At 35.7% G+C, this 60,586-nt stretch overlaps 7 protein-coding genes and 4 pseudogenes across 8 annotated transcripts; 8 read left to right on the top strand and 3 right to left on the bottom strand.

Moving 5' to 3' along the window:
• The first annotated feature begins 3,611 nt into the window (after positions 1 to 3,611).
• On the top strand, positions 3,612 to 7,896 carry LOC120205662 (annotated as a pseudogene).
• Positions 7,897 to 8,144: 248 nt separating this feature from the next.
• Positions 8,145 to 9,206, bottom strand: LOC120205661 (glycine-rich cell wall structural protein 1-like). The gene is made up of 3 exons (XM_039205509.1): positions 8,936 to 9,206; positions 8,784 to 8,888; positions 8,145 to 8,728 (listed from the first exon to the last, which is right to left on the bottom strand). The coding sequence occupies exons 1-3, from the start codon at positions 9,204 to 9,206 to the stop codon at positions 8,145 to 8,147; spliced, it is 960 nt and encodes a 319-aa protein (XP_039061440.1).
• Positions 9,207 to 14,909: 5,703 nt separating this feature from the next.
• LOC120205660 lies at positions 14,910 to 15,993 on the top strand. The gene is made up of 4 exons (XM_039205508.1): positions 14,910 to 14,913; positions 15,315 to 15,383; positions 15,476 to 15,576; positions 15,700 to 15,993. The coding sequence occupies exons 1-4, from the start codon at positions 14,910 to 14,912 to the stop codon at positions 15,991 to 15,993; spliced, it is 468 nt and encodes a 155-aa protein (XP_039061439.1).
• A 3,386-nt stretch (positions 15,994 to 19,379) lies between these two features.
• On the top strand, positions 19,380 to 23,603 carry LOC120205547 (receptor-like serine/threonine-protein kinase ALE2). Of its 2 annotated transcripts, XM_039205398.1 has the most exons (9): positions 19,380 to 19,776; positions 20,395 to 20,832; positions 21,000 to 21,371; positions 21,588 to 21,800; positions 21,974 to 22,345; positions 22,476 to 22,719; positions 22,800 to 22,947; positions 23,024 to 23,416; positions 23,453 to 23,603. In XM_039205398.1, exons 1-8 carry the CDS (start codon positions 19,746 to 19,748, stop codon positions 23,399 to 23,401), a joined length of 2,196 nt encoding a protein of 731 aa, XP_039061329.1. In that variant the 5' UTR covers positions 19,380 to 19,745; the 3' UTR covers positions 23,402 to 23,416; positions 23,453 to 23,603. The 2 variants fall into 2 exon arrangements, with proteins under 2 accessions (XP_039061329.1, XP_039061328.1); XM_039205397.1 differs by lacking the exon at positions 23,453 to 23,603 and having other exon boundaries at positions 23,024 to 23,446.
• A 3,002-nt stretch (positions 23,604 to 26,605) lies between these two features.
• Positions 26,606 to 27,450, top strand: LOC120205551. Its single transcript, XM_039205400.1, has one exon. It carries the CDS (start codon positions 26,918 to 26,920, stop codon positions 27,389 to 27,391), a length of 474 nt encoding a protein of 157 aa, XP_039061331.1. The 5' UTR covers positions 26,606 to 26,917; the 3' UTR covers positions 27,392 to 27,450.
• A 1,925-nt stretch (positions 27,451 to 29,375) lies between these two features.
• LOC120205549 (probable WRKY transcription factor 69) lies at positions 29,376 to 30,527 on the bottom strand. Its single transcript, XM_039205399.1, has 3 exons — positions 30,319 to 30,527; positions 30,100 to 30,240; positions 29,376 to 30,015 (listed from the first exon to the last, which is right to left on the bottom strand). Exons 1-3 carry the CDS (start codon positions 30,408 to 30,410, stop codon positions 29,511 to 29,513), a joined length of 738 nt encoding a protein of 245 aa, XP_039061330.1. The 5' UTR covers positions 30,411 to 30,527; the 3' UTR covers positions 29,376 to 29,510.
• Positions 30,528 to 31,878: 1,351 nt separating this feature from the next.
• LOC120205659 lies at positions 31,879 to 34,851 on the top strand (annotated as a pseudogene).
• Positions 34,852 to 36,292: 1,441 nt separating this feature from the next.
• On the bottom strand, positions 36,293 to 41,002 carry LOC120205552 (probable glutamyl endopeptidase, chloroplastic). The gene is given in 11 exon segments (XM_039205401.1): positions 36,293 to 36,613; positions 36,914 to 37,051; positions 37,164 to 37,312; positions 37,395 to 37,459; positions 37,535 to 37,600; positions 37,730 to 38,188; positions 38,279 to 38,578; positions 39,168 to 39,296; positions 39,570 to 40,557; positions 40,692 to 40,801; positions 40,803 to 41,002. Coding segments are annotated over 11 exon segments (2,886 nt in total). The 5' UTR covers positions 40,964 to 41,002.
• Positions 41,003 to 45,625: 4,623 nt separating this feature from the next.
• On the top strand, positions 45,626 to 46,139 carry LOC120205658 (annotated as a pseudogene).
• A 971-nt stretch (positions 46,140 to 47,110) lies between these two features.
• LOC120205550 lies at positions 47,111 to 49,236 on the top strand (annotated as a pseudogene).
• Positions 49,237 to 53,177: 3,941 nt separating this feature from the next.
• Positions 53,178 to 53,558, top strand: LOC120205657. The gene has a single exon (XM_039205506.1). It carries the CDS (start codon positions 53,178 to 53,180, stop codon positions 53,556 to 53,558), a length of 381 nt encoding a protein of 126 aa, XP_039061437.1.
• Positions 53,559 to 60,586: the final 7,028 nt, after the last annotated feature.

Here is a 60,586-nt window from a genome sequence, read left to right as displayed (position 1 = left end):
TACACGTGAAATATAAGGATGTACACATGATTTTATGTTAGAAAAATTTAAACTCATAAAATTTTAAGGGTGAAAACATATTTTAAATAGAAAATACATAAAAAAAATATAAAATATATAATAATTTTAGAGAACGACCGTCTTGCCGGTCCATCCCTGTTCGCACCAGAGATTAAGACAAAGCAGTGGGAGATGTATTAGCTTTTGACTGTCACCAAATAAAACAACAAGGGCAAAGCTTAATTGATAAGGGCCACCAATGTTGATTACAACATCCTACCATCTCACTGTTATTGATAAGAACCAAAGCGTATTCGATGGTCCCGTTTTAGTGCCAACCCCCATATACTCTTCTTTCTATTTGGTTGGTTGGTGCCGACACATTAACACATCTAAACTGGAAATTTTGACTCGCCGTGCTAACCATGATGACAGCCAATGTAAAATCCCTCCCAACCGTAGCCCAAGCCGCCTTGAAGAAATGAGGGGTGTACCCCGAGAAGTTATTATCCCTCTACTTAAAAATGGCCTCCTTAACCTCCTCGTCCGACACCGGTCTGGTTAACGCAACACTTGCTTCCTCAGGAAAAAAGTATTGAAACATATTCTAACAAGATCCACACTGCAACCACATTGACATCTGTTGTACCAATTAAATTGAAAAAATAAGTCACAGCCTCCGAAGGCATCTCGTCAAAGATCTTCAAACGTTCACCCCTATCATTCATAATGACTGTTTTATTACATCTTCTACCTTCAATCCCATTACGTAAACTTTCCCATTGAAAGAGAAAATCCAAGGGCATGGAGATCTCATCCCGCTGCAAGGATTTATGCAACAACGCAGGGAACTCGATCAGTTTTGCTTCATCGAGTTGAATCAGATCCCTTGGGGGGGAAATGTCTTTGGGTTTTCTCAATGTGTGGGGATCCAAAAAATTTTTTAATGGAATTGAAGGTAGAAGGTGAAATAAAATAGGAAATTAAATCCTTTTTAGAATATTACATGAGTTTTGTCATTGAAAACAAAAATGACACGTGTAAAGAAAATATTGGTGGGGCATAAGCAGGAACACAAAGAGGGGCAGAGGATTTATATTCAAATTTTAAATTATTAAAATAAAATAGATAATTTAAACATATACAAATTATTTAATTAGATAATTTTAAATTTTCAATGCTACATCAAGAATGATCTCTATCTTTTTATCCTAGTAGGTGATGACGTATCACCACCTAATCGGTTGAATAAAATTAATTGTCATGTCATATAAGAATTACTGTTAATAGTTTTTAAAACAATAAAGTTTAGATACTAAAACAAAACAAAAATGATAGTTTAAGTACAAAATGTGTAATTTATCTTTTTAATATCGACTTAATATAGACAACTTAGTTAGTGGTATATTTCGATGCGTCGCTTTATGTTGTATTTCGACGTGCGTTGTAGAATTTTATTTCTTTTTAAGTATTTAAAAGTCTGACAGCCCTATTTCATAATTTTTTGGGCTGCCGTATTGGGCCTAAAACCCATGTGTTTCACTCCATACTATCTGCTGTGATATGGCCTGCTGGACCCATACTAGGTACCGGCCCACTAACACTTCCCATATTCTCCAAACCCACGTAGCCCAATTGTTTGATGATTAACCCACCATCCACCTTTCCCCGCACGTGCCCTGCTGTTGCAACTCCCTCCTTTCCCGATTCAATTCCGAAATCCCCAGCTCTGAATCTTCAAATGGCTCCATCTCTTCTCTAAACTTCCCAATCCGCCACCTTGATCCATAACTTGCAGTCTGCCAAGGTTTAACGAGGGTTTTACTCTGTTTCAAGGCGTCTTCACCAAACTTCCCATCTCTTTGCTCCAAATGCATCGAAGAATCACTGTTTTCATCGTTCAAGTTCTCAGAAATCCCCCAATTATCCCCTCCCGGGAAAACCCATTTCACTCCCAGTTTAATCCCTTTGCCCGCGGAGCAAATGGGTTAGCGTCTTTTCAATTTTTTTCTTTTACTCCGGCGCACCTGCGAGTACCTGATCCCGATGACCCTGCAAGTCTGATGAAAGAAGATGCTCTATCAGTTTGTTCCCAGATGTGGATTGAGAATTTTAGAGAACCTGATAGGTTGGTTTCCAATTTGACCTCATATCTTGGTAGATTCGAATTGTGGCCTTGTGGGTATTGGCTTATCAGAAAGTTTGTGCTGATGAAATAGGATCACATGTGCCTCGTAGTTCGATTACTAGGTCTGCATTGGATGATTTGTTAGCTTTGGGAAATGCCGTTCTCGATAATAGGTTTAAGTGGGGTTCCAGGTTGGAATTCTTTATAAAATCACCTAAAGACAAGACGGATTATGAATCTTTATCCAAGAGGAAGATTAAGGCGACCTTAACGACTACTCAACCTGCGCCGTTCCAACACAAGTTAGTGCAGGAGTTTGTCCTGGTTCTTACTAGAAGTTCATAGTGTTAAAGGTGATGCATGCTTATGGTCAGGGTAGAAAATTTCTGATGATGTTTGCAGCAACACCATTGATTTCTTGCCTTTTGTTACTACACATTCATAATTGCACCAAATTCGGAATAGAATCTGCAATTTACGAGACATTGACAGAGCTTTCACTAACTTTGCCCTTTTCACCATAGGTGTTGCATCATGCATGACATCATAAATAGAAAAGGACACTAATACTCGAAGGATGAAAATCTCCAAAAATAGAAGAAACAGGGTTGTTAGTATATAATATTGGTTATTCCCTATGAGAGAAAGAATATAAATATAACAACAATAAATGATGTATTTTCTTTTATAATAAAGGATTCAAAATACCATATAATCTAAAAAAATACAAAACCGATGTACCTCTTTAAGAATTTTTCTATCATAGGTATCCTTGGGCACAATGACTCTTTCAAGACAAGGGAAAGATACCAATTTCAATACATTCAGATTCCAGATTACATTAAATTTTGAGCTATACGACAATCAACTAAAAGAAAGAAACTTGCTCTGTTAATGCATATAAATTGTGATAGGTATGGCTCGTAAATATACCAGTAAAGAGGAAGTAAACACATTGTCGATCCTCGTTAAAATTCTTGTATTCTTTCATTTACATTTCCCGATTCTTCAACAAATTGGCAGATAAACCTAAAATAACAGAAGCAGCAAGACTTGTTTCATTCATATTTTTTTAATTAATTTGAGACAAGTAAAGACATATCCGTTCAAAAATGACTCTAGACAATCTCCCCTAACATTCCTAGTGCTCGAATGATACCTCAAGCAATAACAATAATTCTTTTTCCAATGATGTCACTCGGTTCGGTTCGTGCTCATTCGTTATCTTAAACACTTGGAAAGGAGACGCATAGGTGAGATTGGATCCAAATTCTGCAAGTACTAGTTCTCATTCAAGGTACTACAACCAATGAGCTTTCCATCCTAAACCACTCAAACACGATATGGATACTAACAACAACGCTAGCAGAAAATCCTGAACATTTCATGACAGAGTCTTCCCCAATGCAATTATAACAAGCAATTATTCCCTTGTCGAGAGGCTCATGCTGAGATCTAATTGACAAGGCAATATTATAATAGGATGAAGATAAATGTCAAAGTTTTTTCAACAAATGTACCTTCAGATTCAGAGGATTGCTCCGTCATTGACTCAGCAGGCAGGCTTGATCAAAATTGGCAATTCCTTTGGGACAAAAAGAAAAAGAAAAAGAAATACTGCAACTTGAATAAACGACAGGGGAAGAATGAAAAGACAGATTACGAGTTTGTGCGTGAATCTAACATGAAACTAAATCCAGCTTTCCAGATTTTCGTTTTTGTAGTACAGTTCTATTAGATTCACGCACAAACCTGAAATCTGCCTCTTCCAGTGAAAACTGAAAGGAACAGGGAGAGATTGAAAGAGGTTTTGAGTTTTATTTTCCACTTTTAGAAATTGGAATTGATTTGGGTCGGCTTTTAAAGCTGGGAAAGATGGAGTTTGATAAACCCTAATTTTAATGGCTCAGATATGACAGCAACATGACTTAAGATAGGTGAGGTGATGTGAGAAGAACTACCAAAAAAAAAAAATATTCTGATAATTTGGCTATTATTTTAGGGTAAATTACACATTTAAAACTTATTATATTAGTTTTAATCTATTTTAATATATAAACTTTCAATTATTTAAAAATCATACCTAACGTTTAGTTTTTATTCTAAAATATCTAAATCATTTAACAATGAACACTCAAGTATCCTACAATTGTTGGTGTTTGAATTCATTAACTCTAAAAATAACGACCATTCCTTTAACCACCGAAGTAATTTGATTCGTACGTATGTTATTATACATTTTTTCCTATAGAAGTGCAATTTTATATTCATTCGAAAGCAGCAAAGCTGCACTAAGTACAACACCTTCAGAACAAGAAATTACAAATTAAAATTAATCAAGCTATCTCTATTCACAGATTTATCAAGGAGTCTAAATCTAACAGCCTCCTTAATAGTCCTCAAAACATCCTGTCCAAGTCTTTGTTTCCCCTGAAACACCCTACAATTTCTCTCTCTTCAAACAAGATAAATGAATGAGCTCCAAGCCAGTTGCAAGATAATAATGAGTAGGAACTTACCCTTCAGCTTTTTCAAAGTTCAAAGGAACCCCAAATGTCAACCCAAAACCCCTCTGTGCAAGCCACATAGTCTCAAAATAGTAAGCCATATATATCTGGAGAAGGAATAATCAAAGAAAATGTGATCCATGGATTCAGGTTCCATTTCACACAGCACACAAGATCCCAAAAGTATGTAGTCTATCATTCGTTAGAAGTCTAATAAGAATAGCCATCCAAAGAATCATAAAGTGCCTGAGAATGTGAAAATCATGTCAAATCAGTCTATGACATGGCACCTTCCTCCTATTCAGTCTGATAACATCTCACACCTTCCTCAAGGTCACGCTCGAGTCTATCACAAGGCCAACAGAGATAATTGTCTTCAGCTTAAGCAGTCTCCTCCATACATAACTATGATTGGAACCAGCCTGTACATGCCAAAAGTCAGTTTTCTGTAGGACATACTCATGAATCCGAGTCACCCAAATAGACCATTCCTCCTGTCGGATAGCCTTAATGAGCAACACCTAACGTGCATCGTACAAGGTCTTCAAATCTTTTAGCTCCAACCCCCATTCGACTTGGGGCTGTAGATTATCTTTCACCCAACTCGAGCCCCTCTAGCCTCAATATCACTATTCTTCCAAAAGAACCTGAAGCAAAGTTGCTCAATTCGAGTAAGAACGGATTTAGGAATGACCAACTGTCGACTTCAGTAGTTTTGGATATTAAAAATCGATGCTTGAATCAACTGAGCCTTCCCCGCATATGAAAGATTCTGAGCAGTCCAAGTGTGAAATTGAGCCTCAATTCTTTACACTAATGGCCTGCAATCAGCCACCGAGAGTTTATAACGACTAAGGAAATCCCAAGATATCTCACCGGGAGTCTCTCAATTATGAATCCCATGTCCTCCTTAATAGCCTCAAGTTCCTCCCCAGTCCTCCTTAATATCCTCAAGTTCCTCCCCAGTCCTCCTTAATAACCTCAAGTTCCTCCCCAGATATTATATATTATACATAGATCGTGGTACAATTTTTTAATACATATATTTTTATTTATCTATTTTTAGATCTAAAAATAAAATAAATTAAAAAAATGGTTCTTATAATAAAACTTTTGAATATATTATTTGAATTAATCATTTATAAACTAAAAATTACCAAATAAAAAAACCTTTGCAACTAAAATTCCAGAGTCAATGAGCTAGTTACTTGGTCGATCAAATAGACCAGCATGCTATGGACATCGCTTGGGCTGCCTATAGACCATGGCTGAATGTTAATATGTTGTCTGAGATATGATCAAATATGATCCCAAAATTTCAAACAACTAACATATCTCATACAGTAGATTAACATTCAGCTCAGACTATCGTCATTTTTAATGGAAATGATGAGTTTAGAACATAATGAATAGTCGGGTTACCATTTTAAAACTTTTAATAGTCGAAAAACTCAACAAAGCAACATCCTATAATCGAAAGACCGTTTGGTAACTTTTAATGGTAAGATGACTCAATAAAGCTGTGTCCTAGAGTCTGGGGATCATTTGTGTGGTTCACCCAAAAAATTATACATCGTCTTTATTAACAATAGTGTCACCAAAAGTTCTTTTAGTGCGTCGCTATTAAAGAAATTATATTAAAAGGAGCAACTTATAAAAATTTTCCCTTCTTTTCTAGGGCTCATTTAGGAACCGACAGTTCAACATGTAATATTTTGGCGTTTGTATAAGTAGAAGCCTCCACTTTGAAAGGATAAAATTAAACAAAAAAACAGCAGTTAATGAGACAATAATTTCATTAATCCTCCACACGATTATATGGCAATAAAATTAAGTAATACCAACTAATACACATCAGTTACTTTGGTAATTGACTGTTCACTGGTGGATACTTCCATGTGAACTGGCAGAACCAGATAACAAATTCATTTCTTCATAATTATTGCTCATCCATGCTTAAAGCATATTTAACAGCAAGTTAACACAGTTTCCATCATCCACAGAAGATGCAGCACCTCTCTTCATTCTTTTCGATCGTGTTGTTGCTTTGTTTCGGTGTCTGCGAGGCGTTCGAATGAGAATCCGGTTCTCGACATCGACCCGGGGTCGCTTATACCATATGGGTGGATAAATCTGGCAAAGGAGACTTCAAATCTGTTCGATATTGATTCAGTCCCTCCTAACAACAGTGAGTGGATACGTATCTATATCTCCCCGGGGCTCTTCAGGTCCTACATAAGCTCATGCATGTGATTCAATATAAAAAAAATGCGCATGTATGTATGTATGCATGTATGACTTGTCTTGTCTTGTTGGTTCAGGGAGAAAATTACAATTCCACCCCATAAACCTTGCATTTACCTAGAAGGATCTAGGAGTCGGTTAACGATTATCGAATGGGATGATCATCATGAAATGTGCGATAGTGCTACTTTCACCTCGTACCCTGATAACGTTGTTGCAAAAGGCATTTCTTTCAAGGTATAGAGTTGTTTTTGATTCAATTATGGTTTTGGTCTTTCTAGTTCATAAGTTAATCTAGTTTATATGAACAGAACATTACAACATACCACCGGTTGTGCTAGAAGGGAACAACTCGGTGGTTCTGCCTCTAGCGGCGAGAATATACGGGGACAAATCGGCGTTTTATAGCTGTGGTTTCTTCGGGTTGCAAGATACGTTATGGGACGTGGAAGGCTGCCATTACTTCTACGGTTGCTACATCGAAGGCGGTATAGATTTTATATTCGGGAGTGGCCAATCGATCTACGAGGTATGTTTTATCATGTTCTAACATGTTTTAGTTTGATGAGAAAATGAGATTTGTTTTGCTGTTGTGATCATGCAGAGTTGTCATGTAAAGTCACGTTGGGAAAATACGAACCGCAGTATATCGGTTACATTACGGCACAGGGGCAGAACTCATCGGACGATCCCGGCAGTTTCGTGTTTAAAACTTGTGCTTTTGAAGGGACCGGTAAAACCTACCTGGGAAGAGCTTATGGTGCTTATTCTAGAGTGATTGCGTAGAGGTCAGTGATGTTGGATATCATTGTGCCTCTCGGTTGGGATGCTTGGGACTATGTTCACCAAGAGGGGAATTTGGTGTATGTGGAGGCTAATTGCAAGGGACCAGGGGCCGACACATCCGGGCGAGTGCCTTGGATGAAGAGATTTGGGGCTTCGCAGCTCCATCGATTTGTGAATATGTCGTATATTGATAAAGAAGGATGGATTGATAAACTGCCCATCAAGTCTTGATTTTGGGCACTCTGTGGAGCTTGGTTGGATTGGCCATTGAGTTGTAATAATATTGTTATGAAATGACATTTGGATTTAGATTTTTTTCCAACTATGTTTGAGTGTTGTTCGTTTATTCCGTTATTATAACAAGGTGTTACTATGATGAGAAGTGATTGACAACATGCATAAGTAGAAGCTATGATTGGTTTTAATATGCTAAGTTTCAACGTTTTGAAGTTTTAGAATTTGGTTCCATGTTGTGTTGCTCAGCCGTTGGTTATAGCTTTCACACCTCTTCTTCCGCCAACGCTTGCATTACCACTTTCACTACCTTTTCCTCCACCATCACTTGCCTCAATTCCTCCTCCTTCACCGTCATCAACTTCAACACCACCTCTCCCATGTCCACAACCTCCACCTCCATTACCCTCACCACCTTCTCCACCACCTCCTGCACCGCCACCATTCCCACCACATACACCACCTCCTACATTGCCACCGCCGCCACCATGTCCTCCTCCACTACTCGCACCACTTACTGCACCGCCACCAACTCCACCATGTCCTCCTCCACTACCCTTACCACCACCTCTACCATGTTCTCCACTACTCCCACCACCTCCTGCACCACCACCAACTCCACCATGACCTCCTCCACTACTCTTGCCACCACCTCTACCATGTCCTCCTCCATTACTCCCTCCACCACCTCTACCTTGTCCTTCTTCACTACACTTACCACCTCCTTCACTGCCACCACCTCCTATACCGCCACCAACTCCATCATGTCCTCCTCCACTACCCCCACAACTACCTCCACCATGTTTATCTCCATTACCCCCACCACCTCCTACACCGCACCAACTCCACCATATCCTTCTCCACTACTCCTACTACCCCTGCACCGCCACCATCGCTTCCACCCCTTCCACCATGTCCTTCTCCACTACCCCCACCTCCTTTTCCTCCGCTGCCACCTCCTACACCGCCACCAACTCCAACACCCCCTCCTACATCACCACCAACCCCTACACTACCTCCACTTCCACCACCCCACCAACTCCAACATCTCCCCTTGCACCACCTCCAACACCAACCCCACCACCATCAACGCCGACTCTAACATCTCCTCCAACACAACCAACAACCTCGACACCACCTCCACCTCCTCTACCAACTCCACCTTCAACACCTCCACCGTTACATGCAGCACCTCCGTCTCCTCCGCCGAGCTCACCACCACCCTTTCCAAAGCAATGATCAACACGGCGACCATGCTTTTGAAGAGAGTAACAATACACTCTCTCTGTCCGTCCCCCGTCAGCCATTCCCATCAATATCAACACAAGAAATACCACAACGGCATGCATTTGAACATTTCCTAAAAACTTCCTCGTGGTTTCCTCCTTATGAGAAACGACGCTTCAAGTTCCATGCTCCATACAATACGCTATTTATAGTAAAGGGTTTAACCTCTAACGATAATGAGATCGAAACCAAAGTCAAAAACACGAAAACGACAGGGTTGAAACCTGAAAGCCAACGCCATTCCCAAACTCATAACGTGTCCATTGTTTTAGTTGGAAAGAATTTGAGGGCAACTGAAACTTCTATGACTTTATCAACTTAAACAGTGAAAGCAGAAATTAAGTGGGAAATACGAGCGGATGATAATAGCCAACCTGTATCCCACAAACGATAGTGAAAGTAAGCATTAGGAAATCGATAGATAAACTCTCGAAGCGTACGTATCAGATTGTAACATCAAAACCCACTTTGTTTGCCTAACAATCTTGTCTAAAATAGATACGTATCAAACGACTACTGATTGTTGTTATTTTTTAAGTTCTCGAATTCGAACATCAAAAATATTATAACTGTAAGTGTTTAATATAAAATGATCGAGAGTTATCCGAAATCCAGTTTACCCCAAGAACATGACACTTCTTGTATGGAATTATTTGCAATTATCAAACTAGAAAATATAAACTAAATTAATATGAGTTTGTGCAGCAGCTGCTAATAGTTGGATATTCAAACTCTTCCTTAAGAGCAGAAGCCTGCAATTTCTGATTGAATAAGGCATAAACTGATGAACAATACTTTTTTTTCCAGTAGCGTCAAATGGATCAATTTTAACTGTCACCTTCGTTTTCCTCAGTAATCTCAATGAACCTTTCGGTGTAACACACACCAAATTATACTCAGTTAAAATATTGAACTAAAATAAAAAAATTTAATATAAAAAAAGGACCACAACCATAAATTAATAAAATTATTTTGATTTTCCATGTACAAATTAGTCAAAAAGAAAATATATTGTAAGTTCATTACTTGTAGGGTTGTTATCAATTACGGCGAATCATTCGAATTTATTTATTTCAACCATCTTTAAAACTGAAAAGAAATACAAATACCATGCACGTCATGACGTAGAGAGAATATTTGTGTGGAAACATCTGATTCGAGGGATAAAATCTGATGATTCTTTATTCCATTATTATGATGTTATTACAACGACGATAATACATGTCTTACTATGTTTACAAGTGATGACATTATTAAATGTAGCCATGCATGCATGACTGACTTTTTCATGTCCATATTTTTCAACATTTTGGAGCTCTAGAATTAAGATCCACTGTGAATTTCACCTTTCGCTCCATGGCTAGTTTCACCTTTCATGCCTTTTCTTCTGCCAATATTTGCACTAGCTTTAGAGTTTCCTCCTACACCACCACCGGCACCAGCACCAACACCTACACCAACTCCGACGCTAACACCACCTCCGACACCAACTCCTGAACCAACCCCACCACCTGCTCCTACACCACCACCTACCCCAGCTCTAATGCCACCACCTACCCCAGCTCCAATGCCACCACCTCCGCCAGCCCCAACTCCAGCTCCTGCACCACTACCGGCCCCAACACCACCTCCAACCCCTGCACCACCACCTACACCTACTCTACCGCCGACACTAACACCACCTCCAACACCTGCACCACCGCCGGCACCTCCACCACCAACACCAGCTCCAACTCCTCCTCCTACACCAACACTACCTCCGCCACGTCCTCCTCCTCCACCACCAGCTCCGGCACCAGCACCACCTCCTACACCACCACCAATACCTCCTCCACCACGTCCTCCTCCTCCTCCTCTACCACCAGCTCCAACACCACCTCCAGCACCTACACCTACACCACCACCAACACCACCACCTCCTCCTACACCACCACCAACACCTCCTCCACCACGTCCTCCTCCTCCACCACCAACTCCAACACCACCTCCAGCACCTACACCCCCACCAACTCCAACTCCACCTCCTGCACCGCCGCCAACACCACCTCCACCACGACCTCCTCCACCAGCACCACCTCCACCTCCACCTCCAGCACCTACACCACCACCGACACCAACTCCAACTCCTCCTCCACCAGTACCGCCTCCACCACGTCCTCCACCACCACCTCCAGCACCTACACCACCACCGACACCACCTCCTGCGCCAGCACCACCTCCTGCCCCAACACCACCACCTCCGCCAACTCCACCCCCAACACCACCACCAGCTCCAATACCACCTCCAACACCTACACCACCGCTAGCGCCTCCACCTCCACCCACTCCACCACTACCACCGAACCCACCACCGCCGGAACCTCCACCGCTACCACCGAATCCACCACCACCCTTTCCAAAGCAATGATCAACATGGCGACCATTCTTTTCAACGGAGTAACAATACACATTGTCTGTTCGTCGCCCTTCAACCATTCCTATTAATATCACTACCAAAAATACCACCACGGCATGCATTTCAACGTTTCCTAAAAACTTTCCCATGGCTACTTTCGAAAGGACACTTTTGAAATAGAGAGAAACAATGCTTCAAGTTCTATGGTATACACGATGCTTGTAAGTTGTAGTTCCATGGCGCATAGAATAGGCTATTTATAGTAAAGGGTCAGGGGACCTTTATCCTCCAACGATAATGAGATGGAATCATGGAAACGAAAGTCAAAAGCATGAAAACGATAAGAGTTGAAACTCGAAAGCCAGAGCGCTATTCCCATGTCATAACGTGGCATGTCAACAAGAGGTCGCTGGTTTCGAGTCCATTGTTTAATTGAAAAGAATTTGAAGGGAATTAAAACTCCTATGGCTCTATCAACTTAAGAAGTGAAAAGGAGAGATTAAGTGGAAAATACGTGCCGATACAAATTGGGTTACAGACCCGCCAAGGTGTATCCCATAGACGGTAGTGAAAGTATGTATGGGGAACTCAGTAGCTAGACTCTCAACACGTAGAAGCCGTTGTAACGTCAAACCCCACTTAGTTTGCCTTATTTGGGTTGGTAAAATTTAAGAACAATCTAGTCTATAGGCGCCCAATATTTATTAATCACACATTTGTCAGTTCTAGGAGAGAGGTTCACTGGTCGCAGGCCAGTGTTCATATTTGGCCATGCTGCCTGTTACAGAGAAATATGCTCAGGCCTGGGTCTCTGAGCACGAGGTGAAAGTTGCCGGAAAATGATCTACAAAGTGTTGTTAATAGGAAAAGATAACTATTAAACTCAATCACTTCACCATGTTTGTGGATGAAATGAACACACTGCCAATGGTAGTCCTTTTTGCTATATAATAATACCAAATCACTGCAAGTTTACAATAATTAAGAAATAAGGATTTTTTTGTCAAAAATGGTTTAATGAGAGAAATCTACTTTAATACTGGCCACTGTTATCAATTATCGTATTTTTTGCTCACCAACTCAAGTTGGAAACCACCCCTTGTGCAGCTGTTGAACCAAGAACCATGGGTACATCACATGCATGGCTTATAGATGGTTGAAAAATCTTGGTCTTCCTACTATAATCCATAAGATCACAGCTTTGGGCTTGGTCTAACAAAATTTTAACTTGGGTCTCACTTGTACGACAAGATATATTTTAAATATTTTACATGTACACGCATAGTATTAAATTGCAACAGCATCGTAACGTCTTTTTAGGTTATCACAACGTAATATCGGCGTAACGCGATAAGAAAATCGCATCACGATTGTTGCGGTTAAAACTGTTACGTAACACCGTAACGCCGCGTTACGCCGCAACAAACTTTAAATTATCTAAAATATAAATTTACATAGATGAATTGTTCTAATTTAATTCTTAAAATTGTATTATAAATATATATCATTAATAATATCGTAATATTTATGTTTAAAATTAGTTACTTAAATTTTAACTAATTAAATATTTATTAAAATTATTTTAAAATTAAATTAATTTAAATTTAAATTGAATTTTTCTCATATCTAAAATTGACGTGATTAAGTTTAAATTAAATTTTTATATAACATTAAGTATCATAATTATATGTTTATTTACTATTATATAAATTTTGTATAAGAGAGGAATTCACTTTATAATACTATAATAGTATAGTATTTTGTCTATTTATTATGAAACAATAAAATTTTATCTAATCTATAATATAAAGAATTTTTATATTTGTAGTTATGTATTTTTTTATTTCTAAGTTATGTAAAATGAATATTTTTATGTTACAATATAAAAAATTTGATATGATTTTAGTGATATTGTTTATACGTTATTCATTAACATTATAATTATTATTACTCATTATCCAGTATAATAACACTTCAATGGTTTATATTTTTTTTAATAAATTTTTATCTATGAAATTAAATTTTTATTTTCAAAATAAAATATTAAAAGAGTATATTAATATTAGTATATTAAAATATAATTGTAAAATGTATAAATATAATATTTTAGACGTACGTATTGAGATTTTTGAGGAAGAGATCACGCCCGCGACAGCCGCAACACGTTATGTAACGTTTGTAGCATCCGCAACAAAATCCGCAACCGCAATTTGATACTATGTGTACACGTACAACAAGAGGAGCCGAGCTGAATTGGTACAATACATTTCAAGTAACCAGCTCAAATCATGAGCAAATGACGCGTCAGTGAGCTTCAAATAGTGCATCTCTTTCTGGTTATTGTGAAAGCAAGAGAGGAGATTCGTATGCCACTTCTAGGACAATTTGTACAACTGCTACAAAGGAAGGGTTTGCAAATTGTAGATTTCTTCAAACCTAGTGTTTTCGGGTTGAGTTCTATCAACGTGAAGAAGAAGCAACTTCAGGGTGCCGGATTATTCTCTTAACCATGCAGCAACGACAGGACCGGTTATCAATCAGCCGGAGCTCTTCGAACAGCATTGAAGCATCCTCGAAGGAATCACAGCAGCTGCATCCAATCCAATACATAGTACTGATCATCCATGCTTTTCCAGATAGGGATTGGTTAAAATGTAATACTAACAAATAAAGTCTCACTATTTGCAAATCAGATAAACCCTTCCGCATCAAGTAAATTCCAGGGCCTGAAGTACAGTGTGCTTGATTTGTTCAACTGCAAGTGGATAATGAGTAGGCTGATGTGCAGACAATAATGCCATTGTCTTGAAAAGCTAGAACTTATGCAGTTATCATAAAGTATATGTACCACTCATGCATTAATACAGTCAGAGACATTCTGTCGAAATTTTACGAATAATCAAATGAGGTAGCTGATAACTAGCTATAAAAGAAGCACATGCAGAAATTTTCAGAACTCGGTGGAGCTATAAAGAAGCAGGACTTCGGTACTGTTAAACCAAACTCCACATTTTCCACCGACCAGCCTTCGCATAAGCAGTATTTCCATAGCCTTCTCTTAATGCAGTATCGAAAATAGCATTGGCAAGTTCAACTTTCCCCAATCTACCAAGAATACTAATCATGGCACTGCCTAATTTTCCTTGTTCATTTCTTCTTCTCTCTCTTCCAACAGCGGATTGAAAACGCTCTCTCTTTTTCATACTCACCTCTGTTCCCAAGCTCTCGAAGCAAGAAATTGTAGTCATCGGAGCCGCAAAGCTTAGACTCCAACGAGACAGTGAGGGAATAAGTGATGCTAGAAAGTGTTTATATAGGTTTTGAAAACATGGGTAAAAGTGGAGTGACAGTGAGATGCAATTGCTGAGAAAGAAACTGCCGAACAAGAAGAAAGTTTGGGTTTTTTCTCTGAAATCTAAAGGACAAGAGAGAGAGAGAGAAAACTCAGCTGGGTGTTTTTCTGTTAATTCGTTAGTTGAGACATTGATTTCAGGGGCACACTCGTGTCACTAACTGTTGTCCTTTTGCTTTTACACAAAATGCTTACCACACATTTACAAGTACAATGAAGATCTTCAAGCCTCGATCACTTCTTTAATGACACTAAATAATCGAGATGGCACATCGACTGATTGATTATGCTTGGTGCTATACCTCCATAGTCGATTTGGTCTTTGTGCTATACCTCGATCCTTTGTCTCGATTAATAAGATTTACCATTCTTCATTCTTAGGAAATGATTCTAGTGCACAGAATAACTGGAAAGGAGCATGGTGGCACATTAGCTTCATAGATAACTCAGGTAATTGAACTGTTGTGATTATATACTAAAGGAGTAATTGCTGCCTGTCGTTTTTCATGAGAAACTCAGTTTATCTGGTACATTTTTTATAGGTTTCGTGGAGGAAGACAGTCTTTATTCAACCGGAGATCAGACGGGAACTTATTATTTCGAATTCGCTCGGCCTTTGAGAACCATGGATCGTTTACAACAGGTCACACAACATTCTTCTCGCTTTGGCCTTTTAGTGTATTTCCTTCCAGTTAGTTTTTCATTTGTATTAGATTTTTACCTAGCAACATGGCACACACAAGCAACGACTCCGTTTGATTTGCAGGACATTCAGTTCACAATTGATGAATCGAGCAAGATGTCGGTCGCATTCTGGTATCCGCTCAACGGGAATCCGTGGGTTGGATCTGGACATTATACAATCAACTGTGATTGGGTGCCATTGTATATTGCTTCAGGTGGTTCTATGCTAACGGAGTCGGCACCGAGCAGCTCCTTGGACGCGACCAGCGACTTCACCTTTCTGTTCTCATTAGCAGCTCTCTGTATAGCCTTATTTGTTGCATATCAGGTTCGTAGGCTCAACAGTGTCTCGTTTACACAGATAGAAAATCTTTAGATACTGATAAAATGCTTGAGATTGTACCATTTTATAAAAAAAAAGTTTTACTTGTCTCTAATCGATATGCATCTTCAGATTACAACTTATCTACTGCAAGAATTAAGAAATGGGCAATCAAAAAGATCCATATGAAAATAAAGTTCAAACCTCCCACCTATCACCTTAGTGTCTTATGATTGAAGAGCATAAGCACATGCAAAAAGTTGGAAAATGTGACAAAAAGTTATCCCAGAATAAAATAAAGCACAAACAAGGATCCCTTGAAGAGCGGTTAACGTTCCTTCACCCCATCTCTCTCTCTCTTGCAAACCCTTTTTATGGACTTTCATTTTTTAACATTGTGTTTGGTTTATGTTAATATTTCATTTTATCTGCACGAACCCAGTGATTTCGGTGATAAAAGAATTATTGTTATTTTTTGAGTTTTCGGGTTCGAGCGTAAGAATTGTTAAGAGTGTGAGCGATCAATGTCAAATGACTTAGAGTTACTTTGAACATATAATGTCTTATACTTATCCCATATTAATAAAAAAAAATATTTCATTTGATCTCTCTCCTAATTAGGGTTATTATTTTTATTTATCGGTCTGAAGCAAATTATAAAAATAAGGGTAAAGTACACAAATGATCTCTCGACGATAGGGTACCACTTTATTAAGTTCATTGACTATTAAAAGTTTTAAAATGGTCCTCGGATATAGAATGTTCTTTTGTTGAATCCATCTGTTATTAAAAGTTACAAAATAGTCACTTGGCTATTTATTATGTTACAAACTCGTCATTTTTCGTTAAAATTTTACGGCATTTTGAGTTGTTAACCTATTGACTGTGATATAATAAAACATGATCCTAAAATCTCAAACAACTATCATAGTTCAGTCATCATGTTAATGTCTAGCACAGACGACTGCTAATTTTTTAACGAAAAAGGATGAGTTCGAAATATAACGAATAGTCGGGTGACTATTTTGTAACTTTTAATAGTCAAAAGACTCAATAAAACAACATTCTATAGTAGAGGATCATTTTAAAATTTTTAATAATCGAGAGACTTAATAAAATAGTATATTATAGTCAGGAACATTCGTATACTTGAGGGCAATTCATAACGGAGATCTTCCACGAAAGCTGTTCTCAACTTGACGTTGAATAACCTACTACCCTACCTCCCCTTATCCCATTACATATGAGAACAGAGTCATCTAATTTTTTTACATATAAAAATAGGGTCATCTAATTTTTTTCACAGCCAATATCAAATAAAAAAGTGAGATGATAATCAAGTATTGGTAGGTATAAACGACCCAAAGTTTAGGGTTAGGTGATCATATTATATGATTAGACGTTAGGTGATCATATTATATGATTAGACAAGAGGAATAGAAAATTCCAGCTTATCACCGACAAGAATGATTTTTCCACGACATGGGACCAAAAATCATTCCATGTTCTGTAATTATGAAATATTATTTATACATTCCTTTTTTTCAATGTAAATACAAAACAAACATCTGGGTACGAGGTTTTAATTACATTAGATGATCATTGTAAAAATAAAATGTAAACAAATTGTGCGACGAATTTATATTATATAATATGGGTGTCGTTTGGACGCCGAGAAAATGACGAAGTTCGCGAAGGGCAAATTAGGGTCCATCTGCTTGGGGAAATTACTAATGTTAGGTACGTAGATCTGGTTGGTGGGTCTGTTTTCTTGTTACTATTTGGACATTTCGTCTTGTCTTGTCGTTGCTCTATGAATCATACGTGTTATAAATTTTAGGATGAATGGCTTTAATAAAATGAATAATTAACATAAAAAATTTAAATTTTCAGGGTGGACACGTGTCTACCCTAGATTCAATATACATCCGCCACTACGTGCAATAGGTTCATTTCATTTAAAATATTATGTATGAATCAAACAACTTCAATGGTTAAAGAATTAATGTTATCTTTAGACGATTTATATTCCAGTATGATGTCTGCAGGAGCAAGGACAGAGTTAGGACCAAGCGTTGAGGAGGGTAAATTGTTTTAAAGAAAAAGAACAAGGATCTATTAAGTATTTGAATCTAAGAATTGAGAGGGACAAAGGTCTTATTTGACTAATATTAAAACTAAAAAGACCTAAGATGTCATTATACCAAAAATTTTGGGATGGGCAACAACTTTTCTTAAGAGCATTTATTATTAGATATTAAGAGTTTTTGAATATATATTATATTATATTCGTATTAGATTAATACAATATTAAAATAAAATATAATTGGATATTAGAGAAAAACAAATAAGCCAAAATGTATTTGTCAAAAAATAAGCCAAAATGTAAAAGCAAAATGCCGTGATTGCTCAGTCGCTGTTGTCTTGTCCTTGCATTTTCCTTTGATTATGCACGATGATGAACGGCCGGAATAACTGTCAGTATCAACCCAACGGCTAGGATTTCGACAGTTGTTCATTATTTTTACACGAAAATAAAAATATTAGTAAAATAGAATAAAATAATTAATCAGATTAAAATTACGAAATTCCTTAATGTGACTGATGTTAACACTTAAAGATTAACTTCGCGAAAATACATCAAAAGTCCCTGTATTTTTAAAAATATTAATGCGGCACTTATATTAATTTTTTCTCTTAATATAGTCTTTTAACTCAAAAAAACAAACTCAATTGGATCCTTTGACCATTTGACCAGGTTTTTTATTGTTTGAACGTTACAGTACTAATGTGACAGTTCACGGTGCTCAGGGATAAATCTAGGTGGGGACGGTCGCCCCCTTCTAAAATTTTAAAATTATCATACATTTCAGATTTTTTTATGTATTTTATATTGAAAATATGATTTCGCTCCTAGAATTTTATAAGTTTAAGTTCACCTCTGAAAATTATAAGTTCAAGTTCGCTCCCCCAACACAAAATATGTGTCTGTCCCGTGGGTGCTGACGTGACAGTCTACGATACTGACATGACAGTATATGTTTGAATTATCAATTTAGTTCATCTATCATGTTACCTGACATGTCATCAACAACCTTAAATTGTCAAATTAATATCGTGAACTGCCACATCAATACTATAAACTATTACGTCAGCTAACATCCAATAACAACAAAATATTAATCAAAATAATGTAAGAGTTAGATTAATTTTTAATAAAAAAATGCGGACCTCTTATATCTTTTTATCGTATCTGTTGAGGTGGTGACGGGTTTTCTCTACCGTTATGTCATTTGATCGTTACCGCGAACGTCGGCCTTAAAGTAAAGGAACTGTAGATTTAGACTATCGAAAAAGGCAAAGATAAAAATAATAAACAAATGAAGACCAAACCCCAAAGCCAAAACCTTTTCTGCTACTGAGATTAATTAACTAAGAGAAGAGAAAGCCAAGCCAACGGTATTAACAATCAACTTCCTTCTTCTCCGTTTCTCAATGTTTGGGGGACTCGAGTTTGCTCCTCCTTTTTCAAGCTGAAGTTCTTTGACTCGGGAACTCAGTGACGGCAATTTTGACTCCGAGTCATTGCGTGCGAGTTTTGGTTCCCGTGATGTTATCTTCACCGTTGGGTCCTCACTTGGCTGTTGCAATTCGCAAATGAGTTCGTTATTGTAGTCTTCTTCTTCTTACTTTTTTATGTGTTTGGAGGCCTTATGCTCACTTGAAACTGTGATCTCGTTGTTTGTTTGTTGGGAAATTATCTCCAGATCTGGCTTTGTCTCCGTTTAGGATCAACGGCGTCGGCGATGTCAGCTTTTGTTATTCCAAATCCCAGTGGTAATAGATCTTCCGGATTATTTTGATTTTGCTTGTCTTCACTGTGTAGAAATTTAACTATACTCTGGTTTCCAAATTTGGTTGGTTGAAAATAAAAGAAAAATGATAACTTAGAACAAGGCTTAATCCTCATTTTTCATTATTTTTAGCTGAAGATTTGAATTAAGCTCTGTTCAGATATAAATTTCGATTTGAAAAGAATCCGTTTTTTGTTGCACAATTTGGGACCAAAGATATAAAAGGAAAGATTTCAATTGACTCATATAATGCACTCATTTAGGTTTAGCTCGAAACTTATTACTTGAATGAAATTGATAAGAGACTGCGTTTTGGATAAATTTGGAGAAAAATAAGAGCCTTTTAAGATCAAGAGAGAAAGAATCATGTTGACTCTCTTCACAAAAACTAGCAGTAGAAGATTTTAGCTGCATATGTTTATGAAAGAAACAGTTGATTATCTTCGCAGTGAAAAGGTATGCTTGCATTTCGGTGTATTTGATTTACAATCTTGTACTGTCTGTCACGATTGCGATTTTGACATTGATTTATTTTTTATCATTGTTGTAGCTTTTTCTCCTTCTGTGATTGAGTTTTATTCTTACTATGTTAAATTAACAGGAGCATTGGGAAATAGCTGTTCATTTTTTGTGAAAGTCGTAGCAGTTGTGAGTTGTGCTATTTTGGTCGCCGGTGCTGATTTTTCGAATAATCTACTTCAAGCACCTGCAGAATCACCCGTTAGAGCACACAAGGGTGCACTAGCTGTTTCTGGTCTTCCCCTTCCTTCCAATCTGCCATTGATTCATAGATCTCGCCAAAGATATTTTTCACCACATAGTGCACCAACACTTATAGTACCAGCCCAACCACCTCTTAATGGTCTGTTTATAACTTCCCGTCACCCTCCTACCAGCTCGCGCCTGTCAAAACCATTGATGAAGAAGAGTGCCTCAGTGCCTCATGGTACAGACTTGCCAAATATTTCCCCTACACAGATCCGCCCTGGGGAAATTCCTACTGGTTTGGCTCAACCACCATTGTCTCCTGAAGTGTCTGGTAACATATTTTCTTAAACATTTTTTAAACTGTATTCTTCCTTTTTTTATGTTTTTATTACATTTAAAAGTCAACTTCATTTATATTACTTCTATGCGAAGAGCTTCTTAATTTGCTAACTCATACTGTGTATGAGATGCTTACATGGTATTTTCGCAATTGGACAGATTGTTGCAAACCAAATTCAATTTTACAACGAGGGAGTCATAGTTGCCATTGCGTGTATCCCATAAAGCTTGACCTTCTCCTTTTAAATGTCTCCCAAAACCCAAATTGGCGTGTTTTTCTAGCCGAGCTAGCTTCTCAGCTTCAGTTGTTGCCTTCTCAAATTGACATTACAAATTTTTATTCCATCAGTTTATCAAGATTAAATATCTCCATGGATATTACTCCACACACAGGGATCAGTTTCTCTGCCCATGATGCATCTAAAATAAACTCTTCACTTGTGATGCATAGGGTTCGTTTTGACCCAAATGTAGTTGGAGATTTCGAAGTCCTTAATTTTACATGGTTTGAGGCTCCAGCGCCTTCCCCAGGTAAATTATGATATGACTTCAGCTCTTCTCGTATCTAGTGGCTTTCGAATGCTATGTTTTTCTGGGTTGAAGTTAGTTTTTATACAGAATGGCTTCTTGAAAACTCAATAGTTTTATTTTATTTCACTTTAATTATACTTATTTATAAACATGTATACAAGGGATGATGTTATCTTCTTTTATTTGTCCTGACAAAGCTCAGCATCTTGTTTACAGCTCCCGTTGTGGTTTCTGAACCTGTAGCTGCACCAGCACATAAATCCTCCAATTCTACATTACCAAGCCCTTCAAACAAGGGGAAACATTCGGATTTGACTCTTGTCTTCGGTATTTCTGCTGGCTTGCTGGTTTTTGCTATAATATCCGTGCTTATAATTTGTTCCTGTGCATTCCGTGGGGGAAAGGCAAAAGCATCTCCTCAAGAACCTGGTATGTTTAACCACAATGACTATGATTTTCTTTTTGGTTAGCTAAAAACTAAAGCTTAAGTTGTGTGATTTTGCACGTCTTGTGAAACCTTGTAAACAAGAATGCTGATTGATTTTGCATTTCTGGTTTTAATTCAATCTTGCAGAGTGCTTAGGTTTTTCTTTTTCTTGCAGTAAAACCAAAGACTGCGGATGCGGTTGCACAAGCAGGGTATCTTCCCCACCCAAGCAGCACTCGGTTTCTACAATATGAAGAACTTAAAGAAGCAACAAACAACTTTGCACCCGCGAGCACACTAGGGGAGGGTGGATTCGGCAGAGTTTTCAAGGGTGTTTTAACTGATGGGACAGCTGTAGCTATTAAAAGGCTTATCAGTGGAGGGCCTCAAGGAAACAGAGAGTTTTTAGTTGAAGTTGAGATGCTTAGCAGATTGCATCATCGTAATCTTGTGAAACTTGTAGGTTACTATAGCAGTCGTGACTCTTCGCAAAACCTGCTTTGTTATGAGCTTGTTCCAAATGGAAGCTTAGAAGCCTGGCTCCACGGTAATTTGCCTCTCTAAACTTGAACCACTTGGCAGCTCATTAAATGATGTTATCCTTTTTTTTTTTTTTTTTTTTTTTGCTTGAGTGGCTTTTAATATGTGGAACTGTCTTCGATCCCGTTTTGCTTCAGGCCCCTTGGGAGTAACTTGTCCTCTGGACTGGGACACCAGAATGAAGATTGCTCTGGATGCTGCAAGAGGACTAGCATACCTGCATGAGGACTCACAGCCATGTGTTATCCATAGAGATTTCAAAGCATCCAATATATTACTCGAGAAAAACTTTCACGCTAAAGTTGCTGATTTCGGCCTTGCCAAACAAGCACCGGAAGGCAGAACAAATTACCTGTCTACTCGTGTCATGGGAACATTTGGGTTAGTTTCATGCACCACTCTTGTAAATATCGCTCTCTTGTTTCAATTGACACCAAGTTAGAAATGGGATTGATTTATAGGTATGTTGCTCCTGAGTATGCTATGACCGGACATCTACTGGTAAAAAGTGATGTTTACAGCTACGGAGTCGTACTTCTTGAGTTACTTACCGGGAAGACACCTGTAGATATGTCGCAACCATCAGGACAGGAGAACCTGGTCACATGGGTGAGTAATAAGTCTGACTGTTATGAATCACTCGAGTTGCTTGATAACTTTTACAAGTTAGTTGTTCCGCTTTCAGGCGAGACCAATCCTAAGAGACAAGGATCGGTTGGAGGAGCTAGCTGATCCAAAGCTTGGAGGGAAGTACCTGAAGGAGGATTTCGTACGAGTTTGCACAATTGCAGCTGCTTGCGTTGCTCCAGAGGCTAGCCAAAGGCCAACAATGGGGGAAGTAGTACAGTCTTTAAAAATGGTGCAGCGTGTTACTGAATATCAGGATTCCCTGTTAACCGTTTCGAACAACCGACCCAACCAGAGGCAGTCCTCTACTACTTTCGAGTCTGATGAGACATCATCAATGTTCTCCTCGGGTCCTTACTCTGGCCTAAGTGCTTTCGACAATGACAACATCTCAAGGACGGCAGTTCCCTCCGAAGATCTCCATGAAGGTCGATGAACACCTTCGACCGGATATAACAGTGAGAAAATTTCTCGGTAGAAAATGGAGTTCAAACTGGAAGTGTTGCAGATTTTTGTGATCTCTATAGATGGGGAGAATGGGTTCTTCTTGTCCCTATTTGTTGTTGTACCATGGTTAAATTCACCCCCCCACTCGATGGTGGATGAAATTTTGTACATATGCATAATTGTTTTTTTCTCATTGGACATTCAAGGGTTTAATTTGTTGGTCACCAAAAATATTTATTTTATTTTTTCACTTTACTTTAATTTAGGAAAAAATATATTAGATGTCCCTATACTTTTAAAAAAAATCAGTGTTGCCATCGTATTATTTTTTCTCTCAATGTGGCTCTTTGCTCAACATTTTTCGTCATTGACTGTTACGATGCTGGCATGGCATTTCAAGGTGCTGACATGGCAGTTCAAGGTGCTGACATGACAGTTCATCTGTCATGTTTGAGTTACAAATTTAGCTTATCTATCATGTCATCTGCCATACTATCAACCAACATGAACTATCATGTCAAGACTGTAGACTGTCACATCAGTACAGTAAACTGTCACATTAGCACAGTTACGATCAACGACAAAAAACGTTGATCAAATGATCACATTAAATTTACTTTCTAGATTTGAGGATCACATTAAGAGAAAAAAAATAATACATGACCACATTCACATTAATTTTTTTAAAAGACAGTGACCTCTAAAATATATCCAAGAATATAAGCCTCAAGATTAGACTTTCGGTGATTATGTATGCGTCAGTATGAATATCATTATTAATGAGCAAAATATATTATCTTTTAATTTTATTTACCTGTCATATTCACCTTTTTTCCTATTGCGTTGTATTTAATTTATTTTTATTAATTTGAGGTAATTATAATTTATAAAATAATATATACACTTTAAAAATTTTAAATTTAAAACAATTAACGATCAAACACCTCTGCATACATTATGAATATTATTATTAAATTTAAGTTTAATAGAAAAATAAGGACTTAAACTATACTCAAAATTAATTTTTGGTGTTTAAAGAATTTTTTTTGTTAAAAATAGGTGCTTATTGTTTTTTATTAACTTTTAGGTGGATATCGTTAAAAAATGTTAAGTGGCACGTGTTATATTTATATTTTTTATTTTTTAAATAAAATTTTTTTAAAAAATCTGAACGTAAGTCATTTAACGGTTTTTTAAAACGGTAGACATCTAAAACTAGAAGTGCAACAGAGAAAACATTAGACACATATTTTTAACAAAAAAATTAGCCACCAAAAATAAATTTTAAGTATAATTTATACATTTATTTTTATATTAAACCTTAAATTTTTTTATCTTTAAATGTATTAAATTTTAACCAATTTTATATGATTTCCTCCTTTCTAGTTTCAATTTTTAGGATAATTTACTTGTTTAGTACTTAGATTATTTGTTTTGATCAGTTTTATTATCTAAATTTTCAATTTTTTTCACAATTATACATAAAGTTTAGTTTTTATTTCATTTGAATACCCACGTTTAAAATTTAACGTTAAGTTTTGAAAAGAATATTGAAATTTTAGGTACTAAAACATACCAAAACTGATAGTTCAGGTACTAATCGTGTTAAGTTTTTAATGGCGAGGTAATAAATGCTATGTATAGTTTGAAAAACTTTAAAAATTTAAATACTAAAACGAATCAAAATTAATATTTATATTCTAAACACGTTAAATTTTGAATCGTACACCTAGTTTTGACGGGTGAGTCTTTCGATATGAATTTTCTGCATACAATGACTCAAACATGAGACATTTCTTAAACGATATCAAACTACTTACCACTTGAACCAATCCGTTGCTAAAATATTAAACCACTTTTATAATAATGTTTTTATCTTTATATATTCGTATACAGTCTTTAAAAATACTACGAGTTGTTACCACTTAATCATAGTCTTAACCTTAAAATATTGATCAATAATTCAAAAAAATCATATATCAAACAAATTAGGATATATGTGTAAAAAAATAAACTATTTATTTAGTCATTTTACTTTTATTCTTTTTATGTTTTGTTAATTATAATGACTTTTAATTTATTCATTAAGCCTTTAAATTTTACTTATTAGGTCGTTAAATATTTTAATAAATTCATCCAAATCACCTAAAACTTCCCTTTTAAGACTCAAGATTTTAATTTTTTATATGATATGATCAACAATGTTAAAGTATTTTCTTGTGAATCAAAATTATGGAAAGGTCCAGGAGAAAGAGATTAGCAATATATTGATTTTATTTATAAGATAATAATGATTGCATATCATGCATGGGTGTTCAAAACTAGGTACCCGTAATTTTTGGTATTCCTAATATCGGGTACCTGAAATTTTTGGTATAAAAATGTGGACCCATATCTTGGTACATTCGAGTACCTATAAATCTCGAGTACCCGAATTTTCGGATCACGAGTACTTGATTCATAATTTTTTTTTATTTTTTTAAATTATATTATTTTTAAAAAATATAAAAATATATAAAATTTAAATATATATATATATATATATATATATATATAATAATTCACCTATAAAGTTTAAAAATTTAAATTATATAACTGAAAGAAAATTTATTAAAAATAAATAAATTTCAAAGGTTTATAAGTTGAAATAAATATTTTAAAAAATAATTTAGAATGATAATGTGAAATAATTATGAAATTAAGAATTTAGAATGGTATGACGGTAAAATTTAAGAAATTAGGAATTTAAAATGTTAGAGTAAAATAATTTGAGAATTATAAATAAAAAATTAATATAAAATAAAAAAAATTAAATTACATATACAATAAATCAAGTATCGGGTCGGAGGGTACCCGGTTAAGCTCTGACACGGAAACTAAAAATTTAGCAGGTTGGGTACCCGACCCAAAAAACGAATATTTTCAATATAAATATCCGATATTTTTTAACGAATCGGTGAGGGGATTAACCAGATAGGGTATATTTGGAACACTCCATTATCATGTTAATATAAGATTAAATTTTAATTTTTTTAAAAAAAATAATCTGAAAAGAAGGAAAGTAGGAAATTTTAGTTCTTATAAAATCTCAAACAATAATTGAAGGAGTGGTTTGGCTGAAATTTAGGGTTGCGTTTGTTATGATGGAGAATGCTAAAAGGCACGTAAAGCACTGACCCCTTCGTCTCTCGCAAGATATTCGAAGTATTCACTTCAAAGGGAAGATGGAGATCAAAGACTTCGTCCTCATCATCTCCATCTTCTATATCTTGCAAAGCTCTTCTTCTATCAGGCCTCATAACAGCTCACCGGCAGCACCGGACGCCGCTTCATCGACACCGGCCGCAGGTTCGTCGACGCCCGTTGCGCGAATGAGAGTACAATTACAAACCCCAATTCACCAGACGCCGGCGAAGAATCACCCGAATCACCATACGGAAGTAGCGATAATTCGCCAATCGAACCGGCATCGGGCCCGTCCGAGCAGTTCTCGTTTGTTAATCCAATGCCCGCTAGCAATCCACCCGGGCTGGACATAATCTGCGGAGCCATCAAGCTGCCCGTCGATTGCATGAAACTCATCTCCCCGTTCGTAAACAGAAGCATCACGATCGAGCCCCTGAGCATCGCGAAGGTGGGGATTCAAGTGTCGACCGACATGTCAAAGCAAGCGATCGACACGGCCACCAGGTTCATGGATGATCCGAAATCGTCGGCGAGCCTGAAAGAGGCCATGTCCACGTGCCTGGAAAACTACCAAGACATCCCCGACGACAACGACCTTGCGCTCCAAGCTCTCGACAAATGCAACACCAACGAGGCCGCGATCAAGCTGAGTTCCAGCCTGACCAGCGTGGCTACCTGTCTCGATGGAAACCAGCAAATGCGCATCACGTCGCCGATGAGGGACATGGAAACGGAGCTTGAGAGACTGCTTCAAATCACCCTTACCATTGTTTCCGATTTGGTCAAATTTTAGTCGAACGAAACGCCCACTAAAAGTCTAGGTAAAATAAAAATAAACAAAATAATTCTAACGTGTACTGTGTGATTATTGAATGCGTCAGTATGAATTTAATTATTAATGGGCAAAATATGTTATCTTTTTAATTTTATTTACTGCATTTTATTTTCAAGTTTAAAGATATTTTTATTTTTTTTATAAAAGAATGTATATATTTTTAATTTAATTTAATTTATTCTAACGTGTACTGTGTGATTATGAATGCGCAGTAGGAATTTAATTATTAATGGGCAAAATATGTTATCTTTTTAATTTTATTTACTGCATTTTATTTTCAAGTTTAAAGATATTTTTATTTTTTTTATAAAAGAATGTATATATTTTTAATTTAATTTAGATTTAAGTTAATATTGGAGACTCATCCATCAAAGTCAGATGTATGATGCATATCCAGATTAATTAAGATAAAACCTTAGAAATAAAGAGGCCAACAAATTTTTTTTACGAAATGATATTTAGAATTATTGTTAATTCGAAACAATTTTGATAAATTAAATTATTTATTTAATCATTTTAATAATTATCATGTCACTCTAATATAGTAGATATGTTCAAATTATTCCCTTTGTTATTAAATAATTAGTCCATCTATTATACAGATCCACTCAAATTAGTCCATTTATTTTTAAATAGATTAAATTAATCATTTTGATAGTAAAAAAATAATCGAATAGGTAAATAGATTAAATTAATCATTTTGATAGTAAAAAAAATATTCGAATAGGACAAATTAACATAGATAATTTCACTATTTAAAAAAAACATTTATTATCGGCTTAATAACAAAATAAGTGCCTAAATTATATCGTGTTTCATGAATAGGTGTCTAAACTATTTTTTGACTCATCCGGTGCCTAACGTACAAACATTACTATTTCAGGTGTCTCGGTTCCAATGCCGTTAAAAAAATCGTTAAGTGACATGTGTCACAATATGATATTTTGAAAATCTTTTTTTAAAAAATTAAAATATTTTATTTTGAAAAAAAACCCCAATTTTCTTAAAATATAAAAAAAACCCTAAACTTCTTGAATCTCTTATTCTAGCCACCTTTACTTCGTTTACTTCAATCGTCGGTCATCTCTTACCATCTATCCATTGACGACCGACCACTCACTGGTCGATCATAACCCTTATTATCATCTCAAAACCCAAAATTTCCAAATCCATAATCCCTAAAACCTAAAATACTCAATCCCTTAAATTCCTTTGGTTGATGGTCGATCGTTGTAATTGACTGATTATTCGGCTATGGCAGTCTGCTCCTTGACCATATAGTCGACCGTTTGAACTTTGGCAGTTTGGCCATGGAAACTGATTCACGAAAGGGGAGGTTCAATTAAGTTCAAAATCGAATCGAATCAAAACCTATTCGAAAAATTCATCGAACTCTCGAAAGTTCAATAAATGCTCATAAGTGCAAGTTCTCGCAGCCCATGTATTCCAAGTATCCATTATGAAGAAAGTTAAAAGGGCCCAAAAACAAGAAAGAAAGGAAAAAAAAAAAAAAGCTATCGAGCAATGCACCCTAGCGTGAACCTCGTGGGTGAAAATTTTAATTAGGGTAAACTACATTAATAGCTATTGAACTTTTAGGCTGTTTTCACTTTGGTCATGAAAAAAAGCTTCCATTGGATTCATTGTATGTATGAATTTTTTTTATTTTGGTCACTAGATCGTCAAACCATTAACAAAAATCACAAATAAAGCAATGACAGTTCAAAGTTTTAGTGAATTATACATGTTTTGAAATTCTTATAACCAAAATGAAACCAGTTTAAAAGTTTAGTGGCCGTCACTGTAGTTTATCCTTTATTTAATACTTAAATGTTGAAAGCAGCTGCTCACCTAAAAAGAAAAGCAGCGACCCCCGTGGCATCAATGAATGAGCCCATCTTTTCTCTATCCCAATTTCCCACATCGATAAGAAACGACACAATTTCACAAACTTTCCATGCCACACTCATCCAACTTTCTCATTTTGTGAACCCACATACAAAGATGAAAGAGGAAAAACACTAGAAAATGACAGTATGAACATCTAAATTTGCATGTTTTTCTATAAACACTTGGATCAAGAAGGGACAACAGGAATCCCTTCATCGAAAAACTTGCTTCTCATGAAACTAGTGAAAGCTGAACATATGGGCAGTTCTTCAAGCTCATCAAAGAAATCATTTTCGTCTGGTGTTGAAGATGATGATGATGATGATGATGCCTTTATACGTGGACATGAAGAAGAGAGTGGCTCTTCATCCACCAGAAACGCTCTCTCTAGATTCCCAATGAAAGGATCTTCTTGGTTGATCCTTAATGGGGAGGATTGCAGATACTGGAAATGCTCCTCCTCACATCCGTCCTTCACTTCTTCTCGTGAAACTTGAGTCCGATCATCGTTGTCATCGTCGTTGTTTTCGGGTTCTTTCGGTGAGCGTGTTCGGTTTTTGGGATTGAGATCAGGGCCTGGATGGTTGTGAGTGGATGTGTAAGTGATGATGAGCATTGAAGCATCCGTTTTGCATCTCTCGACTTGTTTTTTGGCCGAACATCCTTTTGATGTGCTGCACTTGTAATAACCCCTGCATGATCATTAAACATGAAGGAAACCGAACAACCACGAACATAAAGAAGAAGAAAAATACATCATCAGAAAGACAAACAACCTCGGATAAGGATACCCTTTGATGGGTTTTTGCCCATATTTCCTCCAACACCATGAATCGGAAGGCGGCCCTTCATTCTTGACCTTTCCACCATTCTCTCCTACCTTCACTGTCACAACAGTCCTCTCGACAACAACCTTCCTGGTAATCAAAACATGCCCAAAATTTAGGAATGTCGGAAACTGAAGTTGAGTGCATGTAAGTGAAGCTTAAACTAACCTTCTTTTGGATGCCTGAGTTTCAGTTGGTTTGAGCGCTGATTCTTCCTTTGAACCCAATTTTGGAGAGACAGAAGTCACAGAACCGTCCATTAACGCTGATCTTATCTCTTTCTTGTCACTCCTTTAATGTAAAGTTATGAGCAACTCTATGCATAAAATCATCACTCACCACTCACCACTCACCACCGTGCAATAAAATAAAAGCCATTATCAACACACTGCTGCTGCTGATGCATATAAATAAATATATACAGATGTTTCAACGACAAACACATTGCTGGCCCCATCCTCCACTTAATTGGTTTGTGCAAGATTGGGTTAGGCCGATTTCTCTGCCCATAAACACAATCAATTCCACTTTTCACTTGGATATTTGCCGATTATTTTATATTTTAAATTAATCCCAAACTTTAAAAATATTCTAATTAATTCTTGGGTAAATTACGCATTTAGTAACTAAAGTGTTAGTTTTGGTCCGTTTTAGTACCTAAATTTTTATTTTTTTTTCAAAATCATACTTAACGTTTGATTTTTGTTTCATTTTAGTACCCCACAGTTAGAAACTTAACGGATGGGCTGACGGCGCATAGCTCCAATGGATGAAAGGACAATCCGAATGGTAGATCACGAGAGAATGACGAGTCGACCAACATAGTCCAATTTCAGACCCATCAGACAGTTGACAACGGAGATGGGAGGATGACGAAATCGAAGAGTTCATCATCGATTGTGGAAGATTGAGGCGTTTTTCAATGAAACAAAGGACGAAATCGCGTTCACGAGGTTGAAAAGGTACAAGTTGGAAAGTTTCGACTTCATCGACCGACGGATGCAATGACCAGTGACTGTAGATGTGGCGGCCGACGAGCTTGTCCATTAAAATTTTAATTGTGGGTACTAAAATGAAATAAAAATTAAATGTTAGGTACGATTTTGAAAAAAAATGAAAGTTAGGTACCAAAATGAACTAAAACTGATAGTTTAGATACTAAATGGGTAGATTACCCTTAATTCTTTAAAGTATTTATATGTTATTAATCCATTTTTTTCATTGGTCTAACATCAAATGCTGGCTTAAAAAGGTAACATTTCATTTTAAGAGGTTAAAACTTGAAATCAAATTATCCATACAATAAATAGTATGTGTGTGTATATATATATATATTGTTCACGTGTTCTAAATGTATTTTATGATAGATTTGAATTGGTATTTTGTATTCAACTTAACTGTTAATTTTTTTATTGTAATTCCGATTTTAGGATTTTATCCTAACTAATTTAGACCGATATGTGTTGTTTATCTGACATTGGTTGGTGAATTTCCCAACGGAAATTTTCTGCTTACACATTCAAAACATGCTTAAGCGATATCAAGTTGCTGACTACTCGAATCAACTCCGTTGATTACTTTTGGACTGATAAGTTGATGGAAAAACTTAGTTGATACGAGGTTGATATTTTGAGGCCTAAAGTAAAATGTTTTAATAATATTTGAAATCAATACAGAATCAGATTCATAGTTTGGGGATGTTCAATGTAATTAACCTATGCTTTATAAAATGGTCACTCTGGTGGCGGCGTTGGAAACTTGGCACATAAGTTAAATCAGCTTAAAAGGCAAATTCAAGCGGAGAGAACAGCTTCGGTAAAGGTAATTTGGTGAAATGCTTTCTGCAAGAATCCAAATTCCTTTATGTAAGCTTGCTAATGGTCATGAGGTTGTATCTTCAACGAGTGTCAAGCTTCCGTATGTTGAGAAGTTGCCACCGTATACGACATGGATATTTCTGGACAAGTATGTTGGATTAGCATATTAGTCTGCCTAGTTTTGAGTGTTCTATTCTGTCTGTTTATGTACTCTGTGCTTCTGCTTTGACTTGGTAGGCCACTAGAGAGCACTTGATCTGAATAGCTTTAGCCATTAGGTCATGGGCTAGCCATGCTACTTAAGTCTTCTCCAGTTGAGGGTTATATTTTGGGGAGCTTTCTTGAGAGGGCTTCAATTAGTGTTGGCATTGGCACCAAGCTTAAGCCATTAGCAAAAGCTAGCCCCCTCAAGGTTTTGTTACTATTATTTAGTTCAAAGTGGAGATTTCAGCAGCACAAGACTCCACAGATGAAATCTACCACCTTTTCTCATCTTATCTTGCTTTCCATGAGATTTTATTTTGGCCTGTCTTATCTTAAATATGCATCATTCAGCTCAGAAATCAGAGAATGGCTGATGACCAATCTGTTGTCGGAAGAAGACGTATATACTATGACCAACACGGCAGTGAAGCTTTGATCTGTAGTGAGAGTGAGGAAGACAGTGCTGAGCCTGAGGAAGAAAAACATGAATTTTCTGAGGGTGAAGATCTTCTTTTGTGGTAAGTAAAATAGGATGCAACCTCCATTAATAAATAGAGGAAGTGCACATTTGCACTTAGATAGCTGAACTCCTGTGCCTTTTCCTCATCATACTGCTCAGAAGTCAACATCATCTACGGAAATGCAACTGGTAGGCATTGTTGTCTTTCAATGTATGTGGCCTAGGACCTATTACTGTTGTAGTGCATGGTGAGATGTAGTGAGAATGATGTAAAACTAGTTGGCAAAATTGTGTCTGGTTCTTCTGCTGTTTTCGGTTTTTACTGTGTTAGACGCTTCATACTGGTATTTATTTCAGTATATGTAACTGACCTTGGGTTTAGTGCAGAAGTGACGCCCTGTCATTCTTAAGAAACGTTTATTTGGATTTTTACTTAACTGTGGATAAGTTATTTTCTTTTGCACTTTATGGGAAAAAATAAGGCTCAATCATTTTAGATTAACAATTTGAATTTGGTAGGAATGTCTGTCAGGAGTATGGTCTAGGTGAGGAAATATTGATGTCTGTCAGCCAGTTTTTGGGAGTCACCAGCTCTGAGATCCAGGTATTCTGCTATAAACATGCACACATGATTGCCTTCCTTGTATGATATTTGGTTTCTTTAATCCTTCCAAGGTTTGTGTTTACATACTATTTTTTTAAATAATTATTAGTAACTGTTTTCTATAAGATTTGCAGGATCGGCATGGCTTGCTCAGAGACAAATACAGTGACCAGAACATTAAAGATTCTGAATATTCTGTATCTGAGAAGGGTATATCTTTGGACAAGAGCCTCAGTGCTGCCTTAGATTCTTTTGATAACCTCTTTTGCTGCCACTGCTTGGTACTACCTCTCACCACCATTCTTAATGTAGTTCATTCATTAAAGAGAAACATGGGCCTACTGATATCACATGCAGCAGCTCTTTCGACATTTTAAAAAACCTTTTCTGATCAAAATTTTATCTGCCTAATAGTTATTTGATTGCCGTCTTCATGGCTGTTCCCAATCTTTAATTAATCCTGTAAGCAATATGTTTCTTGTCTTTCAATTGAATGTGATTTTGTTTCATTAGTTTTTCTGATTTGGAACCTATTGCTTTACAGAGTGAAAAGCAACCATATTGGTCTGAATATGAAGATGACAGGAAGCTTTGCAGCGATCAATGTTACCTCCGGGCTTGGTTTTATTATTTGGTTTTTTTATTCTTTTGTGCTAAAAAGCTTGTATGGTATTGTCTTATGAGTTGATACTGCCAAAACCATTATTGTTGATAACTTTATGATCTAAAGTTCTCCCTTGATGTCCAAATATTTGCATTCTTTATTGTTCTCTGGTTCTGTTCCTCATCCTAGAAACATGGGTTCTGATATTTGTGTTAAAACTTTTATTTGGATCTAATATCTTTCATTTTGTCGGGAAGGAGTGAAGCTTTTTTTATTTCAACATCAATTCATGCAGTTAAGAGCTGTCAAAGATGTGGCAGAAGGTTCAGGTGTCAAAGCATTGCATGGAGTGAAAACTGCAACTTTATAAGAGAAAGACCAGGCTGTGTCATCTGATGCCAAAAGAGAAAAAGACTATTGCTGATGCAGATCTCAAGCAAGATGACAGAGGAGAAGAAAGGCCTGTTGGGTTAGAAGGTATTAATGACTCAGAATGTGCTGGTGAAGCTCAAACTTTGGTGATATCTTCCAGACCAATGGATAACCCTGAAAGTTCTGGAAAGCGCAAAGCCTCCCAAGAACCATTAGATGATCCACTACACTGTTCTGATGGCAGCCAAGATTTTGCAAGTAAGAAACATAAGATGTAACTGGTTTTGGATGTAGCCACAAAGTCTTCTGTCCAAGTCATGCCGGTGCTGAAAGTAGTAAAAGTAGGAATGATGATGTTGACTCTTAATGAAAATGAAGCTCAAATTACAGCCAAAAACAACAAAAATGAATATGGTGAAAGGGGATTGGAAACTTTTACATGTCCTGCTAGTGCTTCCAAGACCAAGGATAAGACAGGGAATGGAGGCAAAGATGTTACAGAGGTGCCTGATTTGAAGTGGTCATCTTCTGAGTGGAAGCCCATTGAGAGAGAATTGTATTTGAAGGGAGTGGAGATCTTTGGGAGAAACAGGTAGAAGGGATTGGAATTTTTTTCAGTCTTTTGCTTTGCAAAAAATGCAAATTGATATTATGAGTTAAATATAAATACATTTTTATCTTTGGCATTAGTTTCTGCAGTTCTACTTATTTAATGGACTAAACTGCAGCAGCTTTCTTAGGGGACTAAAATGTGCTGAGCCAAAACATTTAGACGGTTGTGATTAAACATCTTTCTTCTCCCTCCTAGATAACAATATCTTTATGCTTCTACTAATTGTGTATCATGCTCATGTTTACGTATTAATTTTATTTTAATCATTCGTCATTTAATAATTAGTAGAACTAATAATGTAATATTATTTTATTGTGACACATAAACATCACCTTTATTTTTTACCATAGATGATTCAAGTTTTTTAAAAAATGGATAAATACCCATATAGCACCTAAACTATCGATTTTGGTATGTTTAATGCCTACATTTTCAAATTTTTTCAAAATTATATCTAAAATTTAATTTTTATTTCATTTTAATACTCGTTAAAAGATTCAGTTTTTGTTTTATTTTAGTATCCATGTTCAAAATTTAACGTTAAGTTTTAAAAAAATTAAAAGTTTAGATACTAAAGCAAACCAAACCTATTAAGTTTTTAACGACGGGATATTAAAATGAAATGAAAACTTAAAATTAGGTATTATTTGGAAAAAACTGAAAATTTAAATACTAAATAGACCAAAACTAATAGTTTAAGTACTAAATGCGTAATTTAAAAATCAAATTGTTATATGTATGTCTTATTAGATCTACATCCATATTGATCTTTGAATTAACAAACAAAAGCTAGTGGTTTCTAAACCCTAATTTCTTTTTCTAGAGTTCCAACTTTCAAACTCGTTTTCAGCCTGGTTTCTTGAGATTTGCTGCTGTTTTTTTTTAACCTCATCAATCTAAGTACGTGAAACTTTTTATTTCAGGTGACAATGGAGATAAACACTAAAACAACAAGCATATTGGACTTACTGCCCAAGCATCCAAATCGTTTTCGGAATAATCGACCGAAGTTAAGGAGTAATAAAAAAGTTATCGTAACTTGCCTCACTTTGCTTGAGACCCCCACAATACTCGAGTTCTGAATTTCATGTTTCGTAAACTAAACTATGGCCAACTTGTTTTGATAAACTAACAATGAGAGTTGGGGAAGATAGTAAAATGAGAGCCATGTTTTACGTGGTTTTAGATCACATAAGCTGTGTGCCGGGATACCTTTGCTTTGAACGTTCAAACCAAATGCCATTATGGGGCTGCAGTTGTATATGATGTCGATAGTAATCATCTATTGTGGCGTTTGCAGTCTCGGTACCAAACGTCATCCGTCCAATTTAAGTCCCCAGGCCATAGCTCAGAAACGTAATCTACAATGTACAAACATGCAGTCGGCTAGAGTCATCTCGTTGGTGAATCTGTTGATCGATTAACCATAGTAAAAAGAAAGACGGGAACGAACAGAAGAATTATTAAGTTACCACATTAATGACCTTTCCTTGGAATGGAACTGCCCACTTTCATAATTATTTGCCAGCTCTGCACCACCTCCACCAGTGGCAGAAACTGCTTTGTTTTTGGAATCTGTAACTTCCTTACCCTCTCCAGCTTTGCTCGTATCAGTATCTGATCTCACTTCAGAAGTGTTCGACATGCAATGCTTTTGAAGCCATCTATCAGTTTCCCAGAGGACATGCATGATGCTTTCTCTGGCAGCATAGCCATGGCTCTCGAAGGGTAGAATGACAAGGCGGCAAAGAGCTCCATGACCCTTCAGAGCATTGAAGAAACGATCCGACTGGCATTGTATGGATTTTCCCAACATGTAGGCAAGCAAACAAGTACAGAAGAAATTTATGATAAGTCAAATAGCTTAAAATTGTCCGGGGTCAAAAAAGAAGTGTGAACAGGCTCTGCATTTCTGCCATGATGAAGGAGCCAAATAGCGGATGGAGAGAGCTATCTAACATCACATAATTCAATAAATAGATAATCGGGGAGTAAATAAACTTTATTAATGAATTATTCTATGGGCGATTGATAAATCTGGGAGAACATTAAACAAGGAGCACAAACGAGGGTGTGGAAAGCCATATACCTGCATGGTTAATGTTCCGGGGTTGTTGTCTTCTTCTCCATGGATAAGCAAGATAGGCTTCTTGATTTTATTTGCAGACATAAATGGGCTCATCTCCACATAGGTATTAGTTGCCTCCCAAAGTGTTCTATCCTCATTCTGCAACAATGAGATGTAGGAAGCCATAGATCCAGTGGAAGAGAAATGAAGAGAGAGGAAAATATAGAAAAAGTCATTGCATTAAATATACTCGAATGCTGCAGTTCAATACCTGAAAACCAAAAGGTGTAAGGGTTCTGTTGTAAGCTCCAGACCGAGCAATCCCACAAGCGAAAAGGTGAGGAGCATGTGCTAGAAGGTTTGCAGTCATGAATGCTCCATAGGAATGTCCCCCTACAGCAATTTTGTTAGGATGGCTACCTGATGCAGCAGAAAAAATCAAGTCAGAAATTATAATCGGCATTCTGCAACTCGGAGATGATATATATGGGAGAGAAGATACGCACTCCACGTCGGATAACTTCCTCCACAGCTGCCTCTGCACTTGAAACCAGTTGCTCTACATACCTACACAGATGATATATGACGGGATACACAGACATACAGAAACTTGTATATTTATCATACAAGTAGTTGTTTTACCTATCATTGGCTTCTTCATTCCCTTCACCGATTATTGGGATTGTTGGCCCAGACAAGATAGCAAATCTGCAAAGTGGAAAATACGAGTAACCATAATTTAGTCTAGTGGCACCCAGATGAAAAGGAAAAAAACAATGGGGGGAAGTAAAAAACAACATAATGAGTATATAGCAATATGAAGGAATAATTTCATGCCTTCTAGCAAGCCAAAGGAGAGCTGATGTTGGACCTATGCCCGCAAACTCATTAGGAGAACCGCGAACTTGTCCAGCTGCGTCTTTGCTTTTAAATTCCCCTGGGTAAGACCAAACCAGACATGGAAGAGGGCCATCTTTTGATGGATCATAGCCTGGTGGCAAGTACAATGTAGCAGTAAGTTGAACCCCATCTTTCCTCTGGTACCTAATCATCTCTTTCTGCAATGATGCCAACTGTGGATATGGATGAGGGAAATCTGTGATCTGACATGATTTCCTATCTGGCCAACTTTGAATGTAATATTGGGTATTCTCAGTTTTCGACTCTTTAGAAGTAAGAATCTTCAGGTCATTTAGGTGTATATCCCCTTCTTTCTGATCCGACATCAAAGCAACAACATTCTCATAATACTTCTCTTTGTCACTCTCCCATATTCTTTCTTTACTGCCAGTATTTCTGGAAGAATTCAATCGAGATCAGATTGCCATCAATAGACCCCAAAACATGAACACGCAAGAAAAAAAAGGTTAATTCTTAAACACTTACATGTCAAACAAATCAAGGAAGGGTATGTTCCCCTCTGGTGTAGCACCATTTCCATTCAGCAAAACATAAGTTCCATCATCATTTTCTTTCCTTAGCTTAGCTATCACATAAGACCCAGCAGGAGTTCTCCTCAGCATTGGAGAACCAGGATCAGAGTACACATCCTCAGATGACCTATCAAAGAGCATGCGTGGACTCACATCTTTCGATCCAGGAGATATAACCCAGGTTCTTATTCGACGTGTCTTGTACCATGACTCATAGACCAGAGCCAGTGAATCATCACACCACGAAATCCCTCTGTCAAAATGAAGAATCAAACATATTAGATTACATCATTAAAACTTCACTGGGATTTTCAAACAAAACAGTAGCTGGCCATTGGCTTCTGCAGTCTGCACGATATTTGAAATTTATTTCCAGCAAGCACAACTTGATGAACTACTCGACACTTAATAAGCTGATCAATCCCTTTGCCATCAACCTAGAGTAACAATGATGTATACATGGCAGTTATGTAATATAGATGCATGCTAAAGAAAACCTTTATCCCAACATTCACTGGAGAACCTCAAAGATCTCCCTGTCAGGGAGTGAAATGAAAGCCAAGGGATGGTGGTTAAACATAGATTTGTTAGTAGCAATTCAGTTCAGTGCATCCCTCACTCCATCTACTACAAATCTAGACTCAATTTTAGAATTCCTGTACTTTGATGAATGATGATAAAGTTTTGACATCAGCAAGCAGTCGCACAAAGTTCACAGCCCATAGGTTTTGAGACATCATTTTAAATACATTAGAAAGACGGGCCAGCTATATTCATCAATTTAAATCAATACAAAGAAACCTACAAAGATAAATTTAAAACAAAATAACATATAAACCTACCCATAGCGAAGATCAAGTTTGAGTAATATTTCTGGCTGTTCACCTTCATGCAGCTCTGCAGCCTGTGTGTAAATTATATCACGTGGCGAAACCTCCACTTTTGCATCACCTTCATCTTGTGTCTCTGCCCTAAAAACTTCAACAGAGTCAGGGAACAAGAATTACATACAGAAACTTCATGAGAGAAAGATTACATTATATTTTATCGCTGAACGGGTTACAACAAACCCATTCACGTTGATTACACAATTACACCCAGCATCTTTAAAGCTTTCATTGTTTCACAAAAGCATAGTACACGCTTCAATAAATACTTAAAAGACTGACCATCTATAGTCCCATCTAACTACAGTCAATTTCTCTTTACGAATGCATAAGTTGGCAAATAATACCAATACATACCAGTATAGAGTTGAAGGCTTATCTGCTCTCCAATTGATTGACCTCATCCCTTTTCGCACACTATTGAATGCAATAGGAATGTTATCTGCAAGGGGCAAGTCGCAGAGCTCTCTAACAAATTTCCCATCAGCTGTCCACACATCCACTTTCTTGGGGAACCTTCCACATGGTACAGTAAAGGAATACGGCCTGTGAATCGAACTAATCAAAATGTAATTCTCATCAGGGGAAGGATCCATAGATGTGTAAACAGCCGGTGAACCAACCTCCTCCACCTTACCATCCAGGGACGCCAAAACAAGTTGAGAAGTGGCATAGTAATCAAATAAATCCTCATCATACTCATCCTTCAGCAAATCCTGGTATGTTCTAACTTGAACAACAGATTTCTGCTCATTGGATTGAATCTTCGGGCCAGAAGGAACCAAAGGTTTCTTTGGTGGGTCTCCACGAGACAATGGAATAGCACAAACCAAAAGGGTTGACTTATCCACCCAAATATAATTATCAAACACTGCATTGAGATAAATATCCTGTGACTGAAACAGCAGCCTAGCTGTTCCGGTCTCGATATCAGCAACCCACACTCTAAGCTTACTAGAACTACTCTCCTCTTCCTCAAAACGAACACTAAAGGCCAGATGTTTACCATCATTTGACCAACTAACAAAATTAATCTTAGCACCATCAGAGAGTCCGCTAACCTCTTTTTCAGGTCCCAACGAGCCATCAGGCAACAGTTGATGGATTCCGATGCCAGTGTAGAAAGACATCCGGCTCCTGGCATTGCATTTCCCATCAATCCGAATACCAGCAAGCTTCTCCTCAGGTCTCGCTAGTTCCACCAGTGGAGGCAAAGATCTCCGCTTGAGAAACATAATTTTATCCCTCAATGGCGAAAACGAAATCGCGGGAAGCGGCGGAGCGTCAACGATATCTCGAATTTCCGGAGGGGGGACACGATACTTAACTCCGATCGCAACATTCTCTAAATCAAATTCAAAATTGAAACTTTTTTTAAGTAACTAACTCGAAACTGAAATCAAAGAAAGGAAATAAAAAAAATCAAAATTTCAGCAATAAAAGAAGCTCGATTCCCGGAAGTGCAACAAGAAAAAGTACCATCGTCATCTTCAGTGAAAGCAACGGAAGCATTTGAGGAACCATTGCCAGCGGTGCTGCTGTCTTCAGAGAGAGCCGAGTTGACAGGGACGAGGCGGTTGACCGGAGACGGTCATTGCCGGATCGAAGAGGGTTCTAGAATGAATTCTCAGGCGGGCAGGTGATCGGAGGGAAGAGGGAGGGAATCGGGCGTTGCCGAGAGAGAAAGGATGGAGGAGACAACAAGAAGGGCAAGGAGAGAGGCGATGATAAACTTTGTATATTCGCATCATTTTCTTTATTTTGATGCGACTAAAAGTTGAAGTTCCACTTATCTTTTAAAAAAACAGAATAAAATTAAGGGTAAAGTATAAATAGTCCCCAAACTTTTAGATTCTTTCATTTTGTCACTAACTTTTAAAATTTATAAAATCATTAAACTTTTAGTTCGTTTTCAATAAAATCTGTGTAGTTACCTCCCGTTACTTTTTGCTGACATGTTACCTCCGTTTAACTCTATGGCAATTTCTTTTCTTCTTCTTGCAGCTTCTTTTTTCTTTCTTTTTGCAGTTCTCCTTCTCAAACTCAAACTAATCATTTGCAATCAAAAATACATATTTAAAATAAAAAATCAAAACTTTTCAATCCCTAAGAAAAAAATAGATAAAAACAAAATACTGTAGCAAATCCATCCCCCAAAGTACCTGAAAACATTAGCAATTAATCAACAAATCATACTTAAACTTTAAATTTCCTCAACAATCAAGCAAAGGAATCGATGATTCTCAATAACTATCATGAAATTGAATTTCGATGCTCCGCTTTTATCGGTGAGGCGATTTTCGGGGACGTATACCGCTCGAGATCGGAATAAGCAGAAAAGGTAGAACCTCCTCCTACGACACGATTCGCTCTCCCTTGGTATTGCTCGGATGCATGTTTGGATCAGGTAACAGAGCCTGTCGCGGATCCTTTTGTATGGGAGCAGATCCCCGGGAAAGCAAAAGGTGGTGTGTAACATGAGTTTGAGCCAGATAAGGGAACTTTGAGTAAAGGCTTCCGTCAGGTCGGATTTTGAAGGTCGTGAAGTGTCCTGTGGAAAAAGAGTGTGCGAATCAGGCTGTGTTAAAACCCCAAACTGAAAAGTATATTGTGAATGATAAATTGAGTAGATTAGACTGTTTGAATGAGGGAATGAATGAGAAATGTTTCTCGGAATCTGATAATGATGATGATGCTTAGGGCATCTTCAACGTTGCTTCAGTTTGGAGAATATCTCCACTTTGGAGATAGTATTTTCCTCCAGCCCATCGCCGATGTGCATCTTCATTGTGGCGATCTGTTACAGTGCACGTCACAACTGGAGTTACACTGTAGTTGCACTACAATTTAATTTTTTTTAATTCAAGTAGATGAAACTACAAGATAAATAAAAATACATTGAAATTAGATAAATAAACATACTAATTTTTTTTTTGTAATTTTTCTGATTTTTTTAATTCAAGTATATTAAATTACAAGATAATTAAAAATACATTGAAATTAGATAAATAAACATACTATTTTTTTTAATTTTTCTATTTTTTTGTAATTTTTATGTTTTTTTTTAATTCAAGTAGATTAAATTGCAAGATAGATAAAAATACATTGAAATTAGATAAATAAACATATAATCTTTTTTTTGTAATTTTTCTGATTTTTAGTAATTTTTTATTTTTTTTAAATTCAAGTAGATTAAATTGCAAGATAGATAAAAATATATTGAAATTAGATAAATAAACATGCTTATGTTTTTTCGCATTATTATTATGAATTGTATTTTTCTTATTTATTTGTATTTTATCAATTTTATTTATGAATGTTTTATTTATGCTTTTTATCTTGATATTTATTAGAAATGTATATGTTTTATTTTATATTTGCAAAATCAATATTATAATAGTTAAATATTGTGAATAAAGTAGAGTTGATGGTAATGTAGAGATAGTGCTGGAGATGAATTAATGTTTCATCTTTAGAGTAGGATAGAGATGTTGTAGAATAGAGATGAGGGCTGGAGATGACCTTATTCGGATGCGCTCGAGATCTTGTCCCCAACCGATTCGTTCTCCATGAATTGTAGCATAAGTGGTCATAGTCGATCGGATAGACAGTAGTAAATCATCAGGAACGTTCTCTACAGATCCACAAACTCAGGATTTCATGTTGCGGTGCTTTTTACCTGCAGCCATGGCAATGACACTCGAGACACCAAAGTATGCTTCGAAGAAACAATTCGTGGCACCAGAAACAACCTAAAGAGGCTAAGAAAGCTTTTGTTGGCGATAGGAAATCTCCAGTCAATCAATATGACCGCTATTGTTCTATATGATGACCAGGACGTAAACGAGGATGAATCAAAAGATGAATGCGATGATGACTTTATATCAAGATTATGGTAATTTCTCAAGAAAAGCTTGCGACTTGTTGCCTCGGTTATGCTTCAAGAGTTCTCTGGCCTCTTAAATCCTGTCCAGGACTAAAACTTAGAACCCACTCTTCTGGATTGAAAAGTTTTGATTTTTACTTTAAATATGTGTTTTTGATTTGCAAATGATTAGTTTGAGTTTTGAAGAAGAAGAAGAAGAAGCTACAAAAAGAAAGAAGAAGAATGTGATGCAAAAAGAAAAAAGAGTAAGTTTCAAGAAAAGAGGAAAAGAAATTGCCACGTCAGAGGGTTAAACAGAGGTAACTGCCATGTCTGCAAAAAATAACAGAAGGTAACGACAGAGATCTTATTAATAACGAACTAAAGGTTCAATGAATATATTGTAAGTTTTAAAAGTTGTGTGACCAAAATGCAAATGTCCTAAAAATTCGAGGACTATGTTATAGTTCATAAGGAATATGGGGATTTTTCATCAGAGTTTGTTATCTACGGCATGGAATGTACTCTTTTTTATCTCAAATAACTTCATATTTATTAGGGTAAATTATTCATTTAATACTAAACTTTCATTTTTTTAAAATAATACTTAATGTTAGTTTTTGTTTTATTTTAGTACCTCGTCGTTAAAAACTGAATGCATTTAGTACCTAAACTATCAATTTTGGTCCATTTTAGTACATAAACTTGTAATCGTTTTCAAAACTTAACATTAAATTTTGAACGGGGTACCAAAACGAACAAAAACTAAAAGTTATGTATGATTTTGAAAAATTGAATGTTTAGGTACTAAAATAAATCGAAATAGATAGTTTAGTATTAAGCGTATAATTTACGTGATTATTATTTAAAGATAGGGTAAAGTACACAAATGATCCCATGACAATATAATGTTGCTTTGTTTAATCCTTTGACTATTAAAAGTTGCAAAAGTGATATCTGATTATTCATTATGTTTTAAACTCGTCATTTTTTGTTAAAAAATCAACGACAATATGAGTTGAATATTAATATTTTATATTAGATATGATAGTCGTATGAGATTCTGGGATCTGATTTGTCATATCTTAGACAATATATTAACATCCAACACATACCATTAATTTTTAACAAAAAATAACGAAATTTGGAACATAATAAATAGTCTGATGCCAATTTTGTAACTTTTAACAGTCGATGACCCAACAAAACAACATCCTATAGTCAATGAACTATTTTGTAACTTTTATAGTCGGAGCAAGGCCGACTCTAAGGCGGTCAGGCTCCAATTTTTTTTATATTTTTAATTAGAATCCTTATTTTTTTATATTTATAACTAGGATACCTAATTTTTATAATTTTATTAAATTTTTAGTTTTACCATCTTTTTCCATTCCTTTTTATTAATTCATTTAATTTTGAATTAAATTTAATCAATTTTTTATATTTATAATTAGGGTCTCTAATTTTTATAATTTCATAAAAATGTTTAGTTTTTTACCTCTTTTTCCATTTCTCTTATTTATTCGGTAATTTTGAATTAAATTTAATCATGTTTTTTTTTTTTTTTAATATTACTCTTCATTTCATTTTATAAAGGCATATTTTTATTTTTTGCTGAGGGCCCCAAAATATATGAGACGGCTCTGAATCGGGACTCAACAAAATAACATCATATAATTGAGGGATCATTTGTATATTTTACCCTTAAAAATATTTATAAAAACATAACTTTATAAAAATAAATTAAATACAAAATACTAATTAAACCGAATTTAATAAAACCAATATTACAAATCAAAATGATTTTTATAAAAAAATCAATTTCTTCAACTGACCCATATTTCTCATTGGAATTTCTTGGCATTTCTCGCCGACCAATGTAATGACAAAAAAAAGGAAAAGAAAAATGAAAAATACGACACCGTACCACTGCCCATGATTATGAAGCCATATCCCTTTGCTAGGTGGAGATATTACGCTTCTCAAAGGATATTTCAAACCTTAACGATTGTCGTGAGTTTTTTTTAAATTTTTTTATCATTTCATTTATATTATTGCTTAAATAATTGTGGTTTCGAAGATTTTTAACTCTTATGATTTATAATCACTTATAATTATATACAACACATATATTTTATAGATACAAATACTCGAATCTAATATTTAAAAAAAATAACAACATTTCTTTTAATCACTGAAATCACTCAATAAATTTTATTAAGTGTTTCAATTATATATATATATATAATAGATATCGTAATTTTGAAGAATATAAATCATATTACTAAAATAAATGTCAACATTAAAACCAACAATAATTAATGCAAATGGTTAAGAATCATAAATTTAAACTCGCAAGATTAAGTTTAAACCGTATCATCATCACTCTTAATGAGTAATCTGTGAAGATTGAGGTCATATGGGTTGTAACTTTGTAAGCAACCGAGACACGTAAATCGCTAATATTCCTACGAGTGGTTAATAAATATTCCCATAAAATGTTAAAATAAAAAAAAAACAAATAGATATTCCCATAAAATATTTCCATTTTTCTCCATCTTATTGGTCCCAAGACGATAAGAAATTTGTGTCCCCTAAGCATTACATTACAGTTTTCCCTATTAAAAGCCTAACTGTTATATTTACGTATCCATCCGACCTAAACATTGAGCACTTTCGAACACATCGAACCGCACCAAGAAGTAGCAATGGCAACCTTGTCTGGTGTCAACCTTGTAACCCTGAGACACGTCGTCGTGGCCGATGTGCTGGGGTTCGCAAAGGGTGGCCCCGTAACGGTCCCGTGTCTTAGCTGACCTTGGAAAATGGTCTCCCGGTTGGGGTCCGGAGGGCTGCGGGGAATCGGAGCGGTGCGAGGTGCACCCGATAGGATATCGGATAAGGTGGAGAAAAGCATCAAGGAAGCGGAGGAGGCGTGCTCAGATGATCCGGCGAGCGGGGAGTGCGTGGCGACTTGGGAGGAGGTGGAAGAGCTGAGTGCAGCGGCTAGCCATGCTAGGGAGAAGCAGAAAGACGACGATCCTTTGGAGAATTTGACTTAACTCGATATTAGACCTAAACTAAGCTTGCACTAAATTCAATCAACCGAATTTAAATCGAAATAATAAAATTAGCTAACCTTATTCCTATATGTAATGAGGTAAGGGGAGGTAAGGTAGTAGGCTGTCCCCAACGTCAGGTTGAGAGCAGTTTCCGTGGAAAGTCTCCGTTATAAATTTTCCTCAGTAGGATTCGATCCTACGACCACAAGATTAAAACTTTGTGCTCTACCAACTGAGCTAGACGAGCAAGACTAAATCGAAATAATATATACCTGAAATAACCCGAGTGTCACCTCTAGATAGAAATCAATAAATAAACCAAATGAAAATTGATAATAATAATAAAGGGCAGTCATTGAATACGCAAGCTGATCTTTCTACATAGGCAGAGTCATGGTTTCTGCAAAAGCAAGCATCCCCATCCAACAAAGTCAAACTCAAACATAAACCTACATATATTACCTAAAACGATAAACAATTAGAAATCCAAGATAATGAACCGACCCCGACAAGGTAAAAGACTCGAACCATCAAAAATCGATCGCATCGGACGACGCCATTATCGGAATGATCGGAATGGGGGTATGCCACGGCTGCATCAGAGGATCTGCGATCTCCGGTGCATCAACGGCGTACCCGCTGCCTTCTCCCTCGAGCTGCAGCAGCAGCATGTTCAGGGAGTACAATCTGTCGGTCAATTCCATTTCTCGAGCCCTTAACACGTTGTTGGAAGACTCCGTCTCGACGTTCCGTGGCGACCTTGATCTTTTCAGTGAACTGGCTCTTCTCTTCTGCAATGCGCTCATCTCGTTAACCAAATCTTCCAGCCGCTACTGTTTCTTCGCTCGTGATCTCCTCGCCGATTCACGGTTCGACATCATCCTCTTCCTCTTTTTGTCGTCAATGTTAGCAGATCGCGGGTCGGAATCGGAGAAGTCGCTGGCCTTTTCACAGTAGCCATCTCAGGGAAGCTCCGCCCTTCTTTTTTAGGTATTCGGTAGAGTATTTAATGGGAAAAACCACATTGCAGCACATGTTGAAAGACGAGGTTCGTTTTCCCATTAAGGCCTTTATATATAAACTTAATTGAAAGTATGGTTTTGAATCTCTGAATCAATTTCGGTTGCTTTATCGTCTAACTGTTTAGGTTTGTATGATTTGTTAACTGATTGAAATTCTGGGTTATTCTTTTGTTTTAAATTTTAATGAAAGAGCGAGGTAATTGGAGAGGTTGATTATACTGAACTGGTTGTTTGCAGAGATTGGTTCAGCATCAGCCAACTCAGTATCCCACATCTGAAGAGCTTAGTATTGGGAAAATTAAGTTCAAAGCTTTTGACTTGGGTGGTCATCAGATTGCTCGCCGAGTCTGGAAAGATTACTATGCTAAGGTAGCTTAAAAGCTGAATGTAAAATGCTTTTCACTAACCTTTTCTTCATTTTAAGTTCCACTGGTTATAGACTGTTTACCATACGCATTGCATCCACAGTTTGTCATCTCTGCTTGCATGTTATTAGTTTTAGTAGTGATACAACATTCACTGAAGATGCTTTCTTATCATCACAATTGGTAGGAATTCAGAGGTTTTTTGTTTTCAAAGTTTATAGGGGGTTATTTTTCCATTTTCAGATATTTTTTGTAGGGTAAGCTCGCATTTAGTACATAAACTATCCGTTTTGGTCCGTTTTAGTACCTAAACTTTCAATATTTTTTCAAAACTTAGCATTAAATTTCGAACGGAGATACTAAAATGAAACAAAAACTAAACTCTACGAATGGTTTTGGTCCGTTTAGATAATGAACGTGTAATTTACCCTTTTTTGTATCAGTAGATTTTGATATATTTTGTCCTTGTTTGACAATGTATACGTGACATTCTTGACATTTCCAAAGCTTGTATGTGATTTTCGTTCTGGTTTTATTAGCATCATTTTGTTTTCCTGTCGCACATTCTCCTTCTGCCTTTTTCTTAAGTCACAGGTCAAATATTTTTTATTGAAATTTTGCTGTGGATTTTGTTATGAATGTTTGATTACAGAAATTTCTGTGTGTTCATCCCTTTTGTTGATAATTTTTTTTTCGCCCGAGCTATCTTCATGTAGAGTCAAATAATCAGTGGAATTTTACTGCCTTGTGATGCATGAGACAACAAAGAAGAATATCTCTAACCTATTTTTATATGCTGATTTCCAAATTATTTAATGGCCATCTCGATAATCATCTATCAAAAGGTTTAAATGATATTTTTAGCAGATAAACTTATTTCTTTCATTGTATCGGTTGAAACACGGGTCTCATACACTAAGGGAAACCTGAACACTTGTTATCCAGTCTGCTATAAGTAGTTGCCTTTTGTCTTTGCTAAAAGTATTTCTTCTTAATCTTTCATTGTGCAAAGAAGCCAGTACTATATTTGCAACTGAGCTTCTCTCAATCTAGTAGCTTGCTGTTGGCTGTTCCTCACTGGAGCATGAGGCGGTTTTTTCTTGAATTTCCCGGCTGGAAGTTTAAGGTCGTATGAGAGAAGTGTTTGGGTGTGGTTCTATCAGAGCAGTGATCAATTCTTCTAGCACTATAGGATTTATCAATTTTGGATTGGACTTGGTTCACATTGCATTTTTTTTAGCTTTTACTGCATGCAGGGGATGCAATTATGCCTTTCTCTCATTTTGATTGGTTAAGCTATATATATGGTTGCTGGTCTTTAGTGTTTAAATTGTATATTTGGGTCCAGGTTGATGCTGTGGCGTACCTGGTAGATGCCTATGATAAAGAAAGGTTTGTAGAATCAAAGAAGGAACTGGATGCACACCTTTCTGATGAGTCCCTTGCCAACGTCCCGTTTCTTATACTAGGAAACAAAATCGATGATTCGATATACCATACGCTGCCTCAGAGGACGAGTTACGATACCATCTTGGCCTCACAAACTTTACCACCGGCAAGGGGAAGGTAAACCTAGCAGACTCAAAACGCCGTCCACTAGAGGTGTTCATGTGCAGCATTGTCCGCAAAATGGGTTATGGCGATGGCTTCAAGTGGATGTCTCAATATATCAAGTAGAGAAAAGTTGTATTCATCGAACTGATAGAAACTAGCCCCTACGGGTTGTTTGGTTTAAGGAATGTGAGATTCTCATAGGAATGGAATCCACATTCCCATGTTTGGTTGGTTGGGAATCTCATTCCTGGTAATGTTTTATTACCAATAGTAGATTTTTTGGGATATATTATTGAGAATATTATTACCTCTTTTTCTTAGGTATTGTTGGATTACTGACGTTTTGGACTAAAATACCCTTAAAATTTTCTTTTTTTTCAAAAATATTCTTCTTCTGTCATTGAATAATAAAAATTCTACGAAGGTTAAATTACGAATTTATCCTTAAACTATTTTAGATTTTCAAAAAAAATTTATAATTAAAATTTTATATGAAGTTCAGGGGTTAAAATAAAATTTTACCCTTTTATTAAACCTTTTTATATTTTCAATTTTGTAAATATATATATATATATACATTTTATAATTTTAAATTTTTTTAAGAAAATATATAAATACTTTTTAACTTGTTAAAAAAATAAATATATAATAAAGACAATTTGATCAAATATACATTCCAATAATCTTTTATTCCTTTAACCAAACAAGGTAATTTTACATTCCTGCTAAACCAACCAAACACAAAATACAACATTCTCAGTAATCTTATTTCTTGGTAATTTTATATTTCCACTAATAATCTTACATTCCGTGAACTAAACGTTAAATTGAATGCATTTGGTTTTGGGTCTGTGTGAAAGAAGATACAACTACACTGTAAAATTTACTTGTGACTGCAAATCTTATGGTATTATATAGTTTAAACATTCAGACAGATAAGATCTAGGTGCATCGATTCGATAGGTTCGGTTTTATATATCGAAAATCGAATAAACTGATTAAACCCTTTTTAGAACTAAATAAACCGAATCGATTTTTTTAGTCAAAACTGAAATAACTCACAAGTACCATACGTTTCAACCACGATGGAAGCTCACAAGCCAGCAGCTGCGACCGAGTCTACCCTATAATGTGAACTTCAATCACACGTTCATTAGTACCGCCATTCTTTACTAGCATTTTGTCTGCTTTTTCTCTTCTTTAGTCTTCCCTTTTTACGTGTCCTTTTTCATATAATTTTACCAGTTCATTCTTCGACTCTTCCTCCTCCTTCCACTATATATGCCCAACCATTTTGATCTTTCCACTTTCAAGTCTCGACATCCATGCCTTTAGCCGATATTCGAACTTATAAAGCCACTTTCTTTACCCTCTTCATGGGAAACATCGCTTCCGGCTGCTTTATTCCCGATTCGATCAGGAAAAATATAGCTGAAGTAATCGATGCTCGAGGAAACATTTGGAGAGTCAAACTCCCGGTAAAGGCAGCGGAGATCATGCTCGAGGAGCCCGGTCACGTCATCTCTTCCGTGAAGGACCTGAAACGAACTCGATCCGTGGTTGCTGTGCGAGCTGACGATGAACTTTTGGCTGGTGAGGTTTACGTTTTGGTTCCCATAGGAAGGGTTCGTAACAAGGTTACGGATACGGATATGGCGATCATAGAAGCAGTCTGTCGTGGAAAGAAAACGAGAAAAAGTGGTGCCAAGGTTTCGCCGGAGGTGGAAGAGAGCGGAGTTCGGGTTGCGCCGGTTGCTGCTCCTCGTGGCTACCGATCGGGGAGCTGCAGGCCCTGGACTCCTGTATTGGAATCGATTACTGAAGTGCTTTGAGAAGTGTCTATATCGCACCATTCTTTCATTCTTCCCCGTAATTAAAGTATTGAACCAAATGTATTTGATTTAGTTTTACCCATCTTGATTCAATCACAATACTCGATTCAAGAAAGCTTATTTGGAGTACGAATTAAGTGATTTTAATAGTTAAAAAATTATTATTTTTACATCATTTAATCAAAAAATTTCAAAATAAATATTATTTTATATTCTTCGTATGTTAATAAAAAAATATTTTAATCAATTCTTTATTTTAAAATTCCATGGCCTTACTAAGTTACCATAAAGAGTAATAAATATATATTTAATTAATAATAAACACTAAACATAATATACTATCCATGCCCAAACCCAATATTTAAGCCGAACACCTAATTTAACCAACACAAAATTAATTTAAACCATTACAAAATTAAAAGTTACTTATATTTTTAACCCTAAAAAATTGACTAAAAATACTATAAATTTTAAGTAAAAAATATTTTCTTCAAGGACTAAAAAATTAGTTAGGCCAATAAATTATCCTACCCGATATCAAAATTTTATAATTATTTTATTTAAATTAATTAAACTAAAAAAGGAAATTATGTATTGAAAAATAATTTATTAATAATTAAATTATACGGGCAAGATCCAATTACATCGTGTAGTTTTATATCTTTTTAGAACTATTGGATTGAGGGAAATCAAAGACTGAGATTAACTCATTGTCTTATTCATTTTTTTAAATTGCCCTCCCGATGTTCCAAGACTTGTATTGACTAATCCAAATCGACCCGTGTCGCACTCTTGATTCTAGTAAGTGAGTCTCCCAACAGAAATTTTCTACATACACAAAAACTCAAACTCGAGATATTTCTTTTATAATTATGAACCGGCATACTAGAAATCAACACCCTTTCCTTTCAGAATAAATTAAAATCTTGATTAGATTAAAGTTTTATTAATTCAATTTATTTATTTACTCGTATCGAGGTTAAGTCCTCATCATGAAAGGCACAATTTTAAAGCATTAAATATGTAAACATAGTTATGGTCTCTGTTTTGAAAATCGAATCGGATTGATCGGTTCAACTGATTTAATCGGTTCAATCGAGAATCGTTGTCTAGTCCGGTTCAATTTAAACCGGTTGAATTGTTACTAGTGAATCGGCCAGAACCGCTGAACCATTCAAACCGGACCGGCTGAAAACCGAAAAAACCCGGAAATTTTGTTTTTTTTTTTAAATTAAACCAAACGTCGTTTGTTAAACGAGCCAAGTCGAACTCGAGTATTGCTGAGCTCGACTCGAACTTGAAAACTTTAAAAGTAAGCTCAACTCCACTCAAACTCACAAGTTAAAAATTATCAAGTTCAACTCGAACTCGAAATATAATATTGAAACTTGAACTCAAAAAGGCTTGAATTAAAAAAAAATTAGAAGCTCAATTGAAGCCTAAAATTCGAGCTTGATTGAAGTGAAAGAATAGTTCACTCAATGCTCACCAAAAGGCTCCATGATTTTAAATGTCAAATTACCTCTATTATTTATAGAAGTTAGTTGTTATGCTCTTCTATGTTTCTTAGCAATGTGAGATTGTTTTGTTCTCATATTTTCTCTTTAGACTTTTGGGATGCTCTTCTATGTTTCATAGCCATGTAGGATTGTTTTAAAAAAATTAAACCAAACAATATCATTTTGTTATGAGTTTTTTAGCCCCAAATTTATTTTTTAATTATAGTTATATAATTATATTTATTATTTAATATGTTTTACCTTAAATATTATGTTGTAGTTAATTTGAATCATTTTGTTTCACTTGATTTTATGGTTTTTAACTCATATATGTTATGACTTGCTTTGAATATGACTTGTGATATACAAAATTATTTTTTATTAAATATTTTTGGTATTTTTATTTAATTTTTTAAATAATTATGACGTCGTCCGGTTATTCCGACCGGTCAAACCGGTTCAATCGATTAAACCAATGAACCGATAACATGAGTGGTTCGTTAACCGGTCCAGTTCTGAAAATCATGGTTACGGTTGAACATGAACCATTTATACTGACTTTCTAATCACGCCGACAACGTACATTAGACCCACAATCCATCACCGTTGGACCAAATCTTGTACCATATATTATATCACCATTTCTTATGATATATATGTTTACTTAGTCCACCATGAGTTGCGGTTCAACAAATACCATCTTCTCCTACACAATTTCCCCTGCATAAATTGCTCTCTATTCCCTTTCATTGCAGATCGATCGTTTATGGGTATTCACTTCAGTGCTTTCATTTGCAGTAGTCCATCTCATAGTGCCGGTGCCAGGAAAGTAATTCTATGGGATGGTTCGGTCCGGGAGTTCAGCTCGCCGTTGACGGCGGCGGAGCTGACTCTGGAGAATCCGCAACAGGTGGTGGCGGAGTTTCACGCGGCGGTTAACGGCAAGAGGCCGGTTCCATTGCCGGCTGACCAGAAACTGGACGTCAAAAAGGTTTACGTAATGCTGCCGTTGAATCGAGGGAAACCGGCCACGTTGTCTTCGGACGATGCTCGTCGCGTGCTACTGAGTGCTGACTCGAAGCGGCTTTTATCGTCATCCAGGCTTTTTCCTTTTCTTGCCAGGATTTGCCCCGCAAATCATATGTGAGAGATGGAACAAAAACCCCCGTTGCCGGAGAAGGAAAACGCCGGCTAAAGGGCGGATGAAGTCGGTAGTTTGAAGGGGTTTCCGCCGGAGAGTACGGAAGATTTGCCGGAGTATTTGAAGAGGCATTATTCAGGCAAGGGATGGAAACCAAGCTTGGACACGATAAAGGAGAAGAAGATTGAGAGAAAGGTATCCCATTGGTTGTATTAGCTGCTTCATCCATTTCCAATTGTTTTTTTTATAAACATCAATATTTGATATATTATCGATTAATCCGAATCGAATACGGTAAAAGCAAGGACGATACTCTCTACTCAATTTACTTTATTTTCAATCATCGGGATGAATTTATATCATCAGTGTTGCTAATTTCTATGCAAATATGAATGTTTTAATTCTAGAGATTATAATTTAGATGAATTTATAAAGGCAATAAACATTTATGAAATGTATTAATTGAAAATTTTTAATATAAAACATTCATTTTTTTAAAATTTTAATCTTGATTCAAATAGTACAGAGAATAGTTAAATTAAAAGATATCCAATTATAAAACAAAAATTAAATCTTCGTGTGCATAATATAAAAATGATATAACTATAAAATAAGTGTTTAAATTATATCAATTTTCACGAAAGGTGTTTAAACTATTTTTTTTAAATGATCTCAATGTCTAAAGTTACAAACATTATCACTTTAGGTACTCAGGTTATAAACGGTATTAATTTCCTCCATCAAGTGACACATGTTATATTTGGTAATTTTGAATATTAAAAATATTATTATATTTTATATTAAAAAAAACTTTAATTTCTCTAAAATTATAAAAATCCCTAAAATCTCCAATTACTAATCCCAATCCATCACTGTTGTCTTTTCAGGCCACGACCACCACCGTCGACGTAGTCTTTGTTATCATCCTAGTCATACGTTGTCGATTGGCCGTCAAAATCGTGTGGGATTTTCATCCTACGGTTCGTGGGGTATATAACGTCAATTGATCGTCAACCGATCGCGATTTCATAGGGGTTTTGATCGTCATGGAAGGTGAGATTGGATGTAGCTTCTTCGACGACAAAGGGCGGCGGTCAACGTAGGTTTAGGTGTTCAAATGAAGGTGTTTAAAGTTTTGGAGCTGTTTCAAAATTATTTTTATTTTATAGTTTGTACACTTATTTTATAATTAAGCCTATAAAAATTAATAACAAAGTTTGATTTAACAAAATTGACGTGTACTATAAATTAAAATAAAAATTGTAAAAGTAAACTAACAACAGGTTTTGATCCAACAAAGATTGAAAATACAATCTACAAAGAAAGGCGGCCCAATTTTGTGCGTCAGATTGGGGAATTTTAGCTAATCAATACCGAGCAAAAGATATAGCCCAAATAAGGAATGAATAAGAAGAAACTAATCAGTTGTATGTTCAAAAACTATTTTCAGATTTTGTTTAAATCTTTTTTTTGTTCTAAACAACGGGTTTTGATCTATTGATCGATTAATTCGGATCGGATTCTGTATAGGTGAAGGCGATCCTCCTAACCCAATTTACTTCATTCACAATCGTCAAGATTCGAACCTTTGATATTTGTTAAGGGATCTAGTGTCTTCATCCATGTTATAATAGTAGTTGCATGTGCTTATTAGAGTTAATAATATCATACATACCTTATGACGTTCTTTCTAAATTGATTCTTAAACTTTTAAACATTTTAATTTCAACCTTAAATTAAGACTATCATTTGAAATTAGTCCTCAAACTTTTGAACATTTCATTTTCATCCCCAAATTGTGATTTTCATTCTAAATTAGTCCCCCAAACTTTTGAATAATTCAATTATATCCTAAATTATATGTATACACTCTTGTTAAGAAAATCATTAGGTCATGTTGTATTATTACATGTTTGAAAATATAAATTTGAGGTTAAACTATGGTTTAAATGGATTGCATATTTGGATAATATGGGGATGAAATTGAAATATCTAAAGTTTCAGGATCAATTTAGAACAAGATTCATAGTTTGGTGATGAAATTAGAATGTTGAAAAGTTCAAGGACTTACTAGAATGAGAGTCGTAGTTTGATGATGAAATTAAAATATTTAAAAGATTAAAGACTAATTTAAAACGAGTCATAGTTTGAGGAAATATGATGCAACTAACCCTTCTTATTATCCTTGTAATTCAGTTTTTACAATTATGTATAAGGTCTTAATTCAATATTTAAAAAAAATTGGTACATAAAAGTTTAGGTCGGGTTTGCTCCCCCAGTTCAAGGTCAAGGCATACCTAAGACTCAATTGGGATTTACATAGGAATTTACAAATTGCCTATAAAGAGTTTTTAAATTCGAACTTGACATTACAAGTTCAAATTATTGAATTCCAACCATTTTTACCGACATTCATCATTTTTTTAATAGTAAAAATAGATTTCTTAAGAAAAATTGATAAATTATTGAATTCCAACCATTTTTACCGCTGCGACGGTTCTACGACTAGGGATCAAAGGGTACGAGTGGTGGTCGGAGGCTCTTCATGGTGTGTCCGATGTGGGTCTGGGAACGAGGTTCGGTGGGGCATTCCCTGGGGCCACTAGCTTCCCTCAAGTAATCACCACCGCTGCTTCTTTCAATACCACATTATGGGAAGCCATCGGACGGGTGAGTTTTTTTTTCTTAACCATTTTGTTGTCGTACGTGTAAAGATATGGCTGCTTCCACGAGATAATGTTCTCGAAATTTTTATTTCACGTGATAATGTACTCACATGTTTAATTGTTGAAATAGGGTGATGCACAGTTTGGCCGTAGGTCGCCATGCCTTCCGGGCGACCTACGACGTGGCAGCTTTCGAGAATAAACGACGACGACATTGCATGGCACATGCAAGCCAACCCATAGGTCGCCATGCACTCCGAGCGACCTTGTAGGTCGCCATGTACTCCCAGCAACCTTGTATTTTTTACATGGACACGTGATAACCTACTCCCTGTTGTATGTCGTCCCCTCCTACTCCCCGCTGTATGTCGCTGCAGCTATATGGGCTGCAATTGCAACATGAAATCAACTGTTTCATGTAACAATTATTGATGCATGCATGTGAACCATTTTAGCCTGTGAATTGTGCAATTATTGGTGAAATAATTGAGGCAACTTGTGTTATATATGGGAAGGTGGTTAACGTGAGAACATAAAAGAAAGAAAGGGAGAAGAGATTGCATCCGAAGAAAGTGAGAAGATAGTGCAGCCGAGAAAGAAAGAAAGGGAGAAAGGAAAGGAAGAAAAAGAAAGGGAGATAAGGCTCTTGTGAGGTAAACTTTTATTATTTAAATTAGTTTATTATTATAAATTTTTAGTTTGTTAGTTTAGGGTTTAGGGTAAAACAAAAATCAGTTAATTAGTTTGTTAGTTTAGGGTTATATGATTGTTAGTTTAAGTTAAATATATTATACAGAAATAAAAAATTATTTAATTAGTATGTTTGATAGTTATATAGTTAAAAATAATTAATTAGTTTGTTTTGTTATTCTTTAGTTATATAAAAAAATTATTTAATTAGTTTGTGTTAGTTAATTAGTTAAGTTATATTAGTTTGTTGAATTTATATTATATAAAAAATTAGTTAGTAATATTAGTAGTATATTATAATGAAAAAATAATTTAATAGTTTTAGTTATATAAAAAATATTTTATTAGTTGTTTAAGGGTTTAGTGTTTACGTTTAACTTATATTTTAAAAAGTTTACTTTATAAGTTTATTATATTATAAGTTATTATATTAATTTTTGTTGTTGTGTTGTAAATTAGGAAATTAGTTTATATTAGATTATATTAAATGATTTTTTAAATATTGTTGTTTAATTTTTTTTACAGATTCATTCCAATGGCTGACCAAATTCCACTGCCGATACTTGACAATGAACATATTTCAAGTCACTTAGGAATAATGGTGAATAAAATATTTGTTTAATAAATTATAATTAATAAATATTTGAATATTATATTTTATGATGATTGTGATAAATTTTTTTCATTATCTAATTGCAGGAGGACGAGCAGCGAGTCCTTCGTCTTCGGCTACATAAAGTGCCCAAGCCACACCCATTGATTGAAGAAAACTTGCAAGAGGCTGGATTTTGGTATGTAACATTTGTGCGAGATTACAAGTTGGTCCCAGGTTTGATCAGTTCGTTGATTGAACGTTGGAGACCAGAAACACACACGTTTTATTTACTGTGTGGCGAATGTACGATAACTCTGGAGGATGTGGCAATGCAACTCGGGGTCCAAACTAATTGGATGCTGGTGGTAATGTCACATGAGTTTAATAATGTGGAACAACTTTGCAGCTTGTTTTTTTGGGAAAACACTCGTACCACCAGAGTGTAGAGGGTGGCGTGTGAGGTTGTCATGGTTGAAGAATGAATTTCAGCTTCAACCAAATAGTACGGAGCACGAAATTATATATGCAACACGAGCATATATATTACAGTTGATTGGGGGAATTTTGATGCCTGATAAATACGGTAGTTATGTTCACACTCAGTATCTTATTTTTTTAAGAAATTTTGAGAATAGTAGGTAATATAGTTGGGGATCGACGATATTGGCGTTCTTGTATCGTGATATGTGCAAGGCGTCATTAGTCGTGAATGATAACCATTTTTGACACCGATTAGTCGGACTGCGGTTAACTTTCCATTTGCTGGAAGGTAATATGAATCATCAATTTTAATATAAAATATTAATTAGAAAATATTTATTTTGATTAATATTATTGAACAAAATGGTAATATTTTTGTTTTGATTGATATACAGATGGAGGCATAAAATTGAAGGCACGGGGTTGGTTCACAACAACATTAAAGAGTTCAGGCTGAAGATCGACATTAAGGCAAAAAAGGAGGTATATATAATTTGTTATTTTTAATTATTATTTAAATTAACTATATTATTTGATTTAAATCAATTTTTTTTTGTAATTTTACAGTTTAATTGGAGACCATACATGAATGAAGAAATTCTTGCGTTGATACCGCACGATATTCACTATAGTTTGAGACTTCACTATGGTTCCTGGGATAAATCGCTTAATTGCTTGTAGCAAATGTGGTAACTCATTGTACGATGTATCCCAATCTCCATACGTCGGCTTCATTGCCTTCATCTTCGCATTCCACACCTTGCCATATTTTACTTGATATCCAAATTGGCTTCGAATAGATGCAGCTAACACTGAACAAGATATCCTTGGATCCTTTTCAACCATCGCCTTCACGTATTCGCATATTACATCGGAGTCCAATAGTCGGTGGTCTTGTTCGATGGAGTTTCGCAAACATGTGTGCGGACCATTGTACCTCGTGATGACCCAAATATCTTTCCTTTGATTTTTCGACACTCTGATGCAGTACTCTTTAATCGCCAGCATAACTTCATTTTTTCCTCTGAATTGCACCCCAACTGAAAATTCACCAGAATTATCGAATGATTCAGTCATTTGGTACGGAGGTAAATGTGGCATGTCTGGGAATTCAGGTGTCCTCATCGCATCATAGTCTATCTCATACATGTGAGAAGTAGCTTCATACGGTGCCAGAACTTCATCAATTGTACCTCTACCAAAAATATTTTCATCGCCGCCCAAAACGGGTTCTTCGGTTTCTTCATCTTCGCTTGAATCATCATGAATTTCTCCCCATCGATTTTTAGCGCCAATATCAACAACCAATTCCGGTATGTTTCTCGTCTCATACTCTGCTGCTGCAGATGTCCCTCCGACTTCATTTACACTTTCCAATAGTGCCATAAAAATGTTCGGGAACCTGTATGTCGACTCCTCAAACTGACTATATAAAGCCATTTCAGATGGATTTTGAGCCACGCCTCTTGATGACCCAGGAACATCACATATATTACGCACATCAACAAATAACTCAATAACTGCTATATTGGTTGACTCATGTAAACCAACCATAGTTCCAATATCATCATCTTCTTCAAGTGGAACTGTAACATATCTGACTTGGTTGGGGCATATCATAAACCTATACCTCAAACCATCAACTCCGGTTCGAATTTTTCTTTCTATCTTATGCTTCATTTCTATAAATGTGATGTATTTTTTGAACATCATATTTATTGGTTTTTCAGACTGAAAAACTATTCCAACCTCATTTTTCATAATTTATCCATTATAATGGACAATCGTGAAAAAGTTATTGCTCATTTTCTCTACAAATAAAAAATAAATTAATTTAGATTAAAAAATTAGATAAGATAATTTCATAAATCATTAAATATAATATAATATACTATTATATTAATGATCAAATAAAATTTGTTATTTAACTTGATTGATTGATTACTAATATTACTAATAATGATTTAATTATTATTATTAATCTAATGATTTGATATTTAATGATTTAATAATAATATGATTTAGTCATGATTACTAATAATTATTTATTATAAATATTTAATGATTTAGATTTGATACTAATCATTTAGTAATTATTACTACTAATAATAATGATTAGTTTGATAATATTTTTTATTTTTTAAAAATATCAAACAAATTTGTTAGGCAAAACTGTCGAGATAATGTTCTCGAAAGAATTATTTCGCGAGATAATGCGTTGGCCGGATTATTTATTCAATTAATTTTTACTCCTTACTAATTTACACATACAATATAAATTAAATAAAATATTTTTTTAAAACAACACTAAATATTTTTAAACACAATATTTTTTTAAACGGAAATTATCTCTCACAAATTAGTTTATATAATCTAATATAAACTTACTAACAAACTAATTTACACATACACAACAACAAAAAATGAACAACAAAAAATAATAAATTACTCACGTATTTATGCCTTCTTCCTTTCCTTCCTTGTTTCTTTCTTCGAATCAATCTGTACGTGGGCATATATTGTGGAATAATGCCCTGTATGTGTAAACAAAATATTTATTTAAACAACAATAGCTCCCACAAATTAATTTTATATAATCTAAT

This window comes from Hibiscus syriacus, unplaced genomic scaffold (assembly GCF_006381635.1).
Source record: "Hibiscus syriacus cultivar Baekdansim isolate YM2019G1 unplaced genomic scaffold, ASM638163v2 tig00012523_pilon, whole genome shotgun sequence".
NCBI lineage: Eukaryota > Viridiplantae > Streptophyta > Magnoliopsida > Malvales > Malvaceae > Hibiscus > Hibiscus syriacus.
The sequence above is the reverse complement of the archived record's forward strand: the minus strand, read 5'-3'. Positions and strand labels throughout refer to the sequence as shown.

What these genes read in the sequence shown, in the direction of transcription:
- LOC120205660 (XM_039205508.1), top strand. An exon ending in TAGCTTCATAGATAACTCAG is followed by an intron (nt 15,384 to 15,475) that starts GTAATTGAACTG and finishes CATTTTTTATAG; the next exon opens with GTTTCGTGGAGGAAGACAGT. An exon ending in CCATGGATCGTTTACAACAG is followed by an intron (nt 15,577 to 15,699) that starts GTCACACAACAT and finishes TTTGATTTGCAG; the next exon opens with GACATTCAGTTCACAATTGA.
- LOC120205551 (XM_039205400.1), top strand. Translation starts at nt 26,918, where the DNA reads ATGCCCGCTAGCAATCCACCCGGGCTGGACATAATCTGCGGAGCCATC.
- LOC120205549 (XM_039205399.1), bottom strand. Translation starts at nt 30,410, where the DNA reads ATGGACGGTTCTGTGACTTCTGTCTCTCCAAAATTGGGTTCAAAGGAA. An exon ending in ACTCAGGCATCCAAAAGAAG is followed by an intron (nt 30,241 to 30,318) that starts GTTAGTTTAAGC and finishes TTTGATTACCAG; the next exon opens with GAAGGTTGTTGTCGAGAGGA. An exon ending in AAAGGGTATCCTTATCCGAG is followed by an intron (nt 30,016 to 30,099) that starts GTTGTTTGTCTT and finishes ATGATCATGCAG; the next exon opens with GGGTTATTACAAGTGCAGCA.
- LOC120205657 (XM_039205506.1), top strand. Translation starts at nt 53,178, where the DNA reads ATGGGTATTCACTTCAGTGCTTTCATTTGCAGTAGTCCATCTCATAGT.
- LOC120205661 (XM_039205509.1), bottom strand. Translation starts at nt 9,206, where the DNA reads ATGGCTGACGGGGGACGGACAGAGAGAGTGTATTGTTACTCTCTTCAA. An exon ending in AAGGGGAGATGTTGGAGTTG is followed by an intron (nt 8,889 to 8,935) that starts GTGGGGTGGTGG and finishes GTGGTGATGTAG; the next exon opens with GAGGGGGTGTTGGAGTTGGT. An exon ending in GGGTGGAAGCGATGGTGGCG is followed by an intron (nt 8,729 to 8,783) that starts GTGCAGGGGTAG and finishes GGTGCGGTGTAG; the next exon opens with GAGGTGGTGGGGGTAATGGA.
- LOC120205547 (XM_039205398.1), top strand. Translation starts at nt 19,746, where the DNA reads ATGTCAGCTTTTGTTATTCCAAATCCCAGTG. An exon ending in AGCATCTCCTCAAGAACCTG is followed by an intron (nt 21,801 to 21,973) that starts GTATGTTTAACC and finishes TTTTTCTTGCAG; the next exon opens with TAAAACCAAAGACTGCGGAT. An exon ending in AGGAGAACCTGGTCACATGG is followed by an intron (nt 22,948 to 23,023) that starts GTGAGTAATAAG and finishes TTCCGCTTTCAG; the next exon opens with GCGAGACCAATCCTAAGAGA.